The sequence below is a fragment of the Budorcas taxicolor genome, chromosome 4, assembly GCF_023091745.1.
Source record: "Budorcas taxicolor isolate Tak-1 chromosome 4, Takin1.1, whole genome shotgun sequence".
NCBI lineage: Eukaryota > Metazoa > Chordata > Mammalia > Artiodactyla > Bovidae > Budorcas > Budorcas taxicolor.
In genome coordinates this window covers 36,662,554-36,734,642 of record NC_068913.1, presented here as the reverse complement: position 1 = coordinate 36,734,642, position 72,089 = coordinate 36,662,554, and positions in this window count along the sequence as shown.

Genomic DNA, 72,089 nt, shown 5'->3' with positions numbered 1-72,089 from the left:
TTAGTATTATAAAGAAAAAATTATATCTAATCTATTTATTGCATCTATCTTCTATCTCTGTATCTAAACTTTTGTTATAAAGAGAAATATTTGTCTACATATATTTTTTCAAGATTATCCTTAAAATAAGCAATATTGACCTATAGATAGTATACATTTTTGTTTCACACTAAAAATTTGGATAACATAATGAAGTATTTTCTGAACCACTAAGTATTCTTCATGTTGGCCAAGTAATTTCCTCCTTCCTTTGGCCCCCTATCTGCTTTCTGTACATATTTATATGAAACAGTGTCCTACTCTTTTGTAGTCAGAATTACTAACCTCATTAGATGTGAACCTGCAGAAGGCAGCAGCTGTGTTGACTTTTCTTTCCTGGCTACTCCTCCCCACAATATATGCCTGCTCATGCTTGCTCAGTCACTTCAGTCATGTGTGACTCTGTGATGCTATGAACTGTAGCCTGCTAGGCTCCCCTGTTCATGGGATTCTCCAGGCAAGAATATCAGAGTGGATTGCCATGCCCTCTTTCAGGGACTCGGATTGGACCTATGTCTCCTGTATGGCTGGCAGAGTCTTTCCCACTGAACCACTGGAGAAGCACCATAGCACATGCTAGGTACTCAATGAAGCATTTTTTTTTTTTTCATTAAAAAAGAAACACCTCAAAATATGCATAAAAATTGAAAAGATGATCCAAGGAGTTTCTGTACATCTTCTCTTGCAGGAAGGGGGACCCCTTCCAGGGCCCAAAAGTGGGCTCTTGTCTAACACTCAGAAATGAATTGTCCGAGAAGACACATGTACTGACAAAACAAGAGATTTTATTGGGAAAGGGCGCCCAGGCAGAGAGCAGGAGAGCAGTAGGATAAGGGAACCCAGGAGAACTGCTCTGCCATGTGACTCCCAGGTTTTATGGTGATGGGATTAGTTTCCAAGTTGTCTTTAGCCAATCATTCTGAATCAGAATCCTTCCTGGTGGTGCACACCTTGTTCATCCAAGATGGATGCCAATGAGAAGGACTCTGGGAGGTGGTCAGACATGTGGTGTCTCCTTTTGATCTTCCCTGAGCTCTTCCTGTTGGTAGCAGCTTATTAGTTCTGTGCTCCTTACCAGTATCTCCTGTCCTAAAGCAACTCATGCAAATTGTTACCATAGTGCCTGGCCAGCAGGGACGGTTTCAGTCAATGTGCTTCCCCTAACACTTCCACTGGTTTTCCCTAATGCTAATAGATGCCATGGGGCTTTGGTCAATACTAAACCACCAGCCTTGGTAATAGATTAATTAAACTAAAGACTTTATTTGGATTTTATGTTTTCCTATAATGTCTTTTTGTTGTTATTGTTGTTCCAAGATCTAATTCAGGATACCACATGACATTTAGTCATGTCTCTTATATATCCTCTGATCTATGTCAGTTTCTCAGTCTTGTTTTTCATAACCTTGATGAAAAATAAAGAATTTTGCTTAACTAGGTGAATGAATTGCTTTGTTGAAAACCAATCAGTCTACTTTATTATGTGTTTGTATTAGAGAGAATTGTGTGGATGTAAAATATGTGCTTATTCTGTGGTTGCATTTTAGTTGTTTTCTCAAAACTTCTGAAGTATATCATGTAACGCAGCTTAAGTATTGATATAAAGATAAAGTTTAAATAGCATTATTTTTCTTCTGATTGTAAATTTCAAATGTGAAAATTATTTTTAAAGATGAATCATCATGAGCTTCTTCAAGTAGTAAGAATTAAGAATAAACATATAATGCCAGTGAGACAGACAAAGGCAGGATGGATTAAGGTTAAGAATATCTACTTTGGATTCAGAAATGCTTGTATCTTGTTAATGACTTGGCCATTTGCTTACTATGTGGTCTTTGGTGAGTTATCTTAACTTTCTCTTTAGTTAAAGAAAGATAATATTACTTCATGGGCTTATTGTGAAGACAAAAATGATTAAGTTAATGTACTTTATTAAATTAAAATGAGCTCTTAATAAATATAATTAATGGACCAAAAGGAAAAAAAAGTAGGAAAGGAGATTAAAAGAAATAATCATTCAAAATATAAAAAATCTTACTAAAATTGAACAAGCTAAAAGAGATCTAATTAATAGATAACTAATGCAAAGTTATGTGTACTTGCCCAAGAGGAAACCCAAGACCATTAATTCACTTGTTATCTATGGACATTTGATGTCTCAGACTGTAAAGAATCTGTCTGCAATGTGGGAGACCCTAGTTTTATCTCTAGGTCCAAAAGATCCCCTGGAGAAGTGAATGGCTACCCACTCCAGTTTTCTTGCCTGAAGAATTCCATAGATAGAGGAGTCTGGTAGACTACGGTACAGTCAATGGGGTCTCAAAGAGTCAGACACAACTGAAAGACTTTTATGTTCACTAAAACTGAACAAACTAGAAGAAATCTAATTAATAGAAAAGTTACGTGTACTCTCCCAAGAAGAAACTCAGACAATTAATTCACTTGTTATCTGCTGACATTTTTATTTACTATTTATCAGAAAGTTGTATAGTTGAAGTCTTCTATAAATTTTAGACTTTCTTTATAAATTAATGTATCTTACTAAGAACTGAATTGTTAATGCATCACACACTAATGGACACTCCCACACGTTTTAACAGTCTTATCTGACACTGAGGAGCTCAGTAAGAAATAAGACTTCCCCAAAACTGCAACCACTGGCTCATGTACTTGCTTCAGCAAATTTACTGATTGTAGAAAAGTCATGTTTTATGGTCCATAAATTAAAAGTATACTATATTAGAGAGATTTTATGGAAAACTGTCTTCTTCAGAAAGTAAACGTATTTTTTTTTTAAATAGGAAATTAAGCTTTTTTTACATATGTCCCTTTTTATATATTTTTAATTTTTTATTGGAGCATAGTTGACTTACAGTATCATGTTAGTTTCAGGAGTACAGCAAAGGGATTCACTTATATACATGCAATTTATCCATTTCCTTTTAAATTGCTTTCCCATATAACTTATTACAGAATATTGACCAGAATTCCCTGTGCTATACAGTAGATCATTATTAGTTCCCATCACTTCATGGGAAATAAATGGGGAAATGGTGGAAACAGTGTCAGACTTTATTTTGGGGAGCTCCAAGATCACCGCAGATGGTGATTGCAGCCATGAAATTAAAAGACACTTACTCCTTGGAAGGAAAGTTATGACCAACCTAGATAGCGTATTCAAAAGCAGAGACATTACTTTGCCAACAAAGGACAATCTAGTCAAGGCTATGGTTTTTCCAGTGGTCATGTATGGATGTGAGAGTTGGACTGTGAAGAAAGCTGAGTGCCAAGGAATTGATGCTTTTGAAGAAGACTTGGAAAAGACTCTTGAGAGTCCCTTGGACTGCAAGAAGATCCAACCAGTCCATCCTAAAGGAGATCAGTCCTGGGTGTTCACTGGAAGGACTGATGCTGAAGCTGAAACTCCAATATTCCTTTGGCCAACTGATGTGAACAGTTGACTCATTGGAAAAGACCCTGAGGCTGGGAGAGATTAGGGGCAGATGGAGAAGGGAATGATAGAGGATGAGATGGCTGGATGGCGTCACCAACTCGATGGACATGAGTTTGTGTAGACTCCGGGAGTTGGTGATGGACAGGGAGGCCTGGTGTGCTGCGATTCATGGAGTCTCAAAGAGTCGGACACGACTGAGCAACTGAACTGAACTGACGCTAAATATAACAGTGTGTGTATGTTAGTCCCAATCTCTAATTTTTCACTTCTCCCCAAGTTTCCCCTCTAGTAATCATAAGTTTGATTTTCAGATCTGTCAGTCACTTTCTGTTCTTTACATGAGCTCATTTGTATCATTTTATGCACTTTCTATATCTGGGAGTTGAGCAAATTGTGGAATCACTCCAAGCCTGGATTTATTTTCTACTTTAAAAAGTAGAGTTGGGCTAGATCTGTGGTTCTCATGCTTTTGTGTTTTTCATAAAGAAGTAAATTAAAAATGGAAATCACTAATCCTCACTTTGGCAGCACATATACTAAAAATGGATATCAGCATAGGACCACTCTTCATTTTGTCACATAAAGCATATTTTTAAAACTCAGAAATATTTTAAAACATGTTTTAAAGTTATTTAAATTTTTACAAACCACACTAGTTATTTAGATGAGTTTCATATTCATTGCTTCTGCCTATAGGTATTTTCAGCAAAAGTAGTCTCAATCTCATGCAGTTTTTTCTGTTGAAGGAGTTTTTTTCTACCGAATTTTAAAATAATCTCAACAAGTCTGATTGATAGCAAAAACAGTTGAAGTGAAGATAGAAAAAGCAAACTGAAAGTAGTTATATTCTAGCATTTTAATAGGTTTATATTTAATATTTTTTTAATTTCTCATTCTATTTTCAACTAAGCTGTGAAATAAATCAGGAGAATAAGACTGAATTAAAGCTGTAATAGGATAGCTGAGCACAAATGTATTAATTTATTGGTTTGTTATCCAAAGACTTCCCGATAAAGTTGGTACTAAGCTCTGGTTCTCCTGAGTCATGATCTTCTCATCCCTTCAATTCAGTTCAGTTCAGTCACTCAGTCATGTCCAACTCTTTGCGACCCCATGAATCGCAGCACACCAGGCCTCCCTGTCCATCACCAACTCCACGAGTTCACTCAGACTCACATCCATCGAGTCAGTGATGCCGTCCAGCCATCTCATCTTCTGTCGTCCCCTTCTCTTCCTGCCCCCAATCCCTCCCAGCCTCAGAGTCTTTTCCAATGAGTCAACTCTTCACATGAGGTGGCCAAAGTACTGGAGCTTCAGCTTTAGCATCATTCCTTCCAAAGAAACCCCAGGGTTGATCTCCTTCAGAATGGGCTGGTTGGATCTCTTTGCAGTCCAAGAGACTCTCATGAGTCTTCTCCAACACCACAGTCCACATAAAAAAGTCTTTTAGCTAAATGAATCATCTGAAAAGGTAAAATTTTTCTCTACTTGAACACACACAGAGGTCTCACCAAAAACCTTTTTCATAGGCAAAACTAATTCTCAGAAACAATGAAGTATATATAAAATCAAAAATGAAAGGTCCTTCAGATTACTAGCATTACCAACAGGATGGCAAATTCAGTCATATTTAAACTTAAGAACATATGCAAAAAGAAAAAACTGGAGTTTTAACTGTAGATTTTTTTAATTGCACAGATATAATTCCATTCAGAAATGAATTAAGTAAGCAGTCTATCAAGTACTTCTTAAAACTACAATGATAATAACAGAAAACTAATAAATACTTAGACTGCTACTAAATGCCATAAAGCAAACAAAAAAATCATGGCTATCGTCTTTTTTCCTAGAGCATAATAAGCTACTTGAAGGTACAAGACTAATATATATTCAAAACTATTGTTGAATAGAAAAAAATATTATATTCATATGGCTGTTAGTATGTCCACACACAGCAATCAGGGAAGGGTTCTTGTTGGAAATTTGAAGTAAGCCGGGTCTTAGAAAGTAATCAAGATTTGAAAAGACAAGGAAAGGGAAGGTATTCTAAAGCTAATGAAAGAACACGAGTATAAAAATATGGTGAAATTGGGAGATATCAATGTTTAGGAATAAGTTAAAAGGATCTTAGAATCTTAGAGCTTGATGAGGCTTCAAACATCACATAGCTCAATCTCCTGCTTTCTCAATTTGGGATCCTAAGAATGAAGAAAACAGAGGAGACTGGCCAAAAACACACAGCTTGTTAATGATTCAATTGGTACATGATTCTAGGTCTCTTGATTTTCACAGTCCGATGCTGTTTTAAATAAACAAGTTAACTTTTACTAGTTCACATTTAATTCAGTATGGATGGAACAATTAAAATTACAGACTAGAAACAGGAGATTGCCAAAGAGAGGGCTTGAAAAATATGTTGTTGTAATTATTGTTAACCTGTGAGAATTTCATCATGTTCACTTATCTTCCTGTTTCTGGCAAGAGGTAGTGTGTCCTTCTGAAATCTAATGTGGCCTCTTGCAGTTTTTTGGCTTGAAATTACCTAAACAGTGCCAGAAATATCATGAGTGAGACTGTTCAGTGAAGTTTCTACCCCATTTTCAGTGTTAAGACTCAAACACAGTTTGGTTGAAGCTTCTGAGGAAAGTACCAGACTTGGGAGACGTAATGCACACATATTAGATGGCGCTTGTGTCAGAAGGGCAGGCACAGGTTACAATCTGATGTAGCAGATCTGATTCTTCATTTTGGTGACTTAAATGTATAATTGAGGTACAAACTTAAATTCAGAAAACAGTTTATATACTGACGCAATTCAAAGAATTATATCATAGAAGCTAATAGAAAGGCAAATAATAATTTTCATGATTAGATACTTTAAGATCTAATTCAAATTAAATAATTCCAATTGAATAAACTAATTAAAGGAATTAAACAAAATTTTATGAGTTCAATGAATATTTATTTAGTGAGAATTTCCAGGCTTTTTAAAATTTTTTTTGGTGATTATGACACATCAGTGAATAAACAACAAAAGCCTTGCCTCATGAAATTTATTGGCTGATGGAAATTTACATTCCAGTTCATCTTCTAAGTGCTAGAAAGAGTATCTAGTACAGTCTGTGAAAAGATGAAATGAAGTGACTGGGCTATTTACAAGTTCATCATTTTAAAAGAGAAAACAGACATGAATAATAATTAGAAGACAGTAAGGTATCATCTCCAATTGAAAAATATATTGTATTAAATACAGCACAAAGGAATAAGTGGATAACTCCATAAAAAGCACACAGGAGTGGTTTTGCTAAAAAATAGGCTCTCTGGACTGTATTAAGAAAGCAGAAGTGAAGCTGGCTAAACTAAAATATAATACTTTATAGATATGTATAAAATATGGTAATTTTTAAGTTGGGATGAAAGGTGACTGAAGCAACAAGCCAAATTTCTTATTAATAGATACACATTTCTTGCTTCTTATAAAGTGGAATCTGAATACTTTTTCCTCCTATGTACACCTAACAGTTAACTGAAATGGAAACCTTTACAAGAACTATTAACCAGATTTAATAAATATAAATTAAGGATATTTTTGCTTTTATGTGGTAAAATATAGTTTATAAATACTATGTTTATAAAATAGTTCAGCCTGAACTATTATATATTAAAAATTTCAGTCTTTGTTGATTACTGTTCATTAGCGCTACTTTAAACTTAAGGCATCTGGTCCCATCACTTCATGGGAAATAGATGGGGAGACAGTGGAAACAGTGTCAGACTTTATTTTTGGGGGATCCCAAATCACTGCAGTTAGTGATTGCAGCCATAAAATTAAAAGACGCTTACTCCTTGGAAGGAAAGTTATTACCAACCTAGATAGCATATTCAAAAGCAGAGACATTACTTTGCCAACAAAGATTCGTCTAGTCAAGGCTATAGTTTTTCCAGTAGCCATGTATGGATGTGAGAGTTGGACCGTGAAGAAAGCTGAACGCTGAAGAACTGATGCATTTGAGCTGTGGTTTTGGAGAAGACTCTTGAGAGTCCCTTGGACTGCAAGGAGATCCAACCAGTCCATCCTAAAGGAGATCAGTCCTGGGTGTTCATTGGAAGGACTGATGCTACAGCTGAAATTCCAATACTTTGGCCACCTGATGCAAAGAGTTGACTCATTGGAAAAAGACTCTGATGCTGGGAGGGACTGGGGGCAGGAGGAGAAGGGGACGACAGAGGATGAGGTGGCTGGATGGCATCACCGACTCGATGGACATGGGTTTGTGTGAACTCCTGGAGTTGGTGATGGACAGGGAGGCCTGGTGTGCTGCGATTCATGGGGTCGCAAAGAGTCGGACACGACTGAGCGACTGAACTGAACTGAACTGAAATTTCAGTTATTGAATGAAACTTACTGTAGTAATACTAAGTTGAGTTGGAATCAGTTCTCAATTAACTTATTAATTCTCTCTAATCATTTAATATGCTGACTGTCAATTTTATCCAGCCAGACTGCAAAATAGCCAAAGAAACACAATGTTCAAAAATTGCTAAAATGAGCATGAGAATCATATCATCTATTTTAAATTTTGATTCAAATAATTGGAAATTTTCTTGCACTAAAAATGCCAGCTGATAAATTATATCAATTTTGGCAGCTAAATATGACTTTAAAATAATTTTGGAACTTTACAAGCCCACCCAGTATTTTGATTTATTTTCAGTGGAAAACTTTCTATTTTTTCCCCTAATGAAAGATCCAAGATATTTAAATAAAAGTAAAAGATATCCAATGACCTTAGGAAACCCCCTTAAATAAAAATAAATGTATCAAGTGACCTTAGACATTCCTCATAAAGATGAATAAGAATGCCTAATGAAATGGAAAATAAAGATAATAAACTTCTAATATCAACTATTGGGGAAGTCTGTTTAATATTGTGCTAATCTGTAAAATCAACATTGTATCTCCTATTCTCAGTAAAAGGACAGTTGAATTCAGAGACTAAGTGTAATTTTAACAGAATGCTTGAAAGGCAAAAACTCATATCAAGGACAGTAATTATAAAAAGACTGAAATAATTTACCAAATCTGTGCATGCTTGAAAGTGAGAGGGAAATGTAGAAACCTGTTAGATGGACGTGGAAACAGGTCAGTCCACAGATTAGCTGAGCATTCCAAACCACAGGCATTCAAAATTATGAGCTAGACCAAAAGGAATGTAGATAGAGGGGGACTTCAGTCCATCACATCTTCATGAGCATGTTTACCAGGTATCATTTTTACTCCAGGGGATGCTGTGTTTCTCTTTTAATTGAAGAAACTTTGAGGAAGAGTAAAAGGGAGATTTCTGGGGAGAATGATTTTGTTTTGTTTTCCTCTTTGATTAGATTGCATGGTACACCTCAGTTTAAATTTTCCTTTTTCATATAGTTATTGTATTATTATATACTTTATTTGAAATAAATTTCTAAGAATTTTTTTATCCTTCCTTTGAAAAATGGATGAACTAATGTGCAAATCCTTCTGGCTTTCTATCATTTCTCACAGCTGAGTTTTAACAGACATTTGAGCTTGAAGATCAAAACTATACCATAACAGTTACGCAACTCAGGTCAAATTATTATCCCCCTTAAGCAGTCCTCTCACTTGCAAACTAGATTTTTGTGAGGCTTAAATGAAATAATCATCTTTAAGCACAGTTAAGTTTTTACTAATAATCTTACTAAAATAAATGGCACACTTTAGATGTTCATATGGTATTGATGGGGGCTTCCCAAGTGGCTCAGTGGTAAAGAATATGCCTGCCAATGCAGGAGACACAGGGGGCATGTGTTTGATCCCTGGCATCAGGAATATCCCCTGGAGGAGGAAGTGGCAACTCACTGCAGTATTTTGGATGGAAAATCCCCTGGACAGAGGAGCCTGGCAGGCTATAGTCCATAGGGTCACAGCTGCTGCTGCTGCTGCTGCTAAGTCGCTTCAGTCATGTCCAACTCTATGCGACCCCATAGACAGCAGCCCACCAGGCTCCTCTGTCCATGGGATTCTCCAGGCGAGAATACTGGAATGGGTTGCCATTTCCTTCTCCATAGGGTCACAGCGTCAGACACAACTTAGCTACTGAGCATGCATGCATGATATTGTAGAGGTTTGTTTTGTTTTTCTTTTTGAGACAGATGTCACATAAATTATCAAAAAATAAACAAAAAATAATAAATATCCAGTTTCTACTAAATGCAATGCTAGATTCTGTATGAATAGCAGTCATGTAGCATGTAAATCTCTACCCTAAAAAATCTCATAATCTATTAAGATATTATAATGAATTTTAGAGACAATAAGCTAAGCTAGATTCTTTGCTATATACTGCAGATTTTAGTTAGCAAGATGCATTTTTGTACATATGAAATTTATTCTAGTGGTATTATCTGGATTTCTGTATGGGCTATGTTTCGATAAATGTGTTTGCCTATGAATCCCTTTAACTTCCAACAATAAACTCCCTTGGGTAGAATCCTGAAAAAACCCAAACTTATCCACCTTGTACCGGATCACAGTGTAGTGAAGTTACATGATGCCTTATACCCAGCACCTCCTGAAATATAGGAGGTAGTCTGTAGGGAGAGGAAGGTCTTAGGAAATTAGGTGAGCTCCTTTATGTATTGTTTTGAACATTCAAGGGTTTGTTTACTAAACAGCACCCTAGTGATTGCTAACATTCCTTTCAGTTCTAAAAATTCCATGATTCTATAATTCTGTAATTTAGCCTATAAAAATACTCCAACAAATCACATGAGCTATTCAAGAAATAGAACCAAAAGGCCTATCATGTTTGTGCTTCTGCCTTTTGGATGGACCACTATTTACTTTATAGTTTTCCTCCTGATGGACCTAAATAGGAAAGGGAGATATAAAAATATTATTCTTGTTATTATCAGTTCTCATTTTTGCAAGCTTGGAATTCATTTGGTGGAAAATCACTAGGTTTATCGTACTCTAGTTAGTTTGTGTTGGACCAAGGTTGATAAGTAAAATAATACACTGGAAACAAAGCTCCTAAAGAGTTTCCAAACATTATAAACCTTTATTTTCTCTTTTCTCTTTTGAGACATTTTCACAAACTGTGACTTGAGTTGGAGTATATTTTCTCTATAGATCTGAAAATGCAGTAAAGGGAAATTCATTGAAGTGTATCTTATATCATGTTTTTAAAGCTAGAATTCACAACCAAATAATGGAAGGTTAAACATATTGAAGTAGGTGACATCAGCTCCAATCTATAATTTATTACATCTGCAAGGCCTAAAAGTATAATTATCAAAGATCTTTGAACTTTTGGATCAATGGTAAAATTTGTTAAAAAGTTCTACTCATGTTTTGAATTATTCCTGATAATTTATAATTATTAATTGAGTAAAATGAAAATAATTCTAATGAGTGGGAAAACTGTATGCATTATATTTCTATATTAAATATAGTATGTATTATATATACTATATGAATATTGTATATAAATATTTTGTCGTTTAGTCACAAAGTCGTGTGACTCTTCTGTGACTCCATAGAATGTAGCCCGCAAGGCTCTTCTGTCTGTGGGACTTTCTAGGCAAGAATACTATAGTGGGTTGCAATTTCCTTCTCCACAGGATCTTTCTGACCTAGGAATCAAACCCTCATTTCCTGCATTGCGGGTGGATCCTTTACTGCTGAGCCACCAGGGAAGCCCACTATATATAAATATATATAATACTCTTTAAATGTTTTGAAATTTTTTTTAATCAAGGTATAGTCTACTTACAATATTTTGTTAGTTTTAGAATATTGTGTTAGTTTTGAGTATACAGCAAAGTAATTGTTATATATACATTTTTTTATTTCAGAATATTTTCCATGATAGGCTATTATAAAATATTGAATACTGTTCCCTGTGTTACAAAATAAATCCTTATTGCTTATCTATTTTATGTATAGTAGTTTGTTAACTCCATGCTCCTAACCAGAAATTTGTTTTCTATGTCTGTGAGTCTTGTTTCCATTATACAGATTCATTTCTAGTATATTTTTAGATTCCACATATAAGTGATATCATATGATATTTGACTTTCTCTGTTGGACTTACTTCACTCAGAATCATATTCTCTACTTCCATCCATGTTGCTGCAAATGGCAATGGTTTCTTCTTTTCCATGGCTGCATAATATTCTATTGTGTGTCTATGTATGTGTGTGTGTGTGTGTATCACAACTTCTAAAAATAATTATTTATTGAGTTGTTTCCACATCTTGACTATTATAAATAGTGCTGCACTGAACACTTGGATGCATTTATCTTTTTGAATTAGAATTTTCTTTTCTGGGTATATGCCTAGGTATGGGATGTTGGATCATATGGTAGATATTTTTACTTCTTTAATGGAGTCTCCATTGTGTCTGTACCAATTTAAATTTCTGTCAGCAATGTAGGAGGGTTCCCTTTTCTCCACATCCTCCTTATTATTTGTAGACATTTTGATTATGGCCATTCTGACCAGTCTGAGGTGATACCTCATGTGGTTTTGATTTGCATTTCTCTAATAATTAGCAATGTTGAGCATCTTTTCATGTGCCTCCTGGCCATCTGTCTTCTTTGAAGAAATGTTTATTTAGGTTTTCTTTCCTTTTTTTTTATATTGAGTTATATGAGCTCTTTATATATTTTAAAAATTAAGCCCTTCTCAGTTGCTACATTTGTAAATATTTTCTCATCCCATAGGTTGTATTTTCATTTCACTGATGGTTTTCTTTGTTCTGCAAATGCTTTTAAGTTTAATTCGGTTCAGTTAATCTCTTTTTACCTTTATTTCTTTTGCTTCAGGAGATTGATCTAAGAAAATATTGCTATAGTTTATGTCTGAAAATGTTTTGCATTTGTTCTCTTCTAGGAGCTTTTGGTGTTGTGTCTTATAATTAGATCTTTAAAACATTTGATTTTATTTTTTATATAGTGTGAAGGAGTATTCTAATTTCATTGATTTACATGAGACTGTCCAGCTTTCCCAAACACCACTTGTTGTAGAGACTCTCTCTTTTATCCATCATATTTTCTTGCTTTCTTTGTCAAAGATTAATTGAACATAGATATATGGGTTTATTTCTGGGCTTTGTATTCTATTCCATTGATCTGTATGTATTTTTTTTTTCATTTTTATTTTTACCAATACCATACTGTTTTGATTACTATGGCTTTGTGGTATTGTCTGAAGTTTGGGAAGGTTATACCTCAGGTATGTTCTTTTTCCTCAAGATTGCTTATTTTCCATATGAATTGTAGGATGTTCTAATATCTGTTAAAAATGTCATGAGTAATTTGATAGGGATCACATTAAATCTGTAGATTGCTTTGGGTGGTGGGGCCATTTTAGCATTCTATGTGAGAATAGAATATCTTTCTATTTGTTTGTCTCATCTTCAATTTCCTTCATCAATATATTATAGTTTTAGCATATAGATTTTTCATTTCCTTGGTTAGGTTTATTCCTAGGGTTTTTTAAAATGCCATTTAAAATGAGATTCTTTTTTTACTTTCTTTCTCTGACATTTTATTGTTATTGTAAAGAGAAATAATTTTGTGTGTAAACATGTTTTTCTTTCAGAAACATTAAGCAATTGAATGACTGACAAACATCATAAGCCTAGAGTCCCTCTTAACACATTGTTGATCAGAGAGTATTAATACATCTTTTGTTACCTGAAGGTTATTGACCAGAGACAGACTAGTATCATTTAAATAAGAAATCATTGGCCACAGGCATTAGTTTCAGCAAAAATCTCCTAGTCAGTAATGGGTTAATCTTGAAATAGTTTCAATTATTTTAGGATTGAGAAATTTGTCAAGCAAATGTAAGGTATGATAAACATAAATCACTCTCAGATTTCGTATTATCTCAAGCATAAAATTATAACAATGCTATCAATAGTTCATAGAAGTCACAAAGGTATTTATGTATTCCTGAGTAATGTTTGAATGTATTATTAATAAATATATAAATAAGAGAGCATAATACCATAAAATGATAAACTATTTTACACTTTACTATGGTGGAGCAATTTGAACTTTTATTAATATATCTTTGAAATTTTCACAAGTATTGCCTTGAAAATAACATGATCTATATACATTTTACCAAATATATGGTATTTATCTACATTTTTTATGAATGAAAATTGTGATAATTTTAAGAGAAATTCTTAACTATATATCATGAAAGGTAGTTGAAAAGCATAATACTAATCAGGCTTATTTTTTGCTGATCCCTTTGTTTTTTCTACATCCAGCTAGAATGTCAAGTTGGATCACATGGAATTAGATGTTAATGTATGGCAAAACCAATACAGTATTGTAAAGTAAAATAAAGTAAAAATAAAAAGTTAAAAAAAAAAAACTACTGTAAAGGACATCATTCTGCTGCATTTTATGGCACAAAGGCCTTAATCCTGGAATCTGGAAGGAGTACTTTTTCTTAGGGTGTAGGATGTAATGAAAAGCACATAACAGCTACACCCAGTCATCTTTTCCTTTATTATTTAAAAACTTGGATCATTTTTGGTACATTTCTCTCCAGTGATGTGGCTCCTTATGCAAAATATGCCCTTTGGACAGAAAAGTTTTATTCATTGTTCTTGAAATTCCAAGAAAAAGGATGGGATGCTATTCTTCATCTTCTCAGATGTCAGTGGTAAATTTGAAAAGTTATATTGGGCTTTCTATTGAATTATGGATCAAAGTGGTTTTCCTGTTCAGTCCAGCAGGAATCTGCAGAGGACAACAGAATCCCAGAAATCAATACGGAACATTTTGTGTCAAAATTAGTTCTGTCATGTGAGAAAATATTTTGTCTGAAGGAGATGACTGGCACAGATAAAGAGGAACTGGAGAGAGACATCCTCAGATACTTCTTGCATAGACTTGTCTTTTCTAGTATTGATGTTGATGCCCTCATACTCCATCCTCATGCCCTTGGTTCAGAGCTTGCTAAATTGAAAATATATGGAATTTAATGAGTAACTTTCCCCACTCCATTAGGGATGACCAGGGTCAGTTTCAGAATGTGAAATTATAATACATATGTTTCCGATTTATTTACAGCTAATTCAGAAAAAAATATTACTGGCTCTGAGCAGTTTTGTGTCCAAGAATGCTACAGAAAAAAAGTCAAAGGTCGTCACCCTCCTTTATCCTCCCCTTTTGGTGTAGAATTCCTGTCTTGTCTCCACCCTCTTTCATTTCCCCTGATAAGTTTTGATAGACACAGGGTATCTTTTACTTCCCCAGGGAGAGGATTCTATAATCTAATCATTCTGTGGTTTCCCTAGAATTTAACATAAACTTTTCTGTGGTTTCTTCTCTATACAACCCAATATACATTTTATTATTATTTTCTCTATGACTGTAAGTCACTCTTCCTCTTTTAAGGGATACCTAATATTGTGCTGATAGCATATGAATTAGGAGCCGTTTTGACATTTTCTTTGCAATGTTTAAAATAATTATTTTAGTCATCAAGGAGTACTATTAGGCTGAAATGTGTGTTAGGTTTTCAAGTGTCTGATATGGTTTAAAACTGAAACTCTTGAAGGGTGGGAGTGACTAAAGTACAGTCTGCCACTGCAGATATGCTCTATGTAACATTTATATAGATTTCTTTAACTCGGTTTTTAGTTAATTATTCCTTTTATCTATTCTGATCCATTTCATTAAGTCTACTGAATCAATTGGTGTTAATAGCACATAATCTTTCATTAATGTATTCATGAAAATGAAACTGTACTTTGCTTACAGCATTTGCTGTATTCTGTCATTATGTTGTCAGCACTTTTTATGTATTTTTATAGCCTTTATACATGTATTATAGCTAAATTTTTACTTTACAGTCTCTGTATAGACAAGACTTTGCCATAGCCATATGGATTCTTATTGTTTTTTGGTGTTTACAAACAGCATTGATATATAGATAGGCAGACAGAGAGATATAATATATTCTGTCTCTTTTCACAGCAATCCTATCCAATAGGGTTACAAGAGATATTTTTCTTTATGAATTAATTAATATGAGAACTGAGATTAAAGAGAGGTAAAATGATATAGAAGAAAACATAACTGGTAAGTAGCAGAACTAAAATTAATATCTAAGACTTCTGATTCATTACCCAGTCATAACTATCAACATTAATTAAATAGTAATCATATGAGAAATATTGAGTGATGTAAAACTTCACTGTTTACATGAAAAAGTAAACATTATCCTTACTGCTCTATTATAGTGTTCTCTTCTTGCTCCAGTATCTAGTTATATTAATGCCATTAACAAGACAGAAATCCAATAAATGTTAAGTTTGAAAATCTCCTTTTTAGATCTCCGTTATTTTTTAGGTACCTTTATAGCTTTCCTAAGAAGAAAATAACTTAGTTACAAGGTTCTGGACCACAATGAATGCACAATCTTTGTAATTACTATCATCTGAGTGTATAAATGGTAAGTGAGTGTGCTAAGTCACTTTAGTCATATCTGACTCTTTGCGACCCTATGGAGTGTAGCCTGCCAGGCTCCTCTGTCCATGGGATTCTCCAGGCGTGCATACTGGTTGCCATACCCTCCTCCAAATGGTGTATAGATGTGTAAAATAAGATGGGCAATGTATGAGTGAATATTAACTATGTATTATCTCTCACACTAAATTTTAGCCACCAACAACAATTTGCCTATCTCCTAATTTCCTTTTCTGGCTTTTTCTACCTCAATTTCAGCTCTATTTAAACCTCAGTTTTCTTGCTGGCTCTCTAGAAAACAATCTTTTCCTATAACCCCTATAATCCCAAATGATTCCAGGCCTAAAGCACACTCTAATTACTTACTTGCATTTTTTGCTAATTTAACTTGGGCACAAATCCCAAGCACAGAACATCTTTTTACCTAAAACTACTTTCAACTTCTTCCTCACTGCCTCCCCCACCCCTATTCATCTCAGTCACTTCCTGAGAGTCTTATTTCTTCAGCCTTTATATAGAATACTCTTGCTCCTTTTAATATTGAGCAATTTTCATTTTTAATTTGTTAATTGAATCTCCTGGACCCTATCAATTCACTTCTTATAGAATCATAGGTTTGATAGATAGGAAATATTATATATGTTATGAATAAGGACAATAAGGACCAAAGAGATTACAGAAGTTTACATATCTTGAAATGTCTTTCCCTTACTGGTTTTATATTTCTGCCTTAATTCCATCTGCTTTTACCTGAAGTTGATTTTTTTTTTTTTTGCTAGCCACAAGATGTCTCTTCTTCAAATTTAACGTTATGGCCTATTATAAAATCATCACCCACAAAATTATGTTTAAGTAATATGTGTACAATTATATTTAATATGAATTAAAGGGGTACATGTATTCAAAGAACACTTTTGACTAATATGCTTTTAAAAAAATTTCCCATATTTGATATTAGAAAGTACTTTTCTGCTTTATCCATTTTTAAGATTTAGTCTTTTTAAGTAATTGGAACTTGAGTTTTCATTTTGATGTTAAAATATGAGATATAATATAAAATCATAAATCCTAATTTAATATTATATGAAATATCATAAATATGAGAATCTTTAATTGTCTATGTCAGTTATAGACTTTTGTTGAAGACAACTGCTTTCACTAGCCCATTAATCATATTTCAGTGCAACTGTTTGTAACCATATAAAGATATTTTTATGTTTCTGTTTACAGTATTTTGATTAATTTTTATTTTCTATGACAATGAATAACAAAGTAAAAATTATTTCATATAATAGTCCTCATAGGTATTCACTTTGACCAAAATAATTCTATTTTTCCTTCATCATCTGCAAATTTTAGTAAAAATAAGACTCCTTACTCACAACTGAAGTATTACCTCAGCGTCAGATTATACATTTTTTAAAGTAATAAAATGTTAATTGCCTTTGTTAGGTGCAGTGCTATTACAGGTTCCTATTACTCACATTTCTCAGAGTTTCGTGTCTTCATCAAAACCTTGTCTTTCAGAGATCATATTCTACCTTCTAGATATGACGTGAGGGTTGTTTATTCATATCCTGTGATTTTGAAGATGAAGAATCCGAGGTTTAGAAATACAAGTTCACAGACATGCTTTAAGTCACACCATTTTTAGATACCAGAATTGAAGCTATCCTTCCATGCTGCTTCTGAAATTCCCAAGAAGTGATAAGGATTTTTGAGTTTTTCCTTATGTTCCTGCCAGGGATGTTTACTGACTTCCAGTGCTTAGAATTTGAAGATAAACTATTTGAGGTTTTGCCCACATTTGACCTTTTATATCTCTTACAACTCTTGATTTTCCATTGTTTTTAGAGTGGCTATGGTAGGCAGAATACTGATCCCTGATGCTTAGCTGCCTCTGACTCTGTGAGACTTTGTGGACTACAGCCCACCATGCTCCTCTATCCATGAAATTCTCTAGGAAAGAGTACTGGAGTTGGTCGCCATGCCCTCCTCAAATGAATCTTCCCAACCCAGGAATCAAATGCTGGTCTTCTGCACTGTAGGCAAGTTCTTTATCACTGAGCCACGAGGAAAGCCCATACTCATTCCTAGGTGGTGTCTATACCCCAGTCCCTGAAGCTTATTGTGTTATACGACAAAGGAGAATTAAAGTTTCAGGTGAAAGTAAGATTGCAAATTATCTGATCTTCAATTAAGGAGAGTAGTTCTGGTTATTAAGTGGGCCCAATGTAATCACCAGAGTACTTAGGTGTGAAGGGGGGAAGGAGTAGAGCTGAAGAGTCAGAGTCAGGATGTTTGAGATCTTGCTGCCAAGTCCCAATCCAAGAAATGTTGGCAGACTCCGGGAAGGAGCTTGGCCCCAGTGACACCTTGTGATACCTATTTTGGACTGCTAGCCTTCAGAACTGTAAGATACAATATTTTTACTGTTTTAAAGCTGCTTGGTTTTTAGTAGTTTGTTATGGCAACAATAGGACACTAATTAATACAAGTGGAAATCTTTCTTCCTAGCTGTTAACTTTTGAAAACCTGACTTATGGAAAATGATCCACTGGGGCAGTATTCCACAGGGCTATTTTCACCTATGCTTTTAGTTGTTTTCACAAAGTCTATTCCCTGGTGGTTCAGCAGTAAAGAACCCACATGCCAATGCAGGAGGTGCTGGTTCAATCCGTGGGTTGGAAAGATCCCCTGGAGAAGGAAATGGCAATCTGCTCCAGCATTCTTGCCTGGAAAGCCCCATGGACAGATGATCATGGTCGTTTACCATCCATGAGGTCAGAAAGAGTTGGACACAATTGAGCACACACACACACAAACCCTTTGCTTGCTGGATGCACAGTGATCATGTTTTAATTGTGTTTGTGTTGTAGAAGAGAGATGGCTCAGGGTGCGTTCCGGCCCAGGCAGGGTAATTTCATACAGCTGGGTTTGGATTTTTTTCACAGACCTCAGATAATTGGAGTATGGGAACTAGGGCATTTTGGAGTTTTCATCAAAAGACAAACTGGGCCTTGGTAACTTCCCTACTGTGTACTGTTGACATGGTCTGCCTGACTTGAGTTCCTTCATCTGTGAATTGAATATAGTAATACATCACTGGTGTTGTACAATTAAACTATGTAATACATGTGTAATACCTTGCACAGAAACTAATATACAGCAAACACTTTAAAGCCAACATTTGTTATACACACTGTCCTGGAACAGAGAATCCAGTTTATTCTTATTTGGGTGCATATCCTTTCTAAGAAGGGAAACAAAATATGAAGTGGCTCTTCTCTTGAGTTATTAATACCAACATGATGGGTAAAAAAGTTATGATTTGCTTTCCTTTACCATCCTAAAGCTTTTCATTTTTCTTTTTTGTTGTATTAACAAAAATAACATGAAGATGTCTAAGTATTATCTTCATTTTTATTCTATAGTTGAAGCAAAAAATAATTTGTAAAAAAAAAGATAGCTTTTTTTTTTTCCTTTAGAAAGAGAAACCAAATCAATTCTGATTTATAGGATGATCAGGGAATACAATTAAGTATTTCAAGATGGTATTGCTTCAAGTTCTAATTTTTGGAAGCCATCTTGATGTCAGAAACAAGAATGATTTAATCAGGAGAAGTTTTCCAATTGCTGTTTACTTGAATAAAAGGTCTTGCTGGAATGATTCCCAACCAGTGTCAATAGATTACCCACCTCTACAATAAGCTGTGTGTAAAAATGACTTCACTTTGACTCATGAGAGCACACACGTCTGAGCATAATTTCCATTAAAGAAAAAAGGGGGAATTGGTTTGCAGATGTCAGGTCCCTCCTTAGATTTCTCTCTTCTCTTTTGCTTCTATATTCTCCCATGAAACATCAGCATCTGGAATCCTCAACAACTCTTGAGTCATAAAACACCCTACAACACAAACTGTGCTCATCTTCAATCCAAGCTATTGGCATTGCTTCTGAAAATGAGGAAGTGTTCACTCACTTCTCTGCTCAATCAAAATCCATATCTGCCAAAACACTTCCATGCAGATCATTTGGTACACTGGGGAATATCAGTGTAGCTTATTCAGTTGTTAGTAATACTTCTTAATTGCCTTTTTAAATTTGCTGTTGTGATGTTTTTAATTACCAATTTTCTCCTGAGCTTTTCTATAAAGTCTAATTGGATTTCTTGTTTATAATTTGATAAAATTTTGCTTCCTGTTTTTGAACTTGTGATATTTATTATTTTCATCTACCTGGCGTGTTGAAGAGATTGGAGGGAACACTAGATGAGAATAGGAATGTGAGACTATAAAGCTATAATTAGTAGTAGCACTGCTGTATCTGTGACATGCTTGAATAAGCACAGAGATTGTATACATATGGAAAACAGAGCCTCACAAAAGGACAGAAAGTAAAAGTCAAAATCATGGGCAAGATATCAACCTATTTTTAATGATAATGACTGCATTATAATCATTAAATGTTACATATTATTTTTGTTGTAATTTTTATTAGGATCTTGATAAAACTGCATATTTTTAAGCAGCTGTTTTTTTTTTTTTCTTTCTTTCTCTTTCTATCCATGTTGTGTATATACATGCCTAGGTGTATGAAAGAGTAAGAACATGAAAGGGAGAAACAATGTGTGAGAAAATTAGTTAGCTCTTGTCCACCCCCCACCCCCTCAAAAAAAAAAAAAAATGTTTAGCCTTTGCTCCTTGCTGTCCCTTTCCCAGTCCCATTTGCCAAAACATTTTGGGAAAAAAAGTATATCTGTGTGAAATAAAAATTCTGAAGTTTAGGTAAATATTAATCCAGATTAAGCATAGTCACACTCTAAATTCCAAAGCCTTTGATTCAGTTCAATAAACATCTATTAGCCTGGCTGAAAACGGAAGGATAAATGAAGCCACATTCAGGATAAAAAGGACATTTCCTTTGAGAAAAGAGACAGCTGGTTCTTTCACAGTAAGGTTATTGCAACTCAGACTATACGTCCATCTCATTGTAGGAAGGAGCGTAATAGTACCATCAGACTCTTGTTTTATTCACCAGAAAATGAAAGATTTTTTTTTTTCAGAAATACTTCACAAATTTCCAGTTTTGCCCCACTTGATAAGAAATTTGTTGTATGCTCACATCTAACAGCAAAAGAGAGGAATAACGGCAATACTTAGATGAGCTTGTTACTCTCCAAGTCAAAGATCTATGTTTTGTTAATAAGGATGAGGATGTGGGTATTGTTAAGTCACAAACAGTTTCTGCTATGTGTCCCAAGAAATGACATGGTTACTGCCAATGCCCCAGAAGAAATTTAAGCATTTTCAGAAAGTCTCAGAAAAAGAGATAAAAAAGTTAATTTATTCCCCATGGAACTATCTGTTGGATATGATTTGGTAGATACTACATATTAGTGGATATTGTGATAGAGAAGGAAGTTTAAATAAAATTGCCTCAGTATTTCCTTTTAACTTGTTTCATATAAGCTATCACAGAAAATTAAGTATAACTTGTTTTCTTCATAATGAAATTCAGGGTATAAGAATATATTCATCTCAAGTCTTTGCTTTGTAGTTACTGGTCTGGGCAGGGAGATGGGGTGGGGAATGGGGAAGGTTCTTCAGTAATTTTCTTTTGATTCCTAAATTCTCTTTTCTGGAGTTAGACCTAAGCAGCAGTGTACATATGTGCTCAGCCTTGAGGTCAGTCACAGAAATAGTCTTGGCATTTAGCTCATTCTGTTGACTCCTCTGAAGGTGGTCTGAATTAATTTTTATATTTTTAAATAACTTTTAAATAATCAGATTCTAATATCTTACTGAATTCACTTGGCTGTTTCTGTCCAGATACTCAATGTTTAAATTTAGAATAGATTTGAAATCTTATAGATGTTTACCACACTTAGTAATGTAGCTTAGTGGTTTTCAAACAGGGATGAGTATCAGATCTGTGTACCTCCAAAAAGTAAAGTGCCCGCATCTACTCTAGATCCTATTGGATTAGAATCAAAAGAGTGGACTCAGAGCCTGTAACTTCTACACTTGATCTTAGCCAAAAGGCTGAGAAGCGATTGTAGCTTCTAATTCCACAGCTTATTCTGTCACATATCCCTCATGAGAGCTAGACATTTCTGGGTTATTTTGTGTCCAAACATGATTTCAAAAGTCAAGTCAATAAAATCAGACAAAGATTTATCCTCATAGCTCCCTACCATTTCCCTTTCCTAGGAGTTAAAGTAGTCTGTTCTAAGAACCACCTTTGATTCCAAAATCATCTTTATTATTTAGCTGAATCCTGTCCATTTCAGATATTTCTGAAATTACACACACTTGTAAAAGAATGAAACTAGATCACTTTCTAACACCGCACACAAAAATAAACTCAAAATGGATTAAAGATCTAAATGTAAGACCGGAAACTATAAAACTCCTAGAAGAGAACATAGGCAAAACACTCTCCGACATAAATCACAGCAGGATCCTCTATGATCCACCTCCCAGAATGCTGGAAATAAAAGCAAAAATAAACAAATGGGATCTAATTAAAATTAAAAGCTTCTGCACAACAAAGGAAATATAAGCAAGGTGAAAAGACAGCCTTCTGAATGGGAGAAAATAATAGCAAGATGAAGCAACTGACCAACAACTAATCTCAAAAATATACAAGCAACTTATGCAGCTCAATTCCAGAAAAGTAAACGACCCAATCAAAAAATGGGCCAAAGCACTAAATAGACATTTCTCCAAAGAAGACATACGGATGGCTAACAAACACATGAAAAGATGCTCAACATCACTCATTATTAGAGAAATGCAAATCAAGACCACAATGAGGTACCATTTCACACCAGTCAGAATGGCTGTAATCCAAAAATCTGCAAGCAATAAATGCTGGAGAGGGTGTGGAGAAAAGGGAACCCTCCTACACTGTTGGTGGGAATGCAAACTAGTACAGCCACTATGGAGAACAGTGTGGAGATTCCTTAAAAAACTACAAATAGAACTGCCTTATGACCAGCAATCCCACTGCTGGGCATACACACTGAGGAAACCAGAATTGAAAGAGACACATGTACCCCAGTGTTCATCGCAGCACTGTTTATAATAGCCAGGACATGGAAACAACCTAGATGTCCATCAGCAGATGAATGGATAAGAAAGCTGTGGTACATATACACAGTGGAGTATTACTCAGCCATCAAAAAGAATTCATTTGAACCAGTTCTGATGAGATGGATGAAACTGGAGCTGATTGTACAGAGTGAAGTAAGCCAGAAAGAAAAACACCAATACAGTATACTAACACATATATATGGAATTTAGAAAGATGGCAATGATGACCCTGTATGCAAGATAGCAAAAAAGACACAGATGTGTATAATGGACTTTTGGACTCAGAGGGAGAGGGAGAGGGTGGGATGATTTGGGAGAATGGCATTCTAACATGTATACTATCATGTAAGAATTGAATCGCCAGTCTATGTCTGGCGCAGGATATAGCATGCTTGGGACTGGTGCATGGGGATGACCCAGAGAGATGTTATGGGGAGGGAGGTGGGAGGGGAGCTCATGTTTGGGAACGCATGTAAGAATTAAAGATTTTAAAATTAAAATAAATAAATAAATAAATAAAATTTAAAAAGAGAGGAAAAAAAAAAATTGTCCTGGAGCAGACTCTTGAGAGTCCATTGGACTGCAAGGAGATCAAACCAGTCAATCCTAAATTAAATCAACCCTGAATATTCACTGGAAGGGCTGACACCAAAGCCAAAGCTCCAATCCTTTGGCCACCTGATGCAACAAGCCAACTCATTGGAAAGGAACCTGATGCTGGGAAAGAGTGAGGGCAAGAGGAGAAGGGGGCAACAGAGAATGAGATGATTGGATGGCATCACCCATTCAATGGACATGAGTTTGAGCAAACTCCAGGAGATAGTGAAGGACAAGAAAGCCTGACGTGCTGCAGTTCATAGGATCACAAAGAGTCAGACACGATTTAGCGACTGGATAACAAAAACAAAGGTAATAGGTGAAACTGAGTGCTAAGCATAAAAGTAAATGTATTTGATTTTTAAATCAAAGCAATCTTAAGTTGCATCTTGTTCCCTACTCACTTTATTTCCTAAATGAAAATACACCATTTTTCTCTCAGACACATCATAATGTCTAAGGGATATACCTGCTTCCCACAGGCTTGGACATGTTATTTTCTATCCAGGTACTCAAGAAATATTACATAACTCACAATTGCTTAATACATTTTTGTTGTAAATAAAACTTCTGAATACATAAATGAAATAAGAAAGAATTACTATAGATTCTAAATTCAAGCCAGAGAAAGTCATTGACAAATTATTAATAGATAAATTAGTAGAAAAATGGCATTGAAATCTTTGTATTTTCTTATTCAAGAAGGAGTCATTCAAAGAATAAGAGTCGGGGCGGTCCTAAGATGGCAGAGGAATAGGACGGGGAGATCACTTTCTCCCTCACAAATTCAGCAAAAGAACATTTCAATGCTGAGTAAATTCCACAAAACAACTTCTGAATGCTGGCAGAGGATATCAGGCACCCAGAAAAGCAGATCATTGTCTTCAAAAACAGGTAGGAAAAAATATAAAAGATGAAAAAGGAGACAAAGGAGGTAGGGAGGGAGCTCCATCCCGAGAAGGGAATCTTAAGAAGAGAGGTTTCCAAACACCAGGAAACATTCTTGCTGCCGAGTCTGTGGTGAGCCTTGGAAGCACAAAGAGCAACATAACAGGAAGGAAAAATAAATAAATAATTAAAACCAACAGATTACAAGCCCAACAGTAACTCCTCCAGTGGAGAAGCAGCACAGATGCCTGCATCTGCCACTAGCAAGTGGGGGCTGGGCAGGGAGGCACAGGAGGCTTGGGCTGCAGTGCTTTGTAAGATTCTGGCTGGAACGCCCCGCGTGTAACCAGAGCGAACTAACTTGGGCTATCAAACCAGACTGTGGGATAGCTACCACGCCAGAAGCTTGAACATAAGACACTGCCAGGACTGCGCACAGAACAAAGGATGGAACAGAAATAGCTGGCTGCAGACCATCCACCGCTGGGAACAGGCAGCCAGAGCTGTAAGGGCTGGAAGAGGGAAATTGCAGCCCAAGAGAGACATTACCTACCAAAATGCAAGCAGGCTTCTTTGCTAACTAAGACTTCTGGGGGTTCTGGACAGTCATCAGCTGCCAGAGAAGGGATGCCAGCAATACACCCAGAAAACTGAGCAGCAAAGACAGGAAAGGTGATAAGTCGCAGCGACTGCACTCGCCAAACACCTGAGCTACTCGGACATGGGAAGGGCACAAAACGCAGGCCCAACCGAATCTGCGCCTCTGAGGGCTTAGACCGGGGAGGTGCATGCAGCCTAGGGCTGGCCTCAGACGGTTCCCGGCAGAGCAATTTAGAGCCTGAGCGGTGTGCGCCATGAGCAGGGGCAGGCCCGGGGGGCTGAGACACTGCAAGCACACACCAGTGTTACTTGTTTGCAGCATCTCTCCCTCCCCACTGTGACTGAACAAGTGAGCCTAAAAAGAAAGGCTCTGACAGGGCAGAAATCAGACACTGAAGAGACCAGCAAACAGAAGAAGTTAAACAGAGGGAACCGCCTTGGAAGTGACCCCACACTGCCCACAACACCAGAGAAAGGGCCAGATATATCTTTACTATTTTTACAATCATTCTTTTTGTTGTTGTTGTTGTTGATATTATTGTGTGATTGTTTTTTTCTTTTCTTTTTCCTCTTCTTTTTTTTTAACCTTTAAAAATTTTTAAGTCCTCTATTTCTCCTTTAATTTTTATTTTTATAACCTACTATTACTTTTCAAAAAAAAAGAGGCCCTATTTTTAAAGCAAACGCCATATATACTCTTTCTGTGGTGGTTGTTGTTTTTTAATAATTCTTGTGGCTTTGTTTTTTTTTTTTTTTTCCATTCTTCTTCTTCTTCTTTTCTTTAATATTGTATTTTTGAAAATCCAACCTCTACTCTAGATTTTTAATCTTTGCTTTTTGGTATTTGTTGTCAATTTTGTACATTTAAAAACCCAATCTTCAGTACCCAATTTTACCTGAGAGCAAGATTACTTGTTTGACCACTCTCTTCTCCTTTGGACTCTCCTTTTTTTCCACCAGGTGGTCTCTGTCTCTTCTCTCCCCCATCTCTTCTCTCCCCAGCTCTGTGAATCTCTGTGTGTTCCAGACGGTGGAGAACACTTAGGGAACTGGTTACTGGCTGGATCTGTCTCTCTCCTTTTCATTTCCCTCATTTATCCTCCTGGCCACATCTGTTTACTTCCTCCCTCTCTTCCCTGTATAACTCTGTGAACACCTCTGAGCAGTCCAGACTGTGGAGTGCACATAAGGAAGTGACTACTGACTAGCTTGCTCTCTCCTCTTCTGATCCCACCTCATCTCATTCCAGTCACCTCTAACTATCCCCTGCCTCTTCTCTTCTCCATGTAACTCAGTGAACCTCTCTGGGTGTCCCTCAATGTGGGGAAACTGTTCATCTTTAACCTAGATGTTTTATCATCAGTCTTGTATAGATGGAGAAGTCTTGAGGCTACTGTAAAAATAAAACTGAAAACCAGAAGCAGGAGGCTTAAGTCCAAATCCTGAGAACATCAGAGAACTCCTGAATCCAGGGAACATTAATCGATAGGAGCTCATCAAAAGCCTCCATACCTACACTGAAACCAAGCACCACCCAAGGGACAACAAGTTCCAGAGCAAGACATACCACGCAAATTCTCCAGCAACACAGGAACACACCCCTGAGCTTCAATATACAGGCAGCTCAAAGTTACTCCAAAACCTTTGATGTCTCATCACCCATTACTGATCACTCCGCTGCACTCCAGAGAGTAGAAACCCAGCTCCACCCACCAGAACTCAAACACAAGCCTCCCTAACCAAGAAACCTTGACAAGCCACTGATACAACCTCTCTCACAGTGAGGAAACTCCATAATAAAGAGAACACCACAAATTCCCAGAATATAGAAAGGCCACACCAAACGCAGTAATATAACTAAGATGAAGAGACAGAGGAATACCAAGCAGGTAAAGGAACAGGAGAAATGTCCACCAAACCAAACAAAAGAGGAAGAGATAGGGAATCTACCTGAGAAAGAATTCTGAATATTGATAGTGAAAATGATCCAAAATCTTGAAATCAAAATGGAATCACAGATAAATAGCCTGGAGACAAGGATTGAGAAGATGCAAGAAAGGTTTAACAAGGACCTAGAAGAAATAAAAAAGAGTCAGTATGTAATGAATAATGTAATAAATGAGATCAGAAACACTCTGGAGGCAACAAATAGTAGAATAACGGAGGCAGAAGATAGGATTAGTGAAATAGAAGATAGAATGGTAGAAATAAATGAATCACAGAGGAAAAAAGAAAAATTAATTTAAAGAAATAAGGATAATCTCAGAGAGCTCCAGGACAATATGAAATGCTCCAACATTCGAATTATAGGAGTCCCAGAAGAAGAAGAAAAAAGAAAGACCATGAAAAAATACTTGAGGAGATAATAGTTGAAAACTTCCCTATAATGGGGAAGGAAATAATCACCCAAGTCCAAGAAACCCAGAGAGTTCCAAATAGGATAAACCCAAGGCAAAACACCCCAAGACACATATTTATCAAATTAACAAAGATCAAACACACACACAAAAAATATTGAAAGCAGCAAGGGAAAAACAACAAATAACACACAAGGGGATTCCCATAAGGATGACAGCTGATCTTTCAATAGAAACTCTTCAGGCCAGGAGGGAATGGCAAGACATACTTAAAGTGATGAAAGAAAATAACCTACAGCCCAGATTACTGTACCCAGCAAGGATCTCATTCAAATATGAAGGAGAAATCAAAAGCTTTACAGACAAGCAAAAGCTGAGAGAATTCAGCACCACCAAACCAGCTCTCCAACAAATGCTAAAGGATATTCTCTAGACAGGAAACACAAAAAGGGCATATAAACCCAAACCCAAAACAGTAAAGTAAATGGCAATGGGATGGTACTTATCAATAGTTACCTTAAACGTAAATGGGTTGAATGCCCCAACCAAAAGGCAAAGACTGCCTGAATGGATACAAAAACAAGATCCCTATATATGCTGCCTACAAGAGACCCACCTCAAGACAAGGGACATGTACAGACTGAAAGTAAAGGACTGGAAAAAATATTCCACACAAATAGAGACCAAAATAAAGCAGTAGTAGCAATACTCACATCTGATAAAATAGACTTTAAAACAAAGGCTGTGAAAAGAGACAAAGAAGGCCACAACATAATGGACCAGTTAGACCTAATTGATATCTATAGGACATTTCACCCCAAAACAATGAATTTCACCTTTTTCTCAAGTGCTCACGGAACCTTCTCCAGGATAGATCACATCCTGGGCCATAAATCTAGCCTTAATAAATTCAAAAAAATTGAAATCATCCAAGCATCTTTTCTGACCATAATGCATTAAGATTAGATCTCAATTACAGGAGAAAAACTATTAAAAATTCCAACATATGGAGGCTGAACAACACATTTCTGAATAACCAACAAATCACAGAAGAAATCAAAAAAGAAATCAAAATATGAATAGAAACGAATGAAAATGAAAACACAACAAGCCAAAACCTGTGGGACACTATAAAAGCAGTGCTAAGAGGAACGTTCATAGCAATACAGGCATACCTCAAGAAACAAGAAAAAAGTCAAATAAATAACCTAACTCTACACCTAAAGCAACCAGAAAAGGAAGAAATGGAGAACCGCAGGGTTAGTAGAAGGAATGAAATCTTAAAAATTAGGGCAGAAATAAATGCAAAAGAAACAAACGAGACCATAGCAAAAATCAACAAAGCTGGTTCTTTCAAAGGATAAATACAATTGACAAACCATTAGCCAGACTCATCAAGAAACAAAGGGAGAAAAATCAAATCAATAAAATTAGAAATGAAAAGGGAGAGATCTCAACAGACAACACAGAGATACAAAGGATCATAAGAGACTACTGTCAGCAATTATATGCCAACAAAATGGACAACATGGAAAAATGGACAAATTCTTAGAAAAGTACAACTTTCCAAAACTGAACCAGGAAGAAATAGGAAATCTTAACGGACCCATCACAACCACGGAAATTGAAATTGTAATCAGAAATCTTCCAGCAAACAAAAGCCCAGGTCCAGACAGCTTAACAGCTGAATTCTACCAAAAATTTAGAGAATAGCTAACACCTATCCTACTCAAAGTCTTCCAGAAAATTGCAGAGGAAGGTAAACTTCCAAACTCATTCTATGAGGCCACCATCACCCTAATACCTAAACCTGACAAAGATGCCTCAAGGAAAGAAAACTACAGGCCAATATCACTGATGAACATAGATGCAAAAATCCTCAACAAAATTCTAGCAATCAGAATCCAACAACACATTAAAAAGATCATGCACCATGACCAAGTTGGCTTCATCCCAGGGATGCAAGGATTCTTCAATATCTGCAAATCAATCAATGTAATTCACCACATTAACAAATTGAAAAATAAAAACCATACGATTATCTCAGTAGATGCAGAGAAGGCCTTTGACAAAATTCAACATCCATTTATGATAAAAACTCTCCAGAAAGCAGGAATAGAAGGACATACCTCAACATAATAAAAGCTATATATGACAAACCCACAGCAAACATTATCTTCAATGGCAAAAAATTGAAAGCATTTCCCCTAAAGTCAGGAACAAGACAAGGGTGCCCACTTTCACTGCTACTATTCAACATAGCTCTGGAAGTTTTGGCCACAGCAATCAGAGCAGAAAAAGAAATAAAAGGAATCTAAACTGGAAAAGAAGAAGTAAAACTCTCACTGTTTGCAGATGACATGATCCTCTACATAGAAAACCCTAAAGACTCCACCAGAAAATCACTAGAGCTAATCAATGAATTTAGTAAAGTGGCAGGATAGAAAATCAACACACAGAAATCCCTTGCATTCCTATACACTAATAATGAGAAAGTAGAAAAAGAAATTAAGGAAACAATTCCATTCACCATTGCAACGAAAAGAATAAAATACTTAAGAATATATCTACCTAAAGAGACTAAAGACCTATATATAGAAAACTATAAAACACTGATGAAAGAAATCAAAGAGGACACTAATAGATGGAGAAATATACCATGTTCATGGATCAGAAGAATCAATATAGTGAAAATGAGGATACTACCCAAAGCAATCTACAGATTCAATGCAATCCCTATCAAGCTACCAGCGGTATTTTTCACAGAACTAGAACAAATAGTTTCAAGATTTGTATGGAAATACAAAAAACCTCGAATATCCAAAGCAATCTTGAGAAAGAAGAATGGAACTGGAGGAATCAACTTGCCTGACCTCAGGCTCTACTACAAAGCCACAGTCATCAAGACAGTATGGTACTGACACAAAGACAGATGTATAGATCAATGGAACAAAACAGAAAACCCAGAGATAAATCCACACACCTATGGACACCTTATCTTCGACAAAGGAGGCAAGGATATACAATGGATTAAAGACAATCTCTTTAACAAGTGGTGCTGGGAAAACTGGTCAACCGCTTGTAAAAGAATGAAACTAGATCACTTTCTAACACCATACACAAAAATGAACTCAAAATGGATTAAAGATCTAAATGTAAGACCAGAAACTATAAAACTCCTAGAGGAGAACATAGGCAAAACACTCTCAGACATAAATCACAGCAGCATCCTCTATGACCCACCTCCCAGAATACTGGAACTAAAAGGAAAAATAAACAAGTGGGATCTAATTAAAATTAAAAGCTTCTACACAACAAAGGAAACTATAAGCAAGGTGAAAAGACAGCCTTCGGAAGGGGAGAAAATAATAGCAAATGAAGAAACTGACAAACAACTAATGTCAAAAATATACAAGCAACTTATGCAGTTCAAGTCCAGAAAAATAAACGAGCCAATCAAAAAATGGGCCAAAGTACTAAATAGACATTTCTCCAAAGAAGACATACGGATGGCTAACAAACACATGAAAAGATGCTCAACATCACTCATTATTAGAGAAATGCAAATCAAGACCACAATGAGGTACCATTTCACACCAGTCAGAATGGCTGTGATCCAAAAGTCTGCAAGCAATAAATGCCGGAGAGGGTGTGGAGAAAAGGGAAGCCTCTTACACTGTTGGTGGGAATGCAAACTAGTACAGCCACTATGGAGAACAGTGTGGAGATTCCTTAAAAAACTACAAATAGAACTGCCTTATGACCAGCAATCCCACTGCTGGGCATACACACTGAGGAAACCAGAATTGAAAGAGACACATGTACCCCAATGTTCATCACAGCACTGTTTATGATAGCCAGGACATGGAAGCAACCTAGATGTCCATCAGCAGATGAATGGATAAGAAAGCTGTGGTACATATACACAATGGAGTATTACTCAGCCATTAAAAAGAATACGTTTGAATCAGTTCTAATGAGATGGATTGAACTGGAGCCGATTATACAGAGTGAAGTAAGCCAGAAAGAAAAACACCAATACAGTATACTATCACAAATATATGGAATTTAGAAAGTTGGTAATGATAACCCTGTATGCAAGACAGCAAAAGAGACACAGATGTATAGAACGGACTTTTGGATTCTGAGGGAAAGGGAGAGGGTGGGATGATTTGGGAGAATGGCACTGAAACATGTATACTATCATGTAAGAAACGAATTGCCAGTCTATGTTGGATACAGGATGCAGGATGCTTGGGGCTGGTGCATGGGGATGTTCCAGAGAGGTGATATGGAGTGGAAGGTGGGAGGGGGTTCAGGATTGGGAACTCATGTACACCCGTGGCAGATTCATGTCAATGTATGGCAAAACCAATACAGTATTGTAAAGTAAAGTAAAACAAAAATTAAAAATAAAATAAAAATAAAAAATGGAAAAAAAAGAATAAGAGTCTAGAGAAAATATTTTATTTAAAAATAAGTTAATATATTGGTAAAGTATGATTTAAAGTCAATACAAGGACCCAGAATTGAATTTCTTATATGAAAAAAAGTGAATCACTTCTTTCTCCTTTTGAAGTTAAAATAATGCTGTTATTGCATGAATAAAACAAAGCAAGAATGATTTATCATTTATTGTTGTCTAGTCACTAAATCTTGTCTGACTCTACGGGTTTATTTGAAGTCTAATTAAAAATAATAGAAGCTATATTGTAAGAGAAAACTAAATCTAAATAAATCTAAAACTAAATCTAACCAAATAAATAAAACTAAATCTAATTTGAGAGTCCTCAAATACAGTTACAATAATCAAGTCTAGCCTAGAAATAGTAATCAAACTAGTTGTTTCTTCTTGTAGATTACCAGTAACAGGAATTGAGTACGCCCCAAAATCAATGGAATGCGGAATGTGTGTGACTGTATGAATGACCTTAAATTAATACAGAACTGATGGTAGAATTCAACTATAGTCATCCCTCAATATTTAAGGAGGATATGTTCTCAGACCCCCATGGATACCCAAATCTGAGGATATGTAAGTCCCTTGAATAAAATGGCATAGTATTTGCATATTACCTACACACATCTTCCCATATACCTTAAATTATCTATAGATTACTTATGATTCATAAATACAATGTAAATGTTATGTAAGCAGCATTAAAGTCTTAAAAATATCATTAAATATCCAAGCTCTCCAATTAGGAGAGTGGAATGAAAAAAGGTAATCTAAAATATCTACCAGAGATAACTATTTAAAATCAATAGTAATATTATATTAATAGGTCATGTAGCATACTGGCCTATACCATCCCATTGTGTTCCTTGTTAGTGTAGTTTATATTCATCAGTGTTTCTCCAATTTAAGAGAAGCAACTTAAAAATAAGTTTGCTTTCTTTGCCAAAACTTTGAGCAAAAACAAAATTATATTTTAACAGTCTGGTTTAGTTATAGTAACATTTAGTTACAGTAATATAAATGAAAGAAAGAAGCAAAACTTCACCATTTAGAAAAAAGAACTAATTGCATATAAATAATTTTATTTTTTACACTTTTTAATTAACTTTTTAGTGTAAAATTGAGTTCAACTAAAAGCAATTTTATAAAGCCCAACTGTTGGGATAACATTTTTGAAAGTTAAAAAAAATAAAATTATACTATAAACAGGAGATGAATAAAATTATCAAACCCGTGGCTTAAAGATGTTGACAATGTCCTTTTGAGGACTGATCTTGTAAACATTTATTCTGTGAAGCCAGTTCCCACAAACCAATATGACTCAAGTCAAACTCCAGGTTTATTTAAAAACCGTAAGGCAGAAAAGAGGCAACCATTTCAATAAGTTTTGTTTTTGTCTAACTGATGGCTGTATCATGATGAAAAGGTTCTACATGTTAACTAAGTTTCAGTTGATATAAGTGTGTTTATATAATATCATTAATCCTCTAATAAAGACATTAAAATATGAAGTCAAAAGTATATCAATGACATGAAACAAACCTATATTTTTACATGATTTTCTATGTTTAAACTAAAGTACCAGCAATCCAAATGTGTGAAGTTTATTAGAAAACTGTACATAAAATTTAATGGGAAGCTCCTTTGGGACATCTAGTGTTTCTCTTAATCTCAAGTTGTATTTGGAAATTCTGGAGTTGATACCGATATTCTGGAATCCAGCAATCTCAGTTGAAATTTCTTTTTGGGTTAATGGGGGAAGTTGGGAGAAATTCTTTGGCCATATGAAAGAAACATAAGCCACAGAGACAGAATATTGCCAGAAAACTGTAAAAGCAAATGAATTGTGTACATAGAATTAGAATTTCATGAAAGCAAGGATTTGTTTCCAGGGTCAGTCCAGTTAGACTGAATGGTCTTAATATTTACATCTGAAATTACAACTAGAATCAAATTTCTATAAATATAATGTATTTTTATCTGAAGGGTTATGGTCTCTAATCTGGAAAATAATACAAAATTATATATCTAGCCAAAAATGAATTCCTTTTGAAATTAAAATAAATAAATAGACATTATTTCTTTTGAAACAATCATTTTCCTTTATAGTAACTGTAATATTTGATATTATAATTACTATCCCATTTATTCATTGTTTGAAATACAAGTGTGGGTCTCTATTATTTTATACACTGTTCTTAGATGAGAAGAAAGAGGCACAAGTTGATCAGGGCCACCAAGAAGATATTAGTGTTGTGACAGAATTGAAAGTCTCTTCAAGGAAATATTTAGTCAAAAGTTTAAGAAAATGGGTCTTAAAATGGGGTGAGAGGAGGAATCAGAGGCAGAACATAGCACTCTTACAAGATAGATAGGTTTTTTTTTTTTTTTCCTTTTTCAAATTAGGTTTCCTGGAGTGAGAAGGAGAGAGTGGCTGTTTTTATATTAATCAGTGTTATTTTAAAAACACTAGTAAATTGAACTTAACACATAGAAATATATTAATTAAATCAAGATTGAATTAGTGAAATGAAAGAGAAGCTATCACTGTCTTATACTTTGAAAATAGTCAAATGAATGCCTGAGCTTAGGGCACTAAAATGTTATGACTCCACATTGTTTTTACCAAAATTGTGTAGGTCCTAAGGCAATCATAAAGGAATACACAAGAATCTTAAAGACTGGAAAGAGCACCTCTAAAAAAAAAAATTTAGTAAGATATATTTTTATTTGTTTCATTGATGAAATATAACTGTCGTACGTCATTGTATAAACTTAAGGTATCACAGCTTAACAATTTGACTTATGCATATTATGAAATAGTTGAATATTCACCATCTCATCTACATACAAAATTAAGGAAATTAATTTTTTATTGTGATAAGGACTCTAAGGGTTTATGTTCTTAACAATCTTTATATATAACATACAATGGTATTAATAATGTTTATCATTTTATGCATTATATCCCTTGTACTTACAAATAGAAATTTGTATCTTTTGGCTGCCTTTATCTACTTCACCCTCCTCTTCACCCTCCACCACTAAAAATCAAAGAAGGTTTTCCTATGTTAGTTAGGTTTTGGAGTATGACTGACCTACAACACTATGCTAGTTCCTGTTGTGCAACTGAGTGATTTGCTATTTCTATACATTTCCCCTTATTCCCAAATTCAGAATTGAATTGAAGAAAGTGGGGAAAACCACTAGACCATTCGGGTATGACCTAAATCAAATCCCTCATGATTATACAGTGGAAATGAGAAATAGATTTATGGGACTAGATCTGATAGACAGAGTGCCTGATGAACTATGGAATGAGGTTCGTGACATTGTACAGGAGACAGGGATCAAGAACATCCCCATGGAAAAGTAGTGCAAAAAAGCAAAATGGCTGTCTGAGGAGGCCTTACAAATAGCTGTGAAAAGAAGAGAAGCAAAAAGCAAAGAGAAAAGGAAATATATACCCATTTGAATGCAGAGTTCCAAAGAAAAGCAAGCAGAGATAAGAAAGCCTTCATCAGCAATCAATACAGAGAAATAGAGGAAAAGAGCAGAATGGGAAAGACTAGAGATCTCTTCAAGAAAATTAGAGATACCAAGGGAACATTTCATGCAAAGATGAGCTCAATAAAGGACAGAAATGGTATGGACCTAACAGAAGCAAAAGATATTAAGAAGAGGTGGCAAGAATACACAAAAGAACGATACAAAAAAGATCTTCATAGACCCAGATCATCATGATGGTGTGATCACTCACCTAGAGCCATACATCCTGGAATGTGAAATCAAGCGGGCCTTAGGAAGCATCACTACGAACAAAGCTAGTGGAGGTGATGCAATTCCAGTTGAGCTGTTTCAAATCCTGAAAGATGATGCTGTGAAAGTGCTGCACTCAATATGCCAGCAAATGTGGAAAACTCAGCAGTGGCCACAGGACTGGAAAAGGTCAGTTTTCATTCCAATCCCAAAGAAAGGCAATGCCAAAGAATGCTCAAACTACCGCACAATTGCACTCATCTCACACGCTAGTAAAGTAATGCTCAAAATTCTCCAAGCCAGGCTTCAGCAATACATGAACCGTGAACTCCCTGGTGTTCAAGCTGGTTTTAGAAAAGGCAGAGGAACCAGAGATCAAACTGCCAACATCTGCTGGATCATGGAAAAAGCAGGAGAGTTCCAGAAAAACATTTATTTCTGCTTTATTGACTATGCCAAAGCCTTTGACTGTGTGGATCACAATAAACTGTGGAAAATTCTGAAAGAGATGGGAATACCAGACCACCTGAACTGCCTCTTGAGAAATCTGTATGCAGGTCAGGAAACAACAGTTAGAACTGGACGTGGAACAACAGACTGGTTCCAAATAGGAAAAGGAATATGTCAAGGCTGTATATTGTCACCCTGCTTATTTAACTTATATGCAGAGTACATCATGAGAAATGATGGACTGGAAGAAGCACAAGCTGGAATCAAGATTGCCAGGAGAAATATCAATAACCTCAGATATGCAGATGACACCAGCCTTATGGCAGAAAGTGAAGAGGAACTAAGGAGCCTCTTGATGAAAGTGAAAGAGGAGAGTAAAAATAGTTAGCTTAAGGCTCAACATTCAGAAAACTAAGATCATGGCATCCGGTCCCATCGCTTCATGGCAAATAGATAGGGAAACAGTGAAAACAGTGGCTGACTTTATTTTTGGGGGCTCCAAAATCACTGGAGATGGTGATTGCAGCCATGAAATTAAAAGATGCTTACTCCTTGGAAGGAAAGTTATGACCAACCTAGACAGCATATTAAAAATCAAAGACATTACTTTGTCAACAAAGATCCACCTAGTCAAAGCTATGGTTTTCCAGTAGTCATGTATGGATATGAAAATTGTACAATAAAGAAAGCTGAGTGCCAAAGAATTGATGCTTTTGAACTGTGGTGTTGGAGAAGACTCTTGAGAGTCCCTTGGACTGCAAGAAGATCCAACTAGCCCATTTTAAAGGAGATCAGTCCTGGGTGTTCATTGGAAGGACTAGTGTTGAAGCTGAAACTCCAATACTTTGACCACCTGAAGTGAAGAGCTGACTCATTTGAAAAGACCCTGATGCTGGGAAAGATTGAAGGCAGGAGGAGAAGGGGATGACAGAGGTAAAGATGGTTGGTTGCATCACCGACTCAATGGACGTGAGTGTGGGTAAACTCTGGGAATTAGTGATGGCCAGGGAGCTATGGCATGCTGTGATTCATTGGGTCACAAAGGTCCATACATAACTGAGTGACTGAACTACTAACTAATACATTTCTATATTTCCCACACTGTATTTTTTATACTTGTGACACATTTATTTTATACCTGGAAGTTTGTACCTCTAATCTCCCTTATTTTTTATTTCCCCCCTCAACCCCTCTCCTCTGGCAACCACCTATTTACTCTCTGTGCTTATAACTGTTTCTGTTTTGTTATAATTGTTCATTTGTTTTGTGTTTTAGATTCCACATATAAGTTATATCATAGAGTATTTGTCTTTCTTTGATAAACTTATTTCACTTAGCATAATACCTTCTAGGTCCATCTATTTTGTCAAATATATGGCAAAATTTCATTTTTATGACAAGGCAATATATATATACCACATCTTTATCCATTCATCTGGTTATGAACACTTACATTGCTTCCATACTTTAGCTATTATAATAATTTTGTTATTAACATAGGGGTGTATATATCTTTTTCTAATTAGCATTTCCACTTTCTTCAGATGAATATTTACCTAGAAATGACATTCCTGGATCATATTGCAGTTCCATTTTTATTTTTTTTGAGGAATTTACATGCTATTTTCCTCAGTGGCTGCACCAATTTACTTCTCACCAACAGTGCAAGAGGGTTCCCTTTCCTCCATATCCTCACCAGCATCTGTTATTTGTTGTCTCTTGGATACTATTTATTCTGATGAGTGTGAGATGATATATCACTGTGGTTTTGATTTTCATATCCCTGGTGATTAGTTGTGTTGAGCATTTTTTCATGTGCCTGCTGTCTGTCTATCTTCTTTGGAAAAATGTCTGCTCAGCTTCTGTCTTTTTTTTAAAAAATTGGGTTGTTTATATTTTGATATTGAGTTACCTGAGTTTTTATTTTATATATATACATATAGGATAGTAACTACATATCAGATATATCATTTGCAAGCATATTCTCTCATTCAGTAGGAGATCTTATGTTTTGTTTCATTTGCTGGGTAAATGGTTTTTAGTTTGATATAGTCCCTTTTTTTTCGCTTTTGTTTCTTTTGCCTGAGGAGACATATCCAGACAAATACGGCTAAGAGTAATATCAAAGAGCTTACCGATTGTGTTTTCTTCTAGGAATTTATGGTTTCATGTCTTACATTTAAGTCTTTAATCCATTTTGAACTTTTTCTGCATGGTATGAAAGAGTAGTCCAGTTTCATCCTTTTGTAGCTGTCCAGTTTTCCCAACAGCATTAAATTATATTTTAACATCTTTTAGTGAAAAATCTATACTTCTGATTTGATAGAAACAACACTACACTAGGAGTCATGATACAATAACCTGTTTCTCTTTTCCCACTAATTAAATCTATCAGCTTAAGCCTGTTGTTCAGCCTGTATGGAATGTGTATATCTAATGAAAATGCAGAAGATAATCCCAGACATCCCCTAGAGAACTTAGTCTGTGCCTTACATAATCTGGGTTATTGAGAAGGTGAAAACAGAAGGCAGAGAGAGGGCCAAGGACATAGGTGGAGTGGAAGTTGGTTTTAAAAAGGGTACACACAGGACATGGAACTGAGATTGGGATCAGCATTAGGATGGACTCAGAATGGGCTCAAAATTGGGATGATCAGAATAAAGGAGGGCTGCAGTTATACGAATGTGACTGGGAATTGCCAAAAGTTTAGAATTACTTTTTTTTAGTCACTCAGCCATGTCCGACTCTTAGTGACCATGTAGACTATAGCCCATCAGGCTTCTCTGTCCATGGAATTCTCTAGGCAAGAAGTGGGTAGCCATTCCTTTCTCCAGGGGATCTTCCCAACCCAGAGATCGAATTCAGGTCTCCTGCATTGCAAGCAGATTCTTTTCTATCTGAGCCACCAAGGAAGCCCAGGCAGGGAAGCATTAAGGATAGTAGGTAACAAAGACATAGTCAAGAAAAGGAAATGAAAAATCAGTAAGGATAGAAGTCTAGAAATCAAACAAATGTCCAAAGATTGTATTTGAAATGCATATCCTAGGGTAAAGCAGTTTTCAATGGCCCAGGTGCATGGTGCTGGTCCAACATATTAAGGTCTGTTTCTGAAACTATCTAAACTGAGAATATTATGTCAAACTTTTCCATTTGGAGAAGAGACTGGATTTAGTGTTGGGATGCTTTATAATCCTGTAGGCCTAGGAAACCTTTGTTTTTTTTCTAAACCTTACTAAATAGCCCCATTAACAGGGTCCAGAAACATCTGAATCTCCATAGAGATTTATCTTAGTTCAAATTGGAATAGCCTACATTTATCAGAGAGTTCTGTTTATTGCAAGAACTCAAACGATTAAGTTATATGAGCTTTTAAAATTATATGTAGACAAAATATTCATGGAAAGCTCATAATGAAAGAAAAGAAATACTAAATTGTTTTCTAAAAGGGTACATTACAGAAACATACCCCTTTTTAAAGAATCATATGGCAAATGAATTTATTATGGAAGGAAAACAGCACCTTCTCAATGATTTGGATCAGACTTGAACAGTTGATAGGTTTCCTTGTACTACCTGCCACTAAGGCATCTGGAGGCGGGCCCCTCCCAAGCAACATTAATAAAGAAAATTTTCTTAAGTTTCCTTTCTTAAGGTGGATTATGCTTTTGCTTTGATCACCAGATTCCAGTGAACTTCTCATTATTGTTTATTTTACTCCTAATCTTTTAAAATGTGTATATATGTTTTTATTCTTTTAACTTGTCAAGGATTTCCTATGAAGAGGCTTGAGCCAAGAAGCCACATTCTTGCCTCATGCCTCATTTACAGGGTTCTCCTATTCAAGCTGGCTCTGAGAGTACAGGGTATTTGTTTTCCCTAGGAAAGCAAAAAGAAATCTACACAATGTAATTGCCTCAACACTTAGCATTACCTTTATTTTATATATCATAATGTATATAAACTTGCAAAAGAGAATACTTTATTAAAATTTAATTGGCATTTAATTAAGTTTACTAAAATTGTAAAACACTGGCCAAAGATGATTTTCAGTTAATAACATTTTGTATTCAAATTTTAAAAAGGGCCTCAATTTCTTTTTATTCCCATTTCATAATTATTAGAGTTAACTGAAAAGCAAATTATAAGGTATAATAAATTGATGTACTGGAAATAATGAAAATACCATGAAGTTTCTAAGAGGTATAGTCATTTTCATCATGTTTCTAGCCCTTCAAGCAGAATTTTCACTCTTTAAACCATATAATTTTACTATAATATATTATATCATATTAAAAGATAGGTAAAGATTGCATTGACCATTTATTTTCATGATTTCTATTTCAATCTACTACTATTCAATACTATCAATATATTAACAACAGTCAGTTTTTGTGCCAGGGTACTGAATCAGGTTTTAAATTAATTTTAAGTCAATTGGCTGGTACAATCAAGCAGTTTTATTTAATTCACTGCTCATTTGAATTATTTAATGAAGCTGTTCTTCCAGAACCACAAGCTCTGCTGAAAAGGAAAATGGGTCAGGAGACTGGTTTCTGGACAAGGATACTGAGGGCAGAGACTCCCAAATGTCAGGGTGAAAACAACAGAAAATGTTACAAACTAAATTTAGAGAACTAACAAATTTAGTATTTTGTTAGGGAAATACTGGGGGGAGAAACTTATCCACAGTCATTATAATGTTTAATAGAAAATATTTTTTATCTTTTCCTAAAATTCTGTAAGCTTGATACTATATCATCTGAGAGAGACTTGAAAGATATAAAGAAGATCCAATGTTTTATTTTCACTTCCTTACCAATATCATATCTTCATTAAGAACATGATTGCACTTTTTATGTCAAGTCCTTCAAAGAGATATTCAAGGATTAAGGAATGTGAGTACTTCCTGGTAACCATCTTTTTTTCTTAATTTGTAATTTGAAGTTTATATTTAAATATATAAATAGTATATATTATATAACAAGCACGATATATTTATATAAAATAATCACTATGCTTAGTTCCCCTTCTTCAAAATTAGAATATTACCAATTCCAACGAATGTTCTAATGTTTCACCTTCCTATTTTATCCTCCTTTCTTTTGTCCATGGTTCAGTTCAGTTCAGTTCAGTCGCTTAGTCGTGTCCGACTCTTTGCGACCCCATGAATCGCAGCACACCAGGCCTCCCTGTCCATCACCAACTCACAGAATTTACCCAAACTCATGTTCATCGAGTCGGTGATACCATCCAGCCATCTCATCCTCTGTCGTCCCCTTCTCCTCCTGCCCCCAATCCCTCCCAGCATCAGGGTCTTTTCCAATGAAACTCTTTGCATGAGGTGGCCAAAGTATTGGAGTTTCAGCTTCAGCATCAGTCCCAGAGTACATCATGAGAAAAGCTGGGCTGAAAGAAGCACAAGCTAAATCAAGATTTCCAGGGGAAATATTAATAACCTCAGATATGCAGATGACACCACCCTTATGGCAGAAAGTGAAGAAGGACTAAAGAGCCTCTTGATGAAAGTGAAAGAGGAGAGTGAAACAGTTGGCTTAAAGCTCAACATTCAGAAAACGAAGATCATGACATCTGGTCCCATCCCTTCATGGGAAATAGATGGGGAAACAGTGGAAACAGTGTCAGACTTTATTTTTGGGGGCTCCAAAATCACTGAAGATAGTAATTGCAGCCATGAAATTAAAAGACGCTTACTCCTTGTAAGGAAGGTTATGACCAACATAGATAGCATATTAAAAAGCAGAGACATTACTTTGCCAACAAAGGTCCATCTAGTCAAGGCTATGGTTTTGTCCCCAAGGGTAATACTATTCCAAATTGTATTTTTACCTTTTTTTAAAAAATTTTATCTGATGTATGTAATATAATTTTGTTGTTGAACTTTAAGTGCTTTCAGCTCTTTATTTTCTCATGCCTTGCTATTTTCCTTCAACATTCCCTGTTTGAAATTCTTATATGTTTTTGAAGCTGACATATGCACATTTTAACTGATATCATAATGTATGAATATAGAATCTTCCATAATATATGAGGTATCATACATGATAATTTATTCATACTTCCAGTCACTCCTGTTGAGAGAAATCTTTCACATTTTTTTTTGCTATTACAGCTATTTTTAAAATGCTCCTATGACTATTATAACTGAAAGAATATTCTAATCCCTACCCTCCAGAAAATAAGGGAGAGGGGCAAGATAGAAAGGATTTCAGATAAAAAATAGATCCTTAATTTCTTCTCCTCACATTATTGCTGCCAAGGAAGATCTTATCACAAGTTAGTTTGTGGGGACACCAGCCTGGAGCTTCTGTGAATAGGAAGCACATCACTTTAACTCGACCCTATGGGCTGTAGACCACCAAGTTTTTTTCTCTCAGTTTTTTTCTCTCTTGCTTCCTGGTGGAAAGGATGGTTCAGTTCTGTCTAATGTGGTAACTTACACAGATATAACACACTGAATCATAACTTTTAAATTGTTTTTCCAAGATTTCTAACATCTGCAGCTTTTGCCATTTTCTTTTCAGTTCCCAAGTATAGAAATGTCCTGCATTCATTTTCTTCTTCTTATTGTTAATATTCATCAGTAGTTTACTAGACCCTATGAAATATTAGAGTGCATGTGAGGCTTGCACAATATGTCATGGGCTTTATCCTCAAGGATCTCACAAACTAGGGCAAGTGACATAATGCTATAATACATACAGTTTAGATGACTTTCTCCTGGTTAATTCTTGGAGAAATGAGTAATTTCTTTTCATTTCCTGTTGTCTTTCCACTGCTTTCTTTAGCAGAGATTCTTGATTGTGTATTTACTCTCCTGCTACTGGGTATTTGATAAAACATACTGTTAATAGGGCTTTACACTTTTGAGTTTTATTTTTGGTTGCTCCAGAACTTACCATATGTATCTTAATCTAGCCAGAATTTACCTCAGAATTATACTAGCTGAATTTCAGTTAGAAATAGAAAATACTGTTCGTGTATAGCTCTATTTCTTTCTTTTCACTCTTTTTTGTTATACATGTTATGTTTATATGTCTTACAAAACTAATGATACATTGTTATAATTATTTATATAATTTTATAGCTTTCCAAGAAGCTAAGAGGAAAAGGTGAAAATGTATTTAGAGTTCATTATATTAAAATTTTTACTTTTATCATATCTAGTTTTATTTTTTCCTGTGGATTTAACATATCACCTTGGTCATAAATGCAGTTTCCTTAGTGGGAGCTACACAGCTCTGTTCCCAAGGCCTCCTCTACCTCTGGGCAAAACTTTTGTTCTCCTCCATCTGAATGACCACTTCTCACAGGGTGACACCTGTGTTTTATGAATGGAACATTTAGTGGCCATGGTAGCCCTTGATCTTCTCAGCTTACTTCTAATGATGTGGAATCTTTGCCTGAAAGTCTGGTTTGGGGCAGAATGTTCTCAGGCTGCCCTGTCTAGAGTTGTGCTTCTTTAAGAAAGCAGCTGCATGGAGGAAGGGAGCCCCAGACATCTCAACTGCATTTGCCTGGAACAGAGTTTCTGCAACAAGAAAAGTATGAGGTGGGAAGGAATGGGTGGCCAGATTGGCCCTACCGAGGAACTGGAGAGAGAAGGAGCTGTGTCTTCTTGGTTGCACCTGCCATGAGTGGAGCTTCCTGAGCTGGGGTGGAGGAAGAATGAAGGAGACAATGACTCAAGTTACCAAGGCTTGCACTTGTCACACAAGATGTAGTAAATTTTCTTCAGCAACTATTCTTCCACTTTCTAAAATCATTTAGGACCCTTTACAGAGATTTGAATGGTTGTTTTCACCAGTTATGTTTGTTCCACTGAAGTGAGGATCTGTAGAACTCCTCACATTGCCATTCTGGAAATCAATTTCTATTATATTTTAAGTGACTTCTGATAGAATATAGTTGTTTCACATTTCAAAATTTTTACTCTGGCATTCTATGTTTTTATCGATGTGTTTAGGGATATGAACATACCATATGATAAATATCTTCAAATTTAGGTCTGGCATTTCTTTTTGTTTGGTTCTTCTTATCATACTTACTCTGGCTCCCCTTTCTATCTCCTTCTGAGTTATTTGAATATTTTTAAATTATTTAAATTTCTCTCTTCGTTGTCTTTGCATAATTCTTTTAGTGATTGCCCTAGAGATTACAGTTACATACTTATCTTTTTACTTCTGCTTAGAAAGCATATTTTTCCACTTCCAGTGGAGATAAAAACCTTAGCACAATATGTATTCCTTTACTTCTCCCCTTGTGTTGTACTTGTATATTACCCCTACATACACTGAAATTCTGTCAGATAATTTTGCAATTTTGCATTCAACCATCAGATGCATTTTAAAGAACTCAAGTACAGATGAAGAGTCCATTATATTTAGCCAAGTTCTTACCATTTCTGCTGTTCTTTCTTCATTCCGAATAATGCAAATTTACTTCTGGTTTTCTGGCTGAAAATTTTTGTTTAGTGATACTTTGAGTACAGGTCTGCTGCCAACACCTTCTCTCTTCGATTCATTCCGTCTGAAAGTATTTTTATTTCCCCTTTGCTCCTAAAAGATATTTTCACTAGATATAGAAATCTAGGATTACAGCACTTTTAAATTTTTGGCTTCACTCATTCTGTCCTCAGTTATTTCTGAAATAAAATTTGAAGCCAATCTTCAAGTTGTTGTTCTTCCAAAATTGATGCATTATTTTCCTTTCTCCCTGCTTTGAAAAAGTTTTTTCTTTGTCTCTGATTTCCAGCACTTTTATAACAACTCATATGGATATACATTTCTTCAGTGTATTCTGTTTGAGGTTAATGAGTTTCTTAAATCTGTAAGTTTATATCTTTCATAAAACTGAGGACATGATCAAACAATATTTATTCAATTTTTTTTTCTGTGTTACACTTAGTTTCTCCCTTCTTTCTAGGGCCGTTTGATACGGGTCCATGTATTCCATAAGCTCTGTGCATTTGTTTTTCTAATATGTTTTGCCCCTGTTGTTTCGATTGCCTTCAAGTTTCCTTACTCTTTCTCTGTCATATCTACTCTGTTATTAAGCACATCTAGTGAGGGTTTGGTTTTAAGTTATAAAATTCCCATTTGATTGTTTTTCATATATTCCACTTATTTTCTGAGCTTTTCTAGCTTTCCATTCATTTTAACAGTGATCATTGTTACTTGTTGGAATTTTTTTTAATAGCTGCTTTGAAGTCTTTGTCAGTTCCAACAATTGTGTCATGTCATTGGCAAGCATTGGTTGTTGTATCATATGCCTGTTGATATTTTCCTTGTTCTCTGTCTGCAAAGTATTTTTTAAATATAGGACATTTTAAATATTGTGTAATGAGACTCTTATATCTTCCAAAACCTCTCAATAATGTTTATACTTTTTTTTAAACAATCTTGGTTTTAAGCCATACATTCCACCCACCCCTCCATCCATCTCTGGATTGTATATTTAATATTATTTTTTCTATTGCCAGAGTATGATGCACACTGGAATAGTCTGGGAACTGTCTGTCTGGCTGTCTCTGGGTTTAGTTTCCAAGGTCTTTTGTCTACTTCTTAAGACAGAAACATACATGCATATCTTGGTGATTGGGGTCAAGGTGAAGGGTAACCCAAAAAGTTTGTCAATAGAGATTTTCTTTCTCAAGTTCTTTTTCTGTAAGAAGTATCTTCCAGTTCCCTGCAAGTCCCCTTATAAGTCCTCCAATTATAATGCTGGCACTTTATTTACACTATACTATTTCACATTACCTTTGTGTTTCATTTGCTAATAATAATTCTTAAAACATGTTTTAACCTTTCCTTGGGACGGAGTATAGAAATACTAGCCCTTAGAGTCAAACTTTCCTTCCAGACAACGTCACAAAGATAATTTAGTACCAAAGCATGCTTAGTAGTGGGCCCATTATGCCATGACACAGAGCAAAACAATGCATGAGTTGAATCTGAATCATTTTTAGAAAGCTGTTATCATTTAATATACAAATTATGTATGAAAGAGAAGTTCCTGTAAGACATCTGACTTGGAGCAGCAATAAGTCATTTTTTAGAAACACCATTAGATATTAAAAAATATACACCACCACTTTCTTATACCATGTTACTTAATGAAATACAGCTCAAGATTTCAGTGAATTTTAAGTTCAAAATTGGGCATGGTAAATTAAACTTCATTTACAAAGAATTAATGAGAAAGAGACCAAAGCAAAAAACTTAGTCCCATAGTCGTTATTCTGGCTAGATTTTACATTATTTTGTGCTGTGTCAACAATGTTGATGACTGTAAATTACCCACAGATCCCAAGATATGAAAAGATCAAGCACACACATTCCACACTATCTATGATGCCAAAATACAGTGCAGAAATACTCTATGAACTCAAGAAAATCCACTTTGATATTCAATACATAATCTCTTTTTGATAAACTTGTAAAAGAAACAGTTTGTACATCAAATGGTGAAAGTGGCTTACTTTAATTAGGGGCATTATTTCAGAGTGTTTTGGCAAGCTGCCTGCTATGTATGTGTGTAGGCAGTTACAAGATCAGCAAAAGAAAGTCTTTTGATAGTATAAATCCAATGTTCCCTGCATAAGGTCACTTTTTGTGAGATCTAGGCTCTATCCCAAGCCAGTGGTCAGTTAACAATAATATGGAAACTGGCTTCTGTCATCACTGCAGCTGAGTCCATTGAGTTTGCAATAATAACCTAGAACAGACTTTGGGTGATGGAGGCAAAGCCGAATGCCAAGACTGAATTATGATGGTTTTGCAGACAAGACCTCTCACGTTACCACAAACCTTTTATGGATGATAACTGGAATGTTTTTAATTATGACTCATACCATTTCATCTCCTTGAGTTATCTTCTCTGAACATCAAGTGGATATTCATATGGTATGTATGATTATTATGACCATCCTGTTTTTCCTCGGTAGGATAATCTTGGGTTTGGGTTTTACTTAAGGGTTTTTTGCATGCTTTCTGAATTTTAAGCAATTTAAGCAATGTAGTAGACACAGCATTCGGGATTTGGATTTTTCCTTAAAAGGCAGTCTGTTCCTTTGAAATGTGTTACATATGCATTTACTTGATGCTGGAAAATCTCAGAGTCAGTATCTAACTTGAAATGTATTTGAGAGACTAGTGTGGTTACACTTAAATCTGATACCTAAAAGAGAATCTATATATAGAAAATGTGATCAATGATATGCTGTACTGTAAGATAGGGGTGTGTGTCTGTGTGTGTGATAAATTTTACATACCTAGAGAATAGTATTATATTTATAGTAGATTGAGATTACTTAGTCTATATTCAGGAGTTATGTTCCAAATCAACTTTGAGGGTTTTTTTTTTTTAATCGCAATGTTTTATTAATAAAATGTCTGCTTAAAGGGTCCAAATTTATTATATTTATAAAATCTTTCATGTTAAGATAAGCGTAAGTTCTGGCAGCAAATATATATGCTTACTAATAGCAACATAATCATTCATACTTATTTCAAGACTGAGTCTTGGATCTGTTTATAAGCAGTGACTTTTGTGGTCATCTAATATTTTGTTATAGATCCAGCCTGTTGTGTTTTTTTCCACTAGAGTGCTTCTGTCTTTTGCTCACTTGATCTTTTTATATTTGTCCTTAACTCCCATAAGTTTTACCCCTTTTACTCCATCTTTCCATATCTTTTGAATGATTCTGCATATAACCACTGAGACCAGCATCTAAAAAAGTAGGCCCTTCCATCTCTATTTTAAATCTCAGTATGGCAACCTAAGAACTAAAGTAACTGTTATAAAATTGCTGTCTAAACTGTCAAAATCATAGGTCATAAGAAACAAGTTACACAAGATTCTATCCAGATGGACCTGTGTCACAATATTTAACTAGAATATGAGGATAAAATGACTTATGTTTTCCTCATTTTTGGTTAATTTCAAAATGATTGAATGATTTCCTAACCAATATATTAAATCACATTTACATCTGTGAGATACACATATATATATCAACATTTATTAAATAATTTCATATTATAATAATGTAATCACATAAACTGAAGCCAATGCAATTCTAAAATAATTAATAGCTATGAAACAAAGTTGTGTGGTGTACTATGGTTACAGATCTAGGTATGGTAAAGTGCTTGATTTGATATCGTTATCAGTATTACAATAAAACAATGATAATAACATATTATTATTTCTGTTAAATACTTTTGAAAATAAGAGTCTAATACTAGGTATCATTTTAGATATGTGATCATGGAGGATCCTGGTTTCTTTAAGCATCAACTTGATTTGTGCCAAATGCACAGCCAAAATGTAGCAATTTGCCTAAAGCTCAACATTTCACTATTACTCAAAAAGTAATTATGTCATAATATTATTACTATAAAATAATAAGTCATTAATTACAAACAAAACCCCATAAATGGCACACTTCACTTACTTACCTTCCTCTTTTACTTACTGCCTGGAAGTAACTGATATAGTGAATGGCCTTTGTGTTGTTTCAGGATTTCTGAAAGTATTTTTAAAACTCTGTCTCATGTGTCATATGTCCTTTGTAAGGAACTGAGCATGAAAATCATGCAAAGCTATTTATAATTATAGTTGTTCATGTAATTAACCACTTATGCAAATAAGATTTTTGTGGCATAACTTTTGTCATGATGGCATACATTGGATCTTCAAGCATATCTTCATAGTAACAAGGAATTATACCGAGAAAAGAGTTTATATCCCAACCATTACAAATATTGATAATTTTCTCTATTTGTATACTGAAAGCTACTGGGATAATCAGAAGTAGCTAAACTATTTTCAATAACATACCTAGGTATTTTTATTTAATTGCCAAGAAATCTCTGATTTGATCATTAGAAGCATTCAGATTTACAAAATTTAATAAAATATTTTCCTTAAATTGTATGAAAATCAAAGCTTATTTTGACTTTGATTAAATGACATTTATTTGTGTTGCTTGAAGTTCACAACAAAACTTAAATACATAAAACATTAAAAATGGAGGAAGATGTTCTTATGCCAACTTCCAATTCCCCTACACTTCTATGTATGACAAATTTTTCCTCCATGTCAGATGTACTGAGAATTATCACTCTTTGTCCCAAGAGTCTTTTTAATATTTTCATGCAGGCTTCAAGTTCTGATAAAGCAATTGCTTTAATGCATTTTGTATACATATATGCTAACTCTGGAGTTGGAAAGACATATTAATACAAAGGAAAGCCTCTATGTTAGAGCTTTAAATTTCAGTATGATATTAATTCCTAGATGCCTATTTTACTTGTTAATCATAAAAGTGTGTGTTAGCTCATCTCTCATTTGACTATTTTGCAGTTAATCTGTATTCCTAGTCATTTTGCAAGTAAGAATATTTTAAAAGAAATCCTCCACTCTCTTTAGTGACAGTAACTGCTTTCCTATTCTCCTGCAAACATAAATAGGGAGACTATGACACCATATATGATACCAGTAAACAATACAGTTACCTAAAGTTTGGTATTTTCTGACACTTAATGAATGAAGTATACTTACAAAAGTTGAAGTATGTGCTGACTTTTCTACAAAGATGAATTTCATAGGCATGTTTGTGTTCACTTGAACTAGAAAAGTCTGGGTATTGTGCAACTTTATGTCATAGCCTAAGGGATGCAACAATAGGAGGACAGAGGTCCACCAAGTTACCATTCTAATTTTTAACATTGACCATATAGTCCTTTTTCCTGAGGAAAGGTTGAAGAAAACAAAAATAAGTAGAGATAGTGAAATATGTGCATGTAATTGATATAGGACATTACTGAAGTTGATGAGACTGAGGGATTAAGAGCTACAGAGACTGTAGAAATAGGAGTTGAGAGGACCTAATGCTGCTGATAGGAAGAAAAAAGAGTCCTGCTATTACTTCAGTCTAAGAGGTGAACCTTGAAATGTACATTGTTCTTTGCATTGTGTGATCTTTGATTCTCAAGGTAGCATAGCCAAGGTGGTTAATGTAAGTGCCCTTAAGTTAACTTAGGTGGCCTTAAGTTTTTAAGGCCAGACTCACTAACTAATTCACAGTGGGTATAGTTTGCAAATTGATCTGTGTTGGTTTTACCATCTGTAAAACTGAGAGGACAACAGTGGTACCTAATCTGTAAAATTATTTGGGGCATTAAACCAGACTCTTGAGAGTCCCTTGGACTGCAAGGAGATCCAACCAGTCCATTCTGAAGGAGATCAGCCCTGGGATTTCTTTGGAAGGAATGATGCTAAAGCTGAAACTCCAGTACTTTGGCCACCTCATGCAAAGAGTTGACTCACTGGAAAAGACTCTGATGCTGGGAGGGATTGGGGGCAGGAGGAGAAGGGGATGATAGAGGATGAGATGGCTGGATGGCATCACTGACTCGATGGACGTGAGTCTGAGGGAACTCTGGCATGCTGTGATTCATGGGGTTGCGAAGAATCGGACATGACTGAGTGACTGAACTGAACTGAACTGAACTGAAACCAGATGAAATATGCAAAACACTTAGAATAGTGTCAGGAAGTGAGGAACAACTGTGTAATTGATGGATTCTTACTGTTACTATTCACATCTTTGGGAGCTTGTATTCTCTGTTTCCCAGTAGCTATGTTGCACCTGTTTACCTATTTAAAAAGAAGAAGGAAACACAAAGCCTTCAGGAAAACTTTTGATTGACTACAGGAATTTTGGATTCCATGCTATGATTGTGTTTCAGATTGGAGACAGCATGTTGACAGTCTTTTTATAATAGATAATCATAAATTTGAAAATACCTCTAGCTATTTCTGAATTTGTTTTTACAAATTTCAGTTTTGATTCATCAGCTAAAATACCACTTCAGTACTATTAACAACTAATCATAATAACAAAATCATTATAAAATCAGTCGTGCTTAGCAATTTTGGGATAAAATTCTGATAAAAGTTGTTTTTTATTTAAAAAAAAAACCCTGAAAATATTTTTATTTTAGAAGTTTCTAAAATACTTTTATTTTAGAAGTTTCTTTGAACTCACTGAATTATATCCTTGTACCTCAGGCTAAAAACCTCTGAATAAGAGGTTATCTCATGAGCAATTTGGATACATAATTATAATTCTTTGCTTCAGCCAAGTTCAAGTGTAACTCCTTGATAGAAATAATACCCAATTACAATTTTATTATTAGAAAATGCTCAATATAGAATAGGTTATTTTTAAGATGTTAAATTGTAAGGTCACTGTTGGTGGAGTTATTTTCTGGGTATAATGTCAGCTGTTTTAATGTTTATGTTTAAACATAAAGATTTGAAAAAAGAGAAGCTGCTTAGAATGAATCCATATTCTCTAAAGCCAAGCACAAGAAATAGCTCTCACACACTGATGGATCAAGAAGATGAGCCAGGACTCATGTATCCTTAGATCTAACCATTGATTATATTTCCAGGCACTCTCCTGGCTCTGGAATGCTACCTTAGAGACCACCAAGTTTCCCCAGTGACTTGGCATATCTGTGAAAGAATAAAAGGCTGAAGTAGAAAATGGAGACAAGGAGGTGTTATTCTCTCATGTTCTCATAGTGTAGCCAGTAAGTTTAGATTGCTTTCACAGAATTGCAAGACTAACTGGATCCACAAGAAAAAAAAAAATGTACTGGGATCCTTCTTAGGAAAAAAAAATAAAATCAGATGTATCTGAGTAAATTAAGGTTGAATAAACTGCCATATTTTCTGCTAAAATACTGTGAACACCATTGCTTTGTAATCTCTAGTTAGTTCTTAAGTCAAAGTTACCTTTCTTCAAATTAGATTTAACACATGTGAGTCTGTAGCAGTAATTCTAGTTTGTATACAGTAACTATGCCTCTTACACTAGTACTGCTTACTAATATAGATTGTGTATACCATGTGCATATGCAACACAGTACGTGAACTACTGAAGATTTTGCAGAAATATTGAAATGCCAGACCCCATTTCCAGTGAGCTAGAAGGATTTTCTCATAAGTGAAGTTTTCAAACAGGCAACAGAACACTGGACATGATTTTTCTGTTTATAGTAGGCTATATCCAAAACGAAAAGAAAAATAATCCTGAAATTCAATGCTGATTAACAAAGTGCAACAGAGTGAAGTTATCAGATAACTTTTTATTCAGTGGAATTCTATTTTTCCATCTTGGAATATTCAGTTTACTTCTTTCCTATATGATTTTGTAATCTTACTAGGAGACCTAAAGAGAATAATCATTTATCAGAGTTTAAGAACATAATTTATCAAATATACAACACTGATTATTACCCAAACTGCCAATTCTGTTTTGTGTGTGTGTGTGTGTGTATGCAGGGGTGGAAGGGGGATCATAAACAGTGAGCTCTAAATACACAAAGGCTTTCCAGGTAACTCAGTGGTAAAGAATCTGTCTGCCAATGCAGGAGACATGGGTAACAAACTCTGGTATTCTTGCCTGGAAAAATCTCATGGACAGATGAGCTTGGCAGGCCACAATCTATGGGGTCACAAATAGTTGAACACAACTGAGCACATATACATACACACAAGAGATAAATACATGAATAGAATTCAATTTCTTTTCACCTAGCATTATTTATCATGTCAGATAAATTGCCACTTCCAAGACTGAATTTCAAATGAATCATAATTGTGTCTCCAGCTAAACTTGGGATTGTATTATGCTGAGGGATATTTCCCTTCCATGGATGACATTCACTTAATTAGAGGGGGTGCTGGTGTACACAGTTTGTCCTCATATTCTGTGGTCAGTATTTTTTTTTAAGTCTCAAACTGGTTGATGCCACCTTTCTACTTGCACTGTTAATTCAGTTAGTGCGATTTCGGTCATGGTTTTCAAACTTTAAAAAGATAACCATTTCTATATATGAAAGCTATACTTTCAATGCGTACAAGAGAAAGAAGAGAGGAACAGAACTAGCTGGAGAGTCAGATATTGGATGGAGAATTCCACCTTTTGGCTCTGCCTCCATCCCCTTCCAAGTTCTTGTGGGGCTGAAAACAGCTAACAGAAAATTATCTTCTTTCCTTACTGTAATGTAAACTGACAGAAGTAGGGGATTTTTCCTGTTCACTCATCAAAAGAGTAAGAGCCTTTAACTGTGTGGACAGAATGGCTGATAACCTGCCATTCACTTTCTCTCACATAGACACTGTCTCCTGATTTTGTACCTATAAAACATCCCTAAAAGGTTCCTTGGCCCTAGTCTAAGACACCCACTGGAACTCACATCAAAAAAGAGCCTACATACCAAGCAAACAGATTCTATGCTTTACACATCAGAAAACCCTGACCATGTGTAGGCAGGAAAGAAAGCAAACAAATTCTGTTTTCACTCATTTGCACATTACATTACCCTAACTTTTACCCTTTCCAAATAATATGCAGATGGAAAATTAGGCAACATACTGCTGTAAATCACAGTTAGTGCTATTGTGGTGGCAGGAGAAAACAGTTAAGGGATTCATTTTTCTTCCAAGAAAATCATACTCTGCAAATCCATCTGAAACACAGCCAAAGGATTACTTCTTATCTGGCTGTAACAAGCGCTCCTTCCGCCCATCTTGGAAGTGAAAAGAAACCAGCTCATTGTACTAAAAAGTGCCAGGCCCTCCAAGGTCAGCTACAGTTGCCCAGCTTTGCAAGAGGCGCCGCAGCTTATGTTTTTATAGGGGTTAGGTGAACTACAGATGGGGATGTGGTTCCTGCTTTTAAACATCCTGTGTGAACAGTCTGTAAATGAGTCTGAGGTCTGCTTGGTCTTTATGGTAACACACTTATTTATTGGATTTTTGAAAACAAGAAGGTACTCTGTTCTCTAGGATGAGGAAAAGACCCTCATAGGAAATGACAGAGGCAGTGTTAGAATTATGACAAGTCAACCCCCGGCCCCCAAAGGAAGTCCTCCTGAGATTCTACAAGGTACTCATTTTCACGTTCATGCATTTGAGAAGGAAATGACAACCCACTCCAGTGTTCTTGCCTGGAGAATCCCAGGGACAGGGGAGCCTGGTGGGCTGCCGTCTATGTGGTCGCACAGAGTCGGACACGACTAAAGTGACTTAGCAGCAGCAGCAGCATTACCATGATGAGAGAGGATGTTGTTGTTTAGTTGCTCAGTCATGTTAGACTCTTTGTGACCCCATGGGCTGTAGCCCACCAGGCTCTTCTGTCCATGGAATTTTGCAGGCAAGAATACTGGAGTGGGTTGCTATTTCCTTCTCCAGGGTGATCTTCCCAACCCAAAGATCAAACTTGCATCTCCTGCGTCTCGCGCAATGGAAGGCAGATTCTTTGAGCTACCAGGGAAGCCCATGAAGAAGGACAGGAGAACTGAAATAAGATGAATCACCCGTCTTCAGCATTTACTCTGGACACATAGATCCAGGTGATAAGATTGCTTAAAGCCAGCCGAGATTCATGAAACTCACAAGTACTTCTTTCTGCCAGCCTCGTACTGCTAAAAACCTGTTGGAATCATGCTGAAATTCTATACAGTCTGTATGTTTAGACGCACATGACAGCATTCATTGCCAGTTCCAAATCCCCACCCTGCTTCACTCATTGTATAGTTTCCAGAGTTATGAAGATGAGGGATCCTTAAAATGTCACAGCTTTCCAAGGTCTTAATCAGATAAGGAAAACAGTGGGACTAGGAAACCAATATGAAAGATAAATGAGCCTACATTTCACTGTTGTCAGTTTGGGAGTTAAGAACAGGTCTAAAAATGGTGCTATGTCCAGGAAAGAAACCTAAAAACAAATAATTTACATGAAAAAAATGTGAAGTTAGGGTGATTATCCCAATGAACACCCAGGGCTGATCTCCTTCAGAATGGACTGGTTGGATCTCCTTGCAGTCCAAGGGACTCTCAAGAGTCTTCTCCAACACCACAGTTCAAAAGCATCAATTCTTTGGCACTCTGCCTTCTTCACAGTCCAACTCTCACATCCATACATAACCACAGGAAAAACCATAGCCTTGACTAGATGGACCTTAGTCGGCAAAGTAATGTCTCTGCTTTTGAATATACTATCTATGTTGGTCATAACTTTTCTTCCAAAGAGTAAGCGTCTTTTAATTTAATGGCTGCAATCACCATCTCCAGTGATTTTGGAGCCCAAAAAAATAAAGTCTGAATCCACCACGGGTGGGGTGGATTCATGTCAATGTATTGCAAAACCAATACAATATTGTAAAGTAAAATAAAGTAAAAATAAAAATTTAAAAAAATAAATAAATAAAGTCTGATACTGCTTCCACTGTTTCCCCATCTATTTCCCAAGAAGTGATGGGACCAGATGCCATGATCTTAGTTTTCTCAATGTTGAGCTTTAAGCCAACTTTTTCACTCTCCACTTTCACTTTCATCAAGAGGCTTTTTAGCTCCTCTTCACTTTCTGCCATAAGGGTGGTGTCATCTGCATATCTGAGCTTATTGAAATTTCTCCCGGCAATCTTGATTCCAGCTTGTGTTTCTTCCAGTCCAGCGTTTCTCATGATGTACTCTGCATAGAAGTTAAATAAGCAGGGTGATCATATACAGCCTTGACGTACTCCTTTTCCTATTTGGAACCAGTCTGTTGTTCCACGTCCAGTTCTAACTGTTGTTTCCTGACCTGCATACTGATTTCTCAAGAGACAGGTCAGGTGGTCTGGTATTCCCATCTCTCTCAGAATTTTCCACAGTTTATGGTGATCCACACAGTCAAAGGCTTTGGCATAGTCAATAAAGCAGAAATAGATGTTTTTCTGGAGCTCTCTTGCTTTTTCGATGATGCAGTGAATGTAGGCAATTTGATCTCTGGTTCCTCTGCCTTTTCTAAAACCAGCTTGAACTTCAGGGAGTTCAAGGTTCACGTATTGCTGAAGCCTGGCTTGGAGAATTTTGAGCATTACTTTACTAGCATGTGTGATGAGTGCAATTGTGCGGTAGTTTGAGCATTCTTTGGCATTGCCTTTCTTTGGGATTGGAATGAAAACGGACCTTTTCCAGTCCCGTGGCCACTGCTGAGTTTTCCACATTTGCTGGCATATTGAGTGCAGCACTTTCACAGCATCATCTTTCAGGATTTGAAACAGCTCAACTGAAATTCCATCACCTCCACTAGCTTTGTTCATAGTGATGCTTTCTAAGGCCCACTTGACTTCACATTCCCGGATGTCTGGCTCTAGATTAGAGATCACACCATCATGATTATCCGGGTTGTGAAGATCTTTTTTGTACAGTTCTTCTGTGTATTCTTGCCACCTCTTCTTAATATCTTCTGCTTCTGTTAGGCCATACCATTTCTGTCCTTTACTGAGCTCATCTTTGCATGAAATGTTCCCTTGGTACCTCTAATTTTCTTGAAGAGATCTCTAGTCTTTCCCATTCTGTTGTTTTCCTCTATTTCTTTGCAGTGATCGCTAAAGAAAGCTTTCTTATCTCTTCTTGCTATTCTTTGGAACTCTGCATTCAGATGCTTAGATCTTTCCTTTTCTCCTTTGCTTTTTGCTTCTCTTCTTTTCACAGCTATTTGTAAGGCCTCCCCAGACAGCATCTGGTCATAGTGGACACTATAGACCTCAGTGTCACTCATGTTGGTCTTGTTACTGTCATAGATGGCTGCCAGGTTCAGGGGACTGTGGACCTTGCTGGGCAAGGTGAGTTCAGGAGTTTCTGCCTCCATCTCTGTGTCCTGGTAATAGCCTGTAGGTGTATACTGAGCTTGTCTCCTTGGGTAGGAGCAAAGCATGCACTACCCTGATTCCAAAGCCAAGAAAAGTGCCTCACTCTTTGCCGTTAAGAATCTTCAGTCTGCTATCATGCTACCCTAGTATTGCCCAGTAGTACACCAGAAAACCCTGGATGCTGCCAGTGACTCCTGTTAGCAATACTGTCACCAGTTCTGATGGCACCAAGTCACCTGTTACCATACCTGCTGCTAAGTCGCTTCAGTCATGTTCAACTCTGTGCAACCCCATAGACGGCAGCCCACCAGCCTCCCCTGTCCCTGGGATTCTCCAAGCAAGAACACTGGAGTGGGTTACAATTTCCTTCTCCAATGCATGAAAGTGAAAAGTGAAAGTGAAGTTGCTCAGTCGTGTCTGACTCTTCGCGACCCCATGGACTGCAGCCTACCAGGCTTCTCCACCCATGGGATTTTCCAGGCAAGAGTACTGGAGTGGGTTGCCATTGCCTTCTCCATTATCATACCTGGTGACTCCCAAAAGGGAGAGGATTTTTTTTTCTTCAGGAAGACATTGGATGATAAAATAGTTATTTTATTATTTTTATTTCAATTATTTTCTTTTTAATTTAAAAAATTGAGATAAACTTGATGTGCTAAATTATGAAATGACCATTAAAATAGGTATAGCTTGCAATTAACTCCTTTCACCTATTTTGTACTCCCCAACTCTTTTCACCTCTGGTAACCACTAGTCTGTTGTCTGTATCAGTAAGTGTTTTATTTGTTTGTTGTTGTTTTAGATTCCACATAAGGGTATAATTACATGGTATTTGTCTTTCTCCATATGACTTATTTCACTTAAATTACTATCTTTAGGGTTCATCTATGATGTCACAAACAGCAAGATTTCATTTTTTATAGCAGAATAGTATTCCATTGTGTATGTCTCTCTCTATATATGTATGTGTGTACATATATATATATATGTATATATATATATCAGAGAAGGCAATGGCACCCCACTCCAGTACTCTTGCCTGGAAAATCCCATGGACAGAAGAGCCTGGTAGGCTGCAGTCCATGGGGTAGTGAAGAGTCAGACACGACTGAGCAACTTCACTTTCACTTTTCACTTTCATGCATTGGAGAAGGAAATGGCAACCCACTCCAGTGTTCTTGCCTGGAGAATCCCAGGGACGGGGGAGCCTGGTAGGCTGCTGTCTATGGGGTCGCACAGAGTCGGACATGACTGAAGCGACTTAGCAGCATATATATATTTATATATATATAATGTCATATCTTCTTTATCCATTCAACCATCAACGTACTTAAGCTATTTCCATATATTGAATATTGTAAATAATGCTATAATGAACACAGGGGTGCATTTATCTTTCAGAATTAATGTTTTTGTATTCTTCAGATTAATAGCCAGAAGTGGAATAGCTTGGTCATATGGGTATTTTGTTCTTAATTTTTTTTTAAGACTCTTCATACTGTTTTCTATTGTGGCTATCAATGGAAATTTAAATTCCTATCAACAATGCACATCTTCTTCATTCTCATCAGCATATGTTACTTCTTGTTCTTATGGAACCATTCTAAAAAATGTAGGTTGACACCTAATTGTGGTTTTGATTTACATTTCCTTGATTAGCAGTACTGAATACCTTTTATCAACCTGTTGGCCTATGTTTTCTTTGGCAAAATGTCTGTTTATATCCTCTGTCCATTTAAAATCAGATTGTTGCTTTCTGATATTGAATTGTATTAATTTTTAATTTATTTTGTACATTAGATGCATGACTTGCAAGTATCTTGTCCCATTTAGTAGGCTGTGTTTTCATTTTGATGACGATTGCCTTTGCTGTAAAGAGGCTTTTTATTTGATGTAGTCCCACTTGTTTCTTTTTTATCTTGTTTCCCTAGCTTTTGGAATCAGATCCACAAAAGCCTTCTAATAACAACATCATTGAGGTTCCAAATATGTTTTTTTTAGGACTTATGGTTTCAGGTCTTACATTCAAGTCTTTAATCGAGTTTAAGTTAATTTTTGTGTATGGCATAAGATAGTGGTCAAATTTTATTCTTTTGCTTGTGGCTGTCCAGTTTTCTCAGAACCATTGGTTGAAAAGACTGTTGTCTACTGTGAATTCTTGTTTTTTCATCATAAATTTATTATCCATGTATCTGTGGGTTTATTTCTGGTTTCTTCATTTTGTTCCATTCATCTATGTCTTTTTTTCATGCCAGTATCACACTGTTTCAGTTGTTGTTGTTGTTTTTTGCTTTACCTTTTATTGCAAATAAAGCATAATCCTTGTACAAACTTTAGAAACTAAACCAAAATATTAATGTCAATGAAGATCTTTATTTTCTTAATCTTGTTTACTTAAATTTTTATGATACTTCCTTAAATAGAATCATACTGTTAATATTGTTCTATATTTTTTCCATTAACATCGTGTCATACTTTTAAATAATATAGGTTTATAGTATAGTTTGATATCAGAGAGCATGGTATTGCTAGCTTTGTTGTTCTTCCTCAAGATTACTTAGGTTATTTGCTTTTTCTAGCTCAATACAAATTTTAGGATTACATGCTTGAGTTCTGTGAAATATGTTTTCGACACTTTCATAGGGGTCACATTTAATCTGTAGGTTGCCTTTGGGTAGTATGGACATTTTAACAATATTAACCCTTGTATTTCATAATATGAAATGTCTTTCCATTTATTTGTGTCATCTTCAGTTTCTTTCATAGTGTCTTATGGTTGCAGTGTACAGGTCTTTTACCTCCTTGGTTAAATTTATTTCTAGATATTTTGTTCTTTTTGATGCATTTGGAAATAGGATTGTCTTCTCAATTTCTCTTTCTGTATCTTTACATGTAAAAGAGTGACATTTTACTTCTTCATTTCCAATCTGAATGCCTTTTATTTCCTTTTTCTAACCCAATTATTGTTTCTAGGACTTCCAATACTATGCTGAACAAAAATGAAGACAGTGGACATCTTTAGAGGAAATGCTTGCAATTTTTTTTAATGTTGTGTACTATGTTAGCTGTGGGTTTTTTTCTTATATGACCTTTACTATGATGAGTTATGTTCTCTCTGTAACCGCTTTATTGAAAGAATTTATTATAAATAAGTGTTGAACTTTATCAGATGTTTTTTCTGTACCTGTTGAGATGGACAAATAATTTTTATCCTCCATTTTAAAGTGGTATTTCATATTAATTTGTGGTTGTTGAACAGTTCTTGCATCCCTGGAATAAATCCCACTTGATCACAGTACCTGATCCATTTAAGGTACTGTTGAATTCAGTTTGCTATTTTTGTTGTTGTTAAAGATTTTTACATCTGTGATTAACAGAGATATTGGCTTATAATTTTTTTCTTGTAGTATCTTTGTCTGGTTTTTGTAACAGGGTTATACTGGCCTTATAAAATGAGTTTGAATGTCTTCCTTTTTCTTCTATTACTTGGAAGACTTTGAGAATGGTTGGTGTTCTCTTTTAAATGTTTGAAGAATTGATCTGTGACTCATTGGTTCTTGGACTCATTTGTTGGAAGAGAAAAACAGTTATTTTAAATTTTTGTTATTTTTCTCCTCCAGTAAATTTTCTCTAAATCACTGAGACACAAGTCAGTGGAGATCAGTTGAACAAATATATTGTCTCTATGCTTTTAGCAAAGGAAACTATCTTTTTTGAAGCTTTCATATCAATTGTGTTTTTCTCTGTCCATGAATTATCATCTGTACCACTAAGCTTTGTAAAGTGCTCATAAATAAGCTCCTGAAAGAGGCCTATAAACATGTCTAGACATATGGAATCTTAGTGGCCAAATAGCTTATGATAAAAGGAGAGTGGCACATTCTCACTGTCCCCACCTTAAGTACACACATACAACTGTAATATATTTGTGCATAAAACATTGTTTTGACTGTGTAAAGAATAGAAGAGAAAAAAAAAACTATTTAAGGCTATATGAAATTGCATCCCCAAATTCCTACCGGGTTTTGTAAAGCCAGATTATCAGTTTTCTCATATTAAAAGCTTCTCTGTCTCTCACAAAGTTTTTTTAAAGTTCAGATGAAATAATAACCATAAACTTCCTTGCTTACCACAGAGAGGAAATATAAAATAAAGAAAACTCAGCAGTAAAATCATGTCTCTGTAGTTCGTGCTGACAGCAAGAACTAAGTTATGCAAATCATTGTTCACTTAGAATGACTTTAAACTTCTATGTAGCACATATTATATCATAACAAAAGGCTGGAGCCTGAGCATTAAGTCTTTAACAGAATAGAGTTAAGAACAAAAATCTGTGTTGCATCAGTATTTCCATTTATGAGTGACATTAATTAATTCATGCATTCAACAAGATAGATTGTGAGCACAATATGTAAAGGCATTATTTTAAACACTTGGTAATTAACCTCTTTGAACTGCAGATTCTTTCTCTTTATAGTGAGAGAAAGAGAATTGGTCTGGTCCAGAAGTATGCTATCTATTAAGTTCTAAATTCTTTGATAAAAAATAGGCAACTGGAAGAACATACACTTAAAAGGAGCCAACTCTAGAGGGAACACGTATTTAGAAGGCACTAAAAAGAAGCATGTGATATGAATGGCATTCCAAAGATAATAACTTTTACTGAGAACTATATTTTAGACATTTACATGATTTCTTACAAAATATGGAAATTTATGCATCCCACACATCTACAATTCCTGATTTTCTTCATATATAATTGGAGACAATAATACAACATTTGATGGTCTAAATTTCCTGGAGGATTATAAAAAAGATTCTTTGTTTTCCATAGATACTCAATCTGTAAACCACTTACCACACCACTAGGGTAAAGCACATGGACTATTCAACTTGGCAGCTATTTTATTATCTTGATTTTTTTTTAAGCTGTTTGTAAATCCACACAACATTATATGGATTTATTCTTTCAGGTTGTGTCCTCATTTTGGTTAAATTCTATCAGCCCCTCCTGCCGGTAGTGGTTATCTTTCAAGACTTAATACAGTTGTGCTTTGGCTTCACAAGATGTATGTCTTTCACAACTACCATGTAAATGACTAAAGAAATCCTATTCTGAGTTACCAGAGGGTTATTATGTACCACATGGACTATTTCAGAAGATGGCTGATATCAATCTTGATTTCCACAGAGGAAATATGGAGGTTGTATATTAGTGCTTTGCATCCCTTTTCTACCTTGGGTCTTAACCACAGCCATGTGTTTAGTGGGATATGTAAAAGGAAACAGGCTCACACTATTTCATGTCTAAAGGGGATAGAACCTAGCTTAAAACAGATTTATTAAGACAGGAACATCCACTAATTACCAATTAAAATAATCAGGACAGAAAAGGTGATTGAATGGGAAATTCAGAGGGTCTGCCAAAGCTAAATAACATTTTGGGGATAAGAATACTTTGCATTTGCTTGGGAATATATTGTATTCAAGATATTTATAAATTCCATCTCAAGTAATTTTTAATATTCAATTTTGTAGACAGAGTATATTTAATAATAAAAATAATAAAGCAAGAACATCAAAAGCATTTTCTAGGTACCACTCTATTTCATGTGTAGTATGAATAGTAATTTATTTAATCCTCTCTATTATTCTGTGACTTAGGTTTTATTTATATGTCTAGTTTATACCTAAATAAAAAGAATCAAAAAGATTAAATAACTTGGCCAAGAGAACAAATTTATTTATTTATTTATTTTTTGCAGAGGAATATTTTATTTTATTTATTTTTTTTGTTTTTTTTATTTTTTTGTATTTTTTTGTGTGTTTATTAATAGTTTTTAATTTTTTTAATTTTAAAATCTTTAATTCTTACATGTGTTCCCAAACATGAACCCCCCTCCCACCTCCCTCCCCATAACATCTCTGTGTGTCATCAATGCACCAGCCCCAAGCATGCTGTATCCTGCGTCAGACATAGACTGGCGATTCAATTCTTACATGATAGTATACATGATAGAATGCCATTCTCCCAAATCATCCCACCCTCTCCCTCTCCCTCTGAGTCCAAAAGTCCGTTATACACAGCTGCGTCTTTTTTCCTGTCTTGCATACAGGGTCGTCATTGCCATCTTTCTAAATTCCATATATATGTGTTAGTATACTGTATTGGTGTTTTTCTTTCTGGCTTACTTCACTCTGTATAATTGGCTCCAGTTTCATCCATCTCATCAGAACTGATTCAAATGAATTCTTTTTAACGGCTGAGTAATATTCCATTGTGTATATGTACCACAGCTTTCTTATCCATTCATCTGCTGATGGACATCTAGGTTGTTTCCATGTCCTGGCTATTATAAACAGTGCTGCGATGAACATTGGGGTACATGTGTCTCTTTCAATTCTGGTTTCCTCAGTGTGTATGCCCAGCAGTGGGATTGCTGGGTCATAAGGGAGTTCTATTTGCAATTTTTTAAGGAATCTCCACACTGTTCTCCATAGTGGCTGTACTAGTTTGCATTCCCACCAACAGTGTAGGAGGGTTCCCTTTTCTCCACACCCTCTCCAGCATTTATTGCTTGCAGATTTTTGGATCGCAGCCATTCTGACTGGTGTGAAGTGGTACCTCATTGTGGTTTTGATTTGCATTTCTCTGATAATGAGTGATGTTGAGCATCTTTTCATGTGTTTGTTAGCCATCCGTATGTCTTCTTTGGAGAAATGTCTATTTAGTTCTTTGGCCCATTTTTTGATTGGGTCGTTTATTTTTCTGGAATTGAGCTGCATAAGTTGCTTGTATATTTTTGAGATTAGCTGTTTGTCAGTTGCTCCATTTGCTATTATTTTCTCCCATTCAGAAGGCTGTCTTTTCACCTTGCTTATAATTCCAGTTTTCTGGGAGGTGGGTCATAGAGGATGCTGCTGTGATTTATGTCTGAGAGTGTTTTGCCTATGTTCTCCTCTAGGAGTTTTATAGTTTCTGGTCTTACATTTAGATCTTTAATCCATTTTGAGTTCATTTTTGTGTATGGTGTTAGAAAGTGATCTAGTTTCATTCTTTTACAAGCGGTTGACCAGTTTTCCCAGCACCACTTGTTAAAGAGATTGTCTTTACTCCATTGTATATCCTTGCCTCCTTTGTCGAAGATAAGGTGTCCATAGGTGTGTGGATTTATCTCTGGGTTTTCTGTTTTGTTCCATTGATCTATACATCTGTCTTTGTGTCAGTACCATACTGTCTTGATGACTGTGGCTTTGTAGTAGAGCCTGAGGTCAGGCAAGTTGATTCCTCCAGTTCCATTCTTCTTTCTCAAGATTGCTTTGGATATTCGAGGTTTTTTGTATTTCCATACAAATCTTGAAACTATTTGTTCTAGTTCTGTGAAAAATACCGCTGGTAGCTTGATAGGGATTGCATTGAATCTGTAGATTGCTCTTGGTAGTATACTCATTTTCACTATATTGATTCTTCCAATCCACGAGCATGGTATATTTCTCCATCTATTTGTGTCCTCTTTGATTTCTTTCATCAGTGTTTTATAGTTTTCTATATATAGGTCTTTAGTTTCTTTGGGTAGATATATTCCTAAGTATTTTATTCTTTTCGTTGCAATGGTGAATGGAATTGTTTCCTTAATTTCTTTTTCTACTTTCTCATTATTGGTGTATAGGAATGCAAGGGATTTCTGTGTGTTGATTTTATATCCTGCAACTTTACTATATTCATTGATGAGCTCTAGTAATTTTCTGGTGGAGTGTTTAGGGTTTCCCATGTAGAGGATCATGTCATCTGCAAACAGTGAGAGTTTTACTTCTTCTTTTCCAATTTGGATTCCTTTTATTTCTTTTTCTGCCCTGATTGCTGTGGCCAAAACTTCCAGAACTATGTTGAATAGTAGTGGTGAAAGTGGGCACCCTTGTCTTGTTCCTGACTTTAGGGGAAATGCTTTCAATTTTTCACCACTGAGGATAATGTTTGCTGTGGGTTTGTCATATATAGCTTTTATTATGTTGAGGTATGTTCCTTCTATTCCTGCTTTCTGGAGAGTTTTTATCATAAATGGATGTTGAATTTTGTCAAAGGCCTTCTCTGCATCTATTGAGATAATCATATGGTTTTTATTTTTCAATTTGTTAATGCGGTGAATTACATTGATTGATTTGCGGATATTGAAGAATCCTTGCATCCCTGGGATAAAGCCCACTTGGTCATGGTGTATGATCTTTTTAATGTGTTGTTGGATTCTGATTGCTAGAATTTTGTTGAGGATTTTTGCATCTATGTTCATCAGTGATATTGGCCTGTAGTTTTCTTTTTTCATGACATCTTTGTCAGGTTTTGGTATTAGGGTGATGGTGGCCTCATAGAATGAGTTTGGAAGTTTACCTTCCTCTGCAATTTTCTGGAAGAGTTTGAGTAGGATAGGTGTTAGCTCTTCTCTAAATTTTTGGTAGAATTCAGCTGTGAAGCCGTCTGGGCCTGGGCTTTTGTTTGCTGGAAGATTTCTGATTACAGTTTCAATATCCGTGCTTGTGATGGGTCTGTTAAGATTTTCTATTTCTTCCTGGTTCACTTTTGGAGAATTGTACTTTTCTAAGAATTTGTCCATTTCTTCCACGTTGTCCATTTTATTGGCATACAACTGCTGATAGTAGTCTCTTATGATCCTTTGTATTTCTGTGTTGGCTGCTGTGATCTCTCCATTTTCATTTCTAATTTTATTGATTTGATTTTTCTCTCTTTGCTTCTTGATGAGTCTGGCTAGTGGTTTGTCAATTTTATTTATCTTTTCAAAGAACCAGCTTTTGGCTTTGTTGATTTTTGCTATGGTCTCTTTTGTTTCTTTTGCATTTATTTCTGCCCTAATTTTTAAGATTTCTTTCCTTCTACTAACTCTGGGGTTCTCCAATTCTTCCTTTTCTAGTTGCTTTAGTTGTAAAGTTAGGTTATTTATTTGACTTTTTTCTTGTTTCCTGAGGTATGCCTGTATTGCTATGAACGTTCCTCTTAGCACTGCTTTTATAGTGTCCCACAGGTTTTGGGTTGTTGTGTTTTCATTTTCATTAGTTTCTATGCATATTTTGATTTCTTTTTTGATTTCTTCTGTGATTTGTTGGTTATTCAGAAGTGTGTTGTTCAACCTCCATATGTTGGAATTTTTAGTAGTTTTTCTCCTGTAATTGAGATCTAATCTTAATGCATTATGGTCAGAAAAGATGCTTGGAATGATTTCGATTTTTTTGAATTTATCAGGTTTAGATTTATGGCCCAGGATGTGATCTATCCTGGAGAAGGTTCCATGAGCACTTGAAAAAAAGGTGAAATTCATTGTTTTGGGGTGAAATGTCCTATAGATATCAATTAGGTCTAATTGATCTAATGTATCATTTAAAGTTTGCATTTCTTTGTTAATTTTCTGTTTAGTTGATCTGTCCATAGGTGTGAGTGTGAGTGGGGTATTAAAGTCTCCCACTATTATTGTGTTATTGTTGATTTCCCCTTTCATACTTGTTAGCATTTGTCTTACATATTGCGGTGCTCCTATATTGGGTGCATATATATTTATAATTGTTATATCTTCTTCTTGGATTGATCCTTTGATCATTATGTAGTAGCCTTCTTTGTCTCTCTTCACAGCCTTTGTTTCAAAGTGTATTTTATCGGATATGAGTATTGCCACTCCTGCTTTCTTTTGGTCTCTATTTGCGTGGAATATCTTTTTCCAGCCCTTCACTTTCAGTCTGTATGTGTCCCTTGTTTTGAGGTGGGTCTCTTGTAAGCAGCATATAGAGGGGTCTTGTTTTTGTATCCATTCGGCCAGTCTTTGCCTTTTGGTTGGGGCGTTCAACCCATTTACGTTTAAGGTAATTATTGATAAGTATGATCCCGTTACCATTTACTTTATTGTTTTGGGTTCGGGTTTATACATCCTTTTCGTGTTTCCTGTCTAGAGAATATCCTTTAGAATTTGTTGGAGAGCTGGTTTGGTGGTGCTGAATCTCTCAGCTTTTGCTTGTCTGTAAAGCTTTTGATTTCTCCTTCGTATTTGAATGAGATCCTTGCTGGGTACAGTAATCTGGGCTGTAGGTTATTGTCTTTCATCACTTTAAGTATGTCTTGCCATTCCCTCCTGGCCTGAAGAGTTTCTATTGAAAGATCAGCTGTTATCCTTATGGGAATCCCCTTGTGTGTTATTTGTTGTTTTTCCCTTGCTGCTTTTAATATTTGTTCTTTGTGTTTGATCTTTGTTAATTTGATTAATATGTGTCTTGGGGTGTTTCGTCTTGGGTTTATCCTATTTGGAACTCTCTGTGTTTCTTGGACTTGGGTGACTATTTCCTTCCCCATTTTAGGGAAGTTTTCAACTATTATCTCCTCAAGGATTTTCTCATGATCTTTCTTTCTGTCTTCTTCTTCTGGGACTCCTATAATTCGAATGTTGGAGCGTTTCATATTGTCCTGGAGGTCTCTGAGATTGTCCTCGTTTCTTTTAATTCGTTTTTCTTGTTTCCTCTCTGATTCATTTATTTCTACCATTCTATCTTCTATTTCACTAGTCCTATCTTCTGCCTCCGTTATTCTACTATTTGTTGCCTCCAGAGTGTTTCTGATCTCATTTATTGAGTTATTCATTATATTTTGACTCTTTTTTATTTCTTCTAGGTCCTTGTTAAACTTTTCTTTCATCTTCTCAATCCTTGTCTCTAGGCTATTTATCTGTGATTCCATTTTGATTTCAAGATTTTGGATCATTTTCACTATCAATATTCGGAATTCCTTCTCAGGTAGATTCCCTACTTCTTCCTCTTTTGTTTGGTTTGGTGGGCAACTCTCCTGTTCCTTTACCTGCTGAGTATTCCTCTGTCTCTTCATCTTGGTTATATTGCTGCATTTGGGGTGGCCTTTTTATATTCTGGTAATTTGTGGAGTTCTCTTTATTATGGAGCTTCCTCACTGTGGGTGGGGTTCTATCAGTGGCTTGTCAAGGTTTCCTGGTTAGGGAGGCTTGTGTTGGAGTTCTGGTGGGTGGAGTTGGGTTTCTTCTCTCAAGCCATCTATCTGCACTTGCTTCACGGCTGAATCTCTGGATCCTCCTTTGCCTTTACCTTTGCCTTTGCCTGCAGCGCTGGTGGTAGAGCTGGAAGAGGTGGCGGAGGAGCCGGTGCCTTCCTTGCGGGACCGGAATATTTTAAAGTATCAACCATGTTATAGGCTCCTTGGTAGATGTTTTACAAAGACCATTTAATTTAATCCTTATGACTCTGTGCTTCTAATGCAGGGGGCTCTGGTTTGATCTCTGGCCAGGGAACTAAGAACTAAGATTCAGTGCTGGTGTTTAGATCCAGGAATTCCTTTTAGCAGGTTGGAAGAGCAAAAGCTGAGAAATGCGCCCTCCCGTGGCAATGGAATGAGAGGGCTCAAGTACCCTTTTTTTCACCAAACAAAGCCCTGTCACGTCGGCCGAAGGAAAATTTCTCTTTCTACTCAACAAAACACAACCCCAGACTTGACAGTTTGCAGTAAGTCCCACCCGGCAACAATTAAACACCTTGCAAGCCAAAATGCGTACACAATCCGTAAGGTCCCCTGCCGGCAGGGCCGGGCTCGCACCAGCGAGAACAAATTTAGGAAATGGTGGGGCCAGGCTATCTGCTGATGTCACATCAATGGCCATTCAACTAGGCTAGTATCTTTTGACAAACAGATATGTTTCTTTGAATGAGTCTAAGATTAAAAGAAGAACAATTCAGAGATCTTAAGCTATCAATTAAAGAGAAACAAAATGAACAGTGTATTGGTCTAGTGGGTTTTTATCCCCAATCATCACTTTAATCACACATTAAAATGTCCATGAGTGTTTTGAGTTTTTGATAGTCATTGAAAGCACCTAATAGAGATTAAAGCCCGTGCCCTTCTATAGTGTAGTATACTAGAAAGTATGGTCTTCCCTGGTGGTTCAGTGGTAAAGAACCTGCCTGCCAATTCAGAAGAGGTGGGATCAATCCCAGCATCGGGAAGATCCCCTGGAGAAGGAAGTGCAACCCACTCCAGTATTCTTGCCTGGAAAATCCCATGGACAGACAAGCCTGGTGGGCTACAGTCCATGGGGTTGCAAAGAGTCAGACACACCTTACCAACTAAACAACTATTCTAGTAAGTAGCTGAGTGGACATGGACCACATTTCCTTTATATCTGTCTCTGGCCATTGGACTGGTTCTCAAATAAAATGTGATTTAAAAGAAGTTAGGTTTTCTCTTGCTCTTCTCTCATTTGCCTATCTAAACATGATGACCAGGGCAACTGTGTCAAGCTTTAGAGGATGGAGTAGGAGTCCAGCAATCTGGATTATCCATTTTGAATTTTCATGCATGTATGTTTTAGGATTTTAACTTTGGACACTGTTTATTTAAATTTCCCTATATGAATGTCTGCTTGGGGAGTTATAATTTCAAAAGCAAAAAAATAAACTCACAGATCCAAATTACAAAAATTATATAATTTATATGCATTTTTGTGTGTCAGTGTTGTGGGAAAGAGTTGGTAGTTTCTTACTATTCCGAGCTTTTGAGATTTTCCTCATTTTCCCACCCGCCTCAAGTACACTTGAAAAAACATTGAGAGGAAGAGAGATCCATGGATCCTCCTCTTTACTTCTAAAAAAGAAAATGAGAAATATAAATTCAAATTAGCAGATACATATAAAAAATAACATGCAAATAAATGACAAAATAAGTATAAAATGAACATAGAAAAAGTCAAAGAATAAATCCCAATATTTCAGTAATTGCAAGAAATTTAAATCTATAGAAAGGACTTTTGTATCTAGCAATATGGAATACTGGATATCCAGAAAAAATTTTCCCAATAAAGTATTCAAGACCTGTGGAGTATTCTTGACAAATAGCTCAATCTTTTTAAATTTTCACATCAAAACAGATTATTTAGCAAACACACACACACACACACACACACACACACACACACACACACACACAACTCACAGACAGTATTTACAGCAAAACTAAGGGGGAAGTTATCGCTATGGATGCAAAATTACAAGTAGATAGAATTTTTGAAAAAATATCAATAACCTGCTTGGCACCCTTATCTGTGAGGGGGAAAAAAAAAAAAAGCTACAAGGTTCCTGACCTGAAAGCAATGGATATCCTCAGGGCCAATTTGAAAACAATAGCTGAAATGGAGAGAAAATTTGCTATGTTGTTGGGTACAATGACTGCCCAGTAACCACTAAAGAACTAGGGGTCTCTGTGCTTAGGCACTCAGTCATGTCCTACGCTTTGCGACCTTATGGACTGTAGCCCACCAGGCTCTTGTCCATGGGGAGTCTCCAGGCAAGAATACTGGAGTGGGTTGCCATGCCCTCCTCCAGGGGCGTTCCACCCCAGGTCTCCCGCGTTGCGGACAGATGTTTTACCTTCTGAGCCACCAGGCAAGTCCAAGATTGCTGGAGTGGGTAGCCTATCCGTTCTCCAGGGGATCTTCCCTATCCAGGAATCGAACCAGGGTCTCCTGCATTGCAGACAGACATTAAAAACTCCCCAAACTGTCTGGGGACCCCTGCCAGGACAAAGCTACACATGGAGGAGAAATTGCCGAGTGCAATGAAAATTAAGCAACGTAAGGACAGAGACAGAAAAAGGAAAATGACTGGATGAAGTGAGGTTGATTTAAAAGACCAAGAAAAGTTCAGAAAGCATGCTTGTATTTTTCTAACACTCTTGGATAGTAACAGAAAACGGCACACTGTAAAGTTAAAGAAGTCTCTGAACCTTGCCTTTTTATAATATCAGAAAAACTTTTCCATAAAAATAACCAAGAGATCATTGCCAAGGTCAAATTCCACACATTTATTACAAGATAAAAAGGTAATAAGGTGAAGAAAAACATCCCTAGAGAAAATGAATATTTTTAAGATGAATTATAAACCATCCTGTGGTCATGTATGGATGTGAGAGTTGGACTGTGAAGAAGGCTGAGCACTGAAGAATTGATGCTTTTGAACTGTGGTGTTGGAGAAGACTCTTGAGAGTCCCTTGGACTCCAAGGAGATCCAACCAGTCCATTCTGAAGGAGATCAGCCCTGGGTGTTCTTTGGAAGGAATGATGCTAAAGCTGAAACTCCAGTACTTTGGCCACCTCATGCAAAGAGTTGACTCATTGGAAAAGACTTTGATGCTGGGAGGGATTGGGGGCAGGAGGAGAAGGGGACAACAGAGGATGAGATGGCTGGATGGCATCACTGACTCGATGGACGTGAGTCTGAGTAAACTCTGGGAGTTGGTGATGGACAGGGAGGCCTGGCATGCTGTGATTCATGGGGTCGCAAAGAGTCGGACATGACTGAGTGACTGAACTGAACTGAACTGAACACTTTCAACAGCAGTGCTTTTTGTCAAAAAAAAAAAAAAAAGTAGTACTGCGTATTTAGTATATTCAAGAAAATGAAATGAATGTGAGTCAGCATAAAATCTGGCAGAACTGATTTCCATTATAAAGGCATAATCAGTGTTTTCTCAACATGGAAGAATTCAGTGAATTTTGCTCCCTTGAGGCTTCTAAAGAAATCTACTAGAGAATGATCTCAGACAACCAAAATAGCTCTAAAGGCAAGGACATAAGGAGGATGGTGAACATTAAACAGAGTTACTTATAGACTTAAAATTGAATTAAAGATAAAATAGAACAGTATGTAATGACCATATGCTTAGATATTATATTTATTTATATTAGATATAAAACAACTATTAAAACTAGGGGATATTGGGAAAACACATGTAAATAAGCTGTTCTCAGGAATTATACACATAATAGAAGTGTTAATATCATTTTCTGGCAGTGTGTGTATAAAGAGGGAGAACTTTAAATAATACTTATGAACTATACAAATTTTGCTGTGCCATGTGCCCTAGGCAACTTGAATTCTCAGTGTAAAAGAAAGCAGTCATGAATGTAATATGGAACATAATATGTACAAAGTCTCGTGCTCCTAAATTTGAATAGACGTATCAATAAGACCTCACAAAGCATAGTATCTCTTAAAAGTGCCTATCGCTATTTATCATCTATCTAATCTCTCATCAGCATATATTCTTTGCTCAGTCCACTGAG